Source organism: Elephantulus edwardii, unplaced genomic scaffold, assembly GCF_000299155.1.
Source record: "Elephantulus edwardii isolate Elephantulus edwardi_28Jun2011 unplaced genomic scaffold, EleEdw1.0 scaffold00084, whole genome shotgun sequence".
NCBI lineage: Eukaryota > Metazoa > Chordata > Mammalia > Macroscelidea > Macroscelididae > Elephantulus > Elephantulus edwardii.
This window is the reverse complement of record NW_006399834.1, coordinates 14251187-14321596: the sequence shown is the minus strand read 5'-3', so window position 1 is coordinate 14321596 and position 70410 is coordinate 14251187. Positions and strand designations below refer to the sequence as shown.

The 70410-nt window shown below is 40.7% G+C and overlaps 1 protein-coding gene across 1 annotated transcript; it reads left to right on the top strand.

Moving 5' to 3' along the window:
• The first annotated feature begins 12004 nt into the window (after positions 1 to 12004).
• On the top strand, positions 12005 to 37616 carry LOC102852916 (egl nine homolog 3-like). Its single transcript, XM_006889982.1, has 5 exons — positions 12005 to 12411; positions 33100 to 33219; positions 34970 to 35106; positions 36521 to 36594; positions 37585 to 37616. The coding sequence occupies exons 1-5, from the start codon at positions 12055 to 12057 to the stop codon at positions 37614 to 37616; spliced, it is 720 nt and encodes a 239-aa protein (XP_006890044.1). The 5' UTR covers positions 12005 to 12054.
• Positions 37617 to 70410: the final 32794 nt, after the last annotated feature.

Here is a 70410-nt window from a genome sequence, read left to right as displayed (position 1 = left end):
CTCCATCATGTTGACAGCCTCTGAAACGCTGGAGCTTATATTTTGAATGGTGGATTCTTGTTTTTCCAGTGCCGCTAATGCCTTATTTGTTTTCTCAGACCAGGGAACGCCGCGAGAGGGACCCGGAAGAGACCCAGGGAGAGCAGCGACCCTTCCCAATTTTGAACCATGCAGTGTTGCCCTGCTCTGTTCTGACTATTGCCTCTTGGTCCAAGTATAGCTTTCGCATTAGCACGATTAAATGTTCTGGGATTCCCATTCTTCTCAGAGTCAGCCACAGTTTGTTATGATCCACACAGTCAAATGCCTTTGCATAATCAATGAAACACGGATAGACATTCTTCTGGTCTTCTCTGCTTTCAGCTAAGATCCATCTAACACCAGCAGCAATATCCCTAGTACCACGACCCCTTCTAAACCCAGCCTGGACTTCTGGCAGTTCTCTGCTCATGTACTGTTCCAGTCGTTTTTGGATTCTCTTCAGTAGAATCTTGCTTGCATGTGAAATCAATGATATTGTTCTGTAGTTTCCACACTCAGTTGGGGCGCCCTTCTTTGGGATGGGAACAAATATAGATCTCTTCCAGTCAGTTGGCCAAGTGGTTGTTTTCCAGATTTCTTGGCACAACTTGGTGAGCACATCCACGGCAGCATCTGTTAGCTGAAATATGTCAATTGGTATACCATCTATTCCGGGGGCCTTATTTTTTGCTATTTCCTTCAAAGTGAATTGATGCTTTTGAATTGTGAGGTTGGAGAATGTTAGACATCCCATGGACTGCCAAAAGAATAAATGGATCCATCTTGGAGATGGTGCAGCCAACGTGTTCCTTGGAGGCAAGAAGGCAGTTTCATCTCACATAATTTGGGTATATTGTTAGGAGAGGCTAATCCTTAGGAAGGCACATCATGCTTGGAAAAGTAGAAGGTCAGCAAAGGAGAGGAAGATCCTCAGGGAGATGTTGATTTAGTGACTGCTGCAATGGGCTCAAGTGTGTCAGGGGTAATAAGGATGGCACAGGATAGGACAATGTTCAGATCTGTTGTTCATAGGGTCACTTTGAATAATGCATGACTCAACGTCACCTAAAAACAACTCCGAACTCAATTCCAATTCATGTTCAGTTGATAGACAGGGTAGAATTAATTGCCCCATAGTTTCCAAAGCTGGAAATCTTTAAAGAGAGAGACTTCCCTATCTTTACACCAGCTATTAATTAATTCATGAATTCAAACCACCTACACCACCAGGGACTCAGGTCAGCTGAATCAGAAATGCTGAAGTTTGTGTCCAGCATTCTGTTTTAACAGGCCCTTCTAGTGATTCTGATAGGGAGAAAAGTTTGAGAAGTACTGCCTTAGTCCAGTTAGCAAGGAAGAGAGAGCTGAACTGGAGTAGGTTTTCAAGGGCAGTTTTAATCACACAGGAGGAGATTACCCATCTTTCTCCCTTGGAGCCGCTGGTGGATTTGAACTGCACCAGAGCATTCCTGGAGGTATAGGGAAGGAGGTTAATATGTAAACAAAATTAGAAGACTGCTAGAATAGATTATCAGGAGCACTGGTGGTTCAAGGGTTAAGTGCTTGTTTGCTAACCTAAAGGAAATCCTATTCTCTCCTATAGAGGTTGAATGCTGAGTCTCCTATGAGTCTGAATCAACTCCACACTGAATTTTGTTTTGTTTTTCCACTGGGATATGGAGTCTTCCCTTCTCCCTCTCCTCTCCTGTGAGTGGAGTCTACCACTTCCTTCCTTCCTACAACCACCAAGCCAGAAAGGGTGGGAAGAGGGAAAGGCTACTTGAACTCAGAGAGACACATGGCTACAGGAACAATACTTCCAATAGTACGAGAACAGTGTAGTGAGGACTTCTGACAGGATATGGTCTGAAAGCAGTGCAACCAACCCTCAGATAATTAAAGTTCCTGTTAGCAAGGGCAGAAAGATTGTTCCATTAGTCTATTAGACATCCATTTTCCCTACATCCTGGGATTTCTGGAACAGTTTCTGTAGGAGCTAAAGAGCAGGGAAGACTTAGTATGTACTTCGCTGAAAACTCTGTGGACTAATTTTGAATACTGTACAATCTCAAAGGATCTAGAAGAGAAAAAGGGCATTAGACAAAACCTAAGGAAGTATGAATAAAGTATGGATCCAAGTTAATAATAATATCTTAATGTCAGACCGTTACTAGTCATGACAATTATATCATGTTAATGTTGAGCATAGAGGAAACTAGTTGCGGGGGTATATGAATACTGTTGTTCATCATTTTCCTGTAATTTAAAAATGTGAATACTTTTAAGAAGATGTCTTTTTAAAAACATGTATTCAAATGTTAAATTCTCAAGTACAGAGTTTGGGAACACTTTAGGAAGAGCTTTATAAAATTAAGCATAACAGGTGGTCTTTAAAAGCCCACATTAAACCTAACAAGCCATGTTTTCAGCCAAAGCAAATGCTTTTAAAACATTTTCACCTCAAAGAAGAGTTGAATTGGAAAATATTACTGAATACCTCTGATATGTCACTCTCCTCAGAATCTGTATTTGGTCACAAGGATCAAAAGGCAAGTGAGAGAGAATTAAACTTGTCCATGTGCTGAGAGAAGATTAAGCGCAGATATTGAAAGTCATTTCCCGCCCCCCTCCTATTAGACATGCAAGTAGTAAAATAGCTGCCTCCACAGGAAAACAGACTTAATGAGATACCTGTTTCTGAGCTTATTCACACAGAAGCTCAAGATCACACATTCATTGCTGGCAAAAACAAAAACAAACACCTCAAACTAACTTGTAGCTGACCCTCCATTGGGTTTCCATGGCTATAAATTGTATGAGAGGGGATTGTATATTCTTTTCCCAGGGAGCCCCTGGTGGGTTTGCATTGCCAGAGAGGCAAAGCCTTTGGGTCACTAGTGCAGCTCCCTATACACTACACCACCACAGCTCCCTTCACCTTGTCAATGCTCTCTCATTCCACCAACCCAATGCCATGAGTTGATTCTGATTCATTGTGACCCTTCATTGAATTTCTGAAGCTGAAATTTCTAGGGGAGAAGGTTGCCAAACTTTCTGCCTTGGAGCAGTTGGAAAATTTGGACTGCTGAGTTTCAGATCACAGCCCTGTATTTAAGTATCATCACCATTTCAATCAGCTGTATTTTCTTTGTCCTGAAAGATGAACTAAGCAGCACAGCCAAATGATGTAGTAGTTTCTTACTAATTTTTAACACCCTTGAACATTTTTTTAGTTTACTTTGGATTTCTCCAAATATTAGGCCATAACTGGAATAAAACAATAAGGTAACCTTAATTTGTAGTTTGGGAAATTACTCTTAGTGTAGACAACTAAATGATTTATAGTAACTTTTGCTTAGCTTTATTTTCAATCAAGTGACATTAAGAAAACCAGCAAAGTTGTCATTGTAGGTGAAAGTATTATTAACAACAAAAAAATAAAGTGACTTTCTATGCTAAGCAAGTGGTTAAAATGATCTTTCTTCCTTTGTCTAACATCTTAATACATTCTAATTTCTCAAATTTTGCTCTGCATTTTATACTCATTGTGCAACTTTGGACAAGTTCCTTAGTGTCTCTATGCCTTATTTTAGTCATATTCATATAATAGAACCCACTTCTTTGGGTTTCTTGAAAATTTTATTTTATTAATTTTAATGAAGGTTTTCAGAGATTTTGGATTTCCATTCATTGTTGCATTTTTCTCCCTGTCCACCCTTTCCCCCCAGTTTGCTCTTCTCTTTGAAAAGTAAAAATTCTTTCATTGGTATACAATCCCTTCTCCCCGCTCCGCCCCCCCCCCCAAGTACTCTCCACTCTGCAGCCTTCAATCTGTTCTCTTATTATGACCATAATACCCAATCATGTATTGCTTTTAAACTGTTCTCTCCCTCATCTGTTTCAATGCAGTATACATAATTTATCCAATTTTTCTGTCTCACCCAACCCTGATGTCAGTCCCATTCTACAACAGTGGCACTATGCAGTATTTGTTCTTTTGTGACTGAGATATTTCACTCAGCATAATGTCCTCCAGGGTCACCTATTTTGAACAGTATTGCATAAGTTCCTTGTTTTTCAATGCAGCATAGTATGCCATTGTATGAATATACCACAGTTTCTCTATCCATTCGTTTGTTGATGGGCACTTAGTTGTTTCCAACTCTTTGTTATTGTGAACAAAGCCTCAATAAACATGGGTGTGCATATATCTGCCTGGGTAACTGTTGTGGTTTCTTAAGGGTATATTCTCAGCAGAGGAATTAATGGGTCAAATGGTATTTCTATTTGCAACTTTTTGAGAAAGCATCATACATCCTTCAATAGTGGTTGTACCATTTTACACTCCCACCAACAGTGAATAAGGGTTCCAGTTTCTCCACAACCTTGCCAGCATTTATTGTTTGCTACTCTGTTAAATTTTGCTATTCTTACTGGGGTGAGATGATATCTCATAGTTGTTTTGATTTGCATCTCTCTTAGAGCTAGGGATTTTGAACATTTCTTCATGTGTTTTTTTGCCATCTGAATGTCTTCTTTGGTGAAGTGTCTGTTCATATCCTGTGCCCATTTTTCAATTGGATTGTTTACCTTTATCTTGTTGTGGTGCTCAAATATTTTATAAATTCTAGATATAAGTCCCTATCTGACATGTAATTACCAAATACTTTTTCCCAGTCTGTGGCTTCCCTTTTTACCTTGTTGGGGAAGTTTTTGGATGTGCATAGGGATTTGATTCTCAGTTTTATTATAAGAATTAATCCATAATATTTATTAAGCATTTAAAGCACAATGTCTAGGACATGATGTTACAAAAGTGTCTGATAAATTAATAAATAGAATGCCCTTTGTCCACATAAAACTCATTAAGTATAATGGTAAATATCCTGATGAAATGATGGGGCAAACCTACCCCACCCCACACCCCCCACAAAAATGTTCAGGTAGTAGCTAAGATGCAGTAGACATCAAACACAGCAAAATGTGAAGGGTAGAAGAAATGTGCACAGTTCCATCAGAAATAAAAGAGGATATGATGGAACTTGCATACATTGCTAGTGAGAATGTGTAAAATGGGACAGTTGCTGTGGGAAATCCTTTTTTATGGCAACTCAATTCCCATAAAATAAAGAATCAAATCTAGTTTTCATGGTGTAAAACAAGCAAGGGTCACATGAGGACTGCCATATCTGACCTTTACCAATTTCAGAGGGGAGAACTGTCCCCATCCACAGCATCAATAACACAAAACCAATTCCCATGTGGTCAGTCAAGTCCCCCATGCTCTCATAGCTCATTCTACTTATCTCAACACCAATCTTACTGCTCTGATAGGTCCAAAACCCAATGTGATAGTTCATAAACCACACAGAACCATATTAGTGAAGTCACAAGGTTATAATTTAGATTAACAATAGAATATAGTCAAGACAGCTCCTGAAATGTGCACACAGTCAACTCAGCCTTGAGCCCTGTGGCTCTAAGTATTCCCAAGTTCTCAGTCCTGCCAATATTGGCTTCCCACTCACAATTGTCCAACAAAGTTCTTAGTCTTGCCAATATTGGCCCTTTACTCAAATATCAAAAAAAGTACTCAGTCTTGACAATATTGGCTTCCCTCATCTCCCAAAGTCCCATCTCACATCATTCTCCAGTTAAGCCATCGCTGCTACTGCCATCCCAAAGCATGTCCTACATTTCACCAGGTTTGGGGAGTTCTCTGTTCTCTGGTGGGGGGAAGAATTTTCTCTTCTTATGGGAGAAAAAAAATCTTCTATGCAGATGTTATTGTTGTTGTTGTGTACCATAGAGTCAGAACCAACCCACAGCTGACCTTCTGGTGGGTTTTCAGAGGTAGTTAATTGCACAGGAGGAGATTGCCTATCCTTCTCTCACAGAGCAGCTGGTGGCCTCGAACTGCGTGCCTTCGGGATTTCAGTGCAGTTTATTGCCACTAGGCCACTAGAGCTCCTTACTGATAGAGATGTTCAATTTATTGGCGAGTCTGGCCATTTTCCTTTTAGATTGTTGAGATTGGCCAAACCCTTGTGGAGTGGTAGATTGCCAGTCCCTTTGTGGATAAGCCAACATGCCTCACTCACAAGTCCCACTCCATCCACATAGTCATCCACACTAGAAAAGCCATATTGAGAAACAAACTCAACATACTGAGTCAATTTCAACTTCAAGTAACCCTGTAAGATGGTTTTCAAAGCTGTAAATCTTTACAGCAGACTTCCATATCTTTCACCTGAAAGCAGACTAGTTCTCTGAGGCAGCAGCTGTGGTTTTGAACCTTTAGACCTTTAGACCAGCAGCTGAGCACACAATCATTGTGCCACTAGGACTTTTTAAAATTACCATAACTTGCAGAAATTCCAGTTCTATGTTTATACCACAAATATTTGGAAACAGTGACATAAAACAAATGTTTGTACACACATGTTTATAATAGCACTATTCACAATAATCAAAAGATAGAAACAATCCAAATGCCCAGCGATGGATAAGTAATGAAACAAATTATGGTATATTGGAACACTGGAATATTGTGCAGCCATAAGAAAGAATAACATACTGAATACACATTACAACATGGATGAAGTTTAAAAACATTATGCTACAAAACCCAAAAATACTATGCTAACTTTAAAGTCAGACACAAAAGCAGATATATATGCTTCCATTCATTCATACGAAAAATTCAGAATATATAATTGAGAGAGAAAGAAATAGGTCACCAGTCCTGCCTTCAATGCCACCACTAGATGAGTTTGAACCCTTATCTTTTGGTTAGAAGATGAATGACAACTGTTTGCATTACTAGAGACCTACTGACACTAAACAGAGATAGAGATTGCACAGCATTGTCAATGTACTAAATGCCACAGAATTGTCATTTTAGAAGGATTAATTTTATATGAAGTCTTACATTAAAAAGAAGGGAGAGAGAAAGAACATTTTGGAAGCTCTTTGTTATAAAGGGAGAAGTGTTCCAGGCTTTCTCTTCCACTCACCAAAGCATCTTCAGGAAACTAGTTAATATCAAGCCCCAGTGAGCCTCAAGCACATGAAAATGAAGTTGGTTGGGTTAATTGACCACTATGATCTCTCTTAGGGAGCTCTGGTGGCCTAATGGTAAGGAGCTCTGCTGACAGCCCAAAGGTTGTTGTTGTTGTTGTTGTTATGTGCCGTTGAGTCGCTTGCAACTCATAGTGACCCTATGTACAACAGCCCTAACCTCTGTTCTGTGCCAATTGCACTGTCTCTGACACTCCCGTCCCGATTACCCCAGTCACTGAATCAATCCACCTCATAGAGGGCCTTCCCCTCCTGCACTGTCCCTCCACCCTACCAAGCATGATGTCCTTCCCCAAGGACTGGTCTCTCCTTACAACATGTCCAAAGTATATTAGATGGAGCCTCAGAATCCTTGCCTCCAAGGAGCCGCCTGGTTTAACTCTTTCCAGGACAAATCTGTTTGTTTTCCTAGCAGTCCATGGTATTCTCAATACTCTTCTCCAGCACCACAGCTCAAAGGCATCAATTCTCCTTCTATCCTCCTTGCTCATTGTCCAACTCTCTGATGCATAACAAGTGGCTGCAAAGACCGTGGCCTTAGTCTCCAGAGAGACACCATTGCTCTTCAGTACTTTGGAGCGGTCCCTAACAGCAGACTTTTCCATGGTGATACGCCTTTTCATTCCCTGGCTACTGGTGCCAAGAGTGTTGACTGTGGAGCCAAGCAAACTAAAGCTGTGAACAATATCAATCTCTTCACCATCTATGTTGATGCTGCCAATTGGTCCAGTGGTGAGAATCTTTGTCTTCTTGACATTGAGCCTCAATCCATATTGGAGGCTGCAGTCCTTGACCCTCTACAGCAAGTGCTTCAGGTCCTCCTCAGTTTCAGCAAGCAGGATTGTGTCATCAGCATAACGCAGATTGTTTTGTAGATCTTCGACCAGAGGAATGTCTATCTGTGTTTCATTGACTATGCAGAGGCATTTGACTGCGTGGATCATAACAAACTGTGGCTGACTCTGAGAAGAATGGGAATCCCAGAACACTTGATCATTCTAATGTGAAACCTATACTTGGACCAGGAGGCAGTCGTCAGAACAGAGCAAGGGAACACTGCATGGTTCAAAATTGGGAAGGGCGTACACCAGGGATGTGTCCTATCTCCATACCTTTTCAACCTGTACCCAGAACAGATTATCCGGGAGGCTGGGCTCTATGAGGAGAAATGTGGGGTCAAGATTGGTGGTGGAAGCCCAAAGGTACATGGTTCAAATCCACCAGCTGCTCTGTAGGAGGAAGATAGGCAATTTTCTCTGAAACCCATTGGAGGGTCATCATAGGTAAGTTCTTATATGACAGCCCATAACAACTAGAAGATCCCTACTAGCTCAAATCCAAAGCAAAGAAATGCAACATCCTTTTTGAACTCTGTCATTGACATGCTTGGAACTGATGGTGGATAAACTGCCAGTGTCCATGGGAAGATAAAGTTACGGCAATTCAAATACAGAGAAATTAATTTGGTTTTGTTATTAATATGAAAAGATACTTTCATATTCATGATGACAACAAATTACTGGACAAATAACCAAGACAAATGCACTTTAAATTTAGCCTGAGATTTGCCACTCTGATGCTCAGAGTCCTTGCTGGCTCTGGTCCCTTTGCTTACCTCCTGTAATCACACACTGATTTCTCCCAGTCATAGCATCTCTCCCTGCCAAAAGTGGGGTTATCAGCTCCAAGATGATTGGAAGGTCCTTGATTGATTAATAGGTATTATTGCCAAGTAGGAATGGGCTACCAAATCAAAATCCCTTCGAAACTGCCTACACTTTGCAACCAAAGTAATTCTAAAACTTTAAAGCCAAGTAGACCTTGTTTAGACTATAGCTCCAGGTAGGAGTCCTTTAAGAAATTTTTTTTTCTATATTCTCTCACAAATTTACTCTGACATTATTAAATTTGAATAATTATTTAAATCTTCCTAGTCCTGAAGTTTACAGTGAGGTTATTACTATATTTGTTAAGGTGTAAGTTAGTGGGTATATGTTGCTGTTATTAGGTGCCATCAAGTTGAGTACAATAGATCTGAACCCTGTACTATCTATCCTGTTCCATCCTCATAGTTCCTGAAACAGCACTCTGTCAACCCAACTGGTTGAGAGTCTTCTCTTTTGCCAACCCTCCACCTTTCCAAACATGATGACCTTTCCAAGAAATAGCCTCTCTAAGCAACATGCCCAATGTATGTGAAACAAAACTTTATTCTCTTTGCCTCAAAGGAACATCCTGGCTGCACCATAGCCAAGACATATTTGTTTGTTCTTTTGGCATCAAAATCTTTTTCATCAGTTGTTTAGCACTCTTCTTCAACACCACAGTTCAGAGGCATCAATTTTTCTTTTGTCATACTTATTCATTGTCCAACTCTCAGATGCATAGCAAGTGATTGGAAAGACCATGGCCTGAATCAGATGCACCTTAGTCCTCAAACTGACATCATTACTCCTCAGTAATTTGGAAAGGTCCCTAACTACAGAATTTCCCAGTACAATACATCTTCTAATTTCCTGACTGCTGGTACCAAAAGTGTTGATTGTTGACCCAAGTAAGAAGTTATTAACAGTTTCGATCTTTTCTCCATCTATCATGATGTTGTCTATTGGTCCAGTGGTAAGAATTTTTGTTTCCTTGATATTGATATGCATTCCATATTGAAGTCTGCATTCTTTGATCCTCTGCAACTACTCACTAAAGTTTTGTTCTGGCTGGCACTCTCTTCCAGTTAATTCTCTTTAGGGAAGTTCCTCAGTCCCTCCAGCACACTTGACCCTTCCTTCCTGCACATCCATATAGGCCTGAATACATGTGGCAGTGTATATGGCTCAGGCTCAGACACCAGGTTCCCAGTAACTCTCATTAGGGAGCTCTGGGGCGAAGTCCACAGAGAACTGCTCTGTTAACCCAAAGGCCACGCCTCTCTGGCAGTTTGAATCTATCAGTGACTCCTTGGGAGAAAGATGGGCAATCTCCCAAGCGAATCCCAATGGAAAGTCAGCTACAAATTAGTTCCTGCTAGACAGTAATGAAGTTTGGTTTTGTTTTTTCCCCTTGAGACTATGTTGCAGGCTTGTGGAGGTCATCCTGGAGCTCTTTTAGGAATTGAGGTGCTATTTCCTGAGTGTTGGTCAAATCCGGCCATTACCCTGAGGAAATGCACCTCCTGCTGAAAGGTCATACCAATGTGCAAACTAATCACAGACTTGGCAGAGAACTTCCTTGCAAATTAACTAGAAGTCTCACCAGTTCCTTAAACACTACCATTGGCTGTTCCTCCCCCTATAGCCCTCAGGTTCCTTCTTGGCCACTGGCCTGTAACTGCTTTTTCCATCACGTAGCAGCATCCATTTCCTATTCAACTCTTCCTGGACTGTATTTCACTCCATTTTTCTCTCCTTATCTTGTCTTTCGGAAGCATAGAAGAAGAAGCTAGAATGAGAATAAAAGGGGGTGAGGAGAAGGAGCTGTAGAATTTTGTGTACAAAATAAATGATACCGGGAAAACCTGTGCTTTTTTCCCCTCTTTAAATGAACTTGAGAACAGACTAACGTAAAATGATATTATAGGGAGATAACTTTGCCTGTAATTCATAAATCTTTTTCACTTGATCTGACCCCTGGTATGTTTAGTAGGTAAGGGGAATCAGTAATCAAAATACTCAGTTCACCTTTTTGTTGCTAAGTGCCTTCTAGTCAGAATTAACTCATAGCTGAGTCTCCAGTGGATTTTGAGAGGCTCTGAAATCTGTAATTCTCATAGGAAGAGCAACTGGTGAATTTGAACAACTTGCTTTTGGATTGACAGTGCAGCTTCTTACCACTAGACCACCAGAGCTCCTCGAATAACTCAAAAGGTCTCTGTGTGGTGTAGCTACTTGCTGGGAAAGTGAGAGGAGGGACCTGGAATACAGTTCTGTTTTGTTGGTTTTTTAAAAGGATATGGCTGTAACTGACTGTTGCCACATGATTGATTTTGCAAGAATTTGAGGGCATTTTATTTTCTAGTTCGAAGTTTGAAAGGTAAGTAAATGGAAAACATTCATTTATGGAGTTCAACGAGATATGATCCAGCAAGTTTTCTTCGTTGTGTACACCCTCCCCCCCCCCATTTGGAAAATAGGAGTTTTGCACATAATCAGGATTGGAAAGCCATTTGTGAATTGTGCATTTTAGTTAGAATTGGATTCCTCCCACTCTGTCTGGCTTCAACTTCCTGCCTTGGTCAACGCAGAAGAAAGGGTTACTCCTTTCCAAAGGAGTCAGAAAAAGCTAAGAATGAGACCTCTGTTTAATACGTATATTTGTTCCTGCCTTATTTTATTCAGAAGCCTGTGAGGTGACCAGCCCAGAATATGGCAGTAAATTGTGCTGTTGATTACATTTGCATTTTTGGAGTTGAGAGCCAGGTTTTCAAGTTTGTTATGAGGTTTTAAGCTGAACAATATGCAAATCAATACCAGTCAGTCTCTTCTCCAGGGCTCCTCCAGACGAATTCTGGCGGTGCGGAGCTCCCCTCGGCCTTGGGGGCGGGGCGGGGTGTCGGGGCCGGTGGGGGGCAGGGCTGTCCCGGAGGCGGGGCCGGGGCGGGGCCTGTGACGAACCAAGACAGGCCGGGCTCCTCGTCGGGACCTCAGCCTGTGTGGGTCTCCGACCGCCAGAGGTGGTGCCTTTGCTTCTGCAGAAGGGCCCCTCTGGCTCCTTACGGGGTCTTCCTGCGCTGGCTCGTGGAGCCTCGCAGGGTTCCTTCTGGTGGCTGAACAGGCCGCTCTGTCCTCAAGAGTTGCAAGCAACTTTGCCCTCTCTTTGGCCCTGCGGTGGCTCGGGGACTGTGCCCGCAGCAGGTAGCTGAATCCCCGGCCGCCGCCTGCACCTCGCCTTAGCGCGGCTTCGGTCGCTCCCTCCCAAGGGTGCACGCTGGGGGTCCCCGACCTCGACTCTGTGGGCGCGATGCCCCTGGGACACATCATGAGACTGGACCTGGAGAAAATCGCTTTAGAGTATATCGTGCCCTGTCTGCACGAGGTCGGCTTCTGCTACCTAGACAACTTCTTGGGCGAGGTGGTGGGTGACTGCGTCCTGGAGCGCGTCAAGCAGCTGCACTGCAATGGGGTCCTGCGCGACGGCCAGCTGGCGGGACCCCGCGCCGGCGTCTCCAAGCGGCACCTGCGGGGCGACCAGATCACGTGGATTGGAGGCAACGAGGAGGGCTGCGAGGCCATCAGCTACCTGCTGTCCCTCATCGACAGGCTGGTCCTGTACTGCGGGAGCCGGCTGGGCAAATACTATGTCAAGGAGAGGTCCAAGGTAGGACTGGCGCGGGCTTCCTGCGAAGACGGGGCATTCGGGAGGCAGTAGTGTGCCGCCCTCGTAGGACCGCAGGCAAACTTTAGTTACTCACCTAGAAGCCAGCCTGGTGTGTGTCCCCAGGTCTCTGCTGAGCAGCAGCTCATATCAGGAGCCCAGGTGTGTCATGATCTTCTGTTTAATGACTTTGGTAGTTGTGCAAGCTAGCTGTGGCTTTTCTTGCTCATTTAAAGAGAGTTTCTCAAATATTAAAACGAAGCATCGGGTATCGAGAACACTGTGCATGTTTCATGGCACGCATGCCGTCATTTAAAATGAATGCTGCTCCTGGCTGGTTGGACCCAACCACTGAACCACTTGACTTTGGAAATCCTCTCTTGATGCTCAGCCCGACACCACCACATTTTCCCAACTATAACTTGTGGTGAAATCCCTGAGAGTAGGCAAGTGCCACTAGAAAGAAAACAATGTTTATGTTTTTTTGTTCAAAGAGTCAGAAGTTACTGGGTGGTCGTATATTTTGGAGACATATGCAGGTATATTGACAGAAATGTTGGAGCCAAATAGGTACCATGAGGTAACATGAACATTATTTTGGGATAGTGTAGCACCTCGTTTTTTTTTTCAAATGAGAGCCCAACTCATTTTTCCGGGGGAAATTTGGAAACATTCGTGTGTTTTAATTGTGGACTAGTCAAGGGAAATTCTGGTGGCCTAGAGGTAAGAAGCTGCTCTGCAATCCTGAAGACAACTGGTTCGAATCCACCAGCCACTCAGAGAAGGATAGTCAAACTCCTCGCATGTGATTAACTGCTTCTGAAAACCTACCCTATCGGAGGGTCAGCTATGGGTTGGTTACCACTCAGTGGCACATAACAACAACAACAAGCTTTTACTGCCACACGATGAGGCAAAATATACTAGTTATGAGAGGGAAATGAACATTCACACATGTGCCATTCTTTAAAAATATATGTAGTAGTTAAAAAAGAAAATAACTTAAAAAATAAAATAAAAAGTTTAATTAAAAAATATCTGTAGTAGTTCTCAGTTCAAGATCTTTTGTGATAAAACAAACCATTGTTGGTTCATTTGTCCCAGAAGCTCTGAGCAATGCTCTTCACAGAGGACAAGTAACAGTGGAGGAGGGAGCTCTGGTGGAGAAGTGGTAAGGAGTTGCACTGCCAAGGTAAAGACTGGTAGTTAGAAACGACCAGCTGTTCCAGGGGAGAAAGATGGGCCATGCCCTCTCTCAGGAATGAGGGTCAACAATGAGTTGGTTTCAACTGGATGACAATGATTGAGCCTCGAAGAGGCTGAAGTGAGTGAGTGGAATGTGGGCAACTTTGAGTCAGGAAGAATTAGAATATCTGAAAGTATTGCTGCTTCTCAGATTGCAAATGTGATTTTTGAAGAAACTACTGTTTTTCTAACTTTTAGTTTAGGGTGGAAATTTAGAGTAGGAAATTTCTACGTAGAAAATTGCAGTTAACATCTTTCTTGGGTCTTCTTCCATCATTTTAGTGATGGATTAGAAAGTCTTGCAAAGTTCTGTCTTTATACTAAACAACCTCACCTATTGTGGGTGGAGGAGGGGAGGTAAAGAACTCAGCTGTTTGGAGTAGGGGAGGGAGGAAAAAGGCCCCTCACCTGTTGGGGGTGAGGAAGGGGAGGGAGCAGGTTGGCTTTGGTTATGTCAGAGGTGCTTCTGGCCGAACAGGAACTGAAAGTTGGCTTCTTTATTGTCAGTGTTGTGGGTTCTTTTAGTTTATTTATTTTGTTTTTAATTCTCTTCATCTCTAGTGTTAAGAATTTTCCTCCCAGCGTTTGAGATCAGAAGTCAGAACTGATTGGTTTCAGAAAGAGGTCATGAATATCTCAAAGTTAAATATTGTTATTTAGCTTTTATTTAATGAACTAGTGGTGTTTTATGCTAGAATTTAACTTGACAAATTGGATGGAAGAAACAATGTTAATCTGAGTAAGGGGGAAAATTCTTTAAATAGGATCCTTCAGCAACATGCCATTTTCTGAGTTGAAAGTTCACTCTTCAGAAAGTTACTCTTAATAGAAGTTGAAAATTCATCTCGTCCCCTGAAGAGATGAGCTTAAGCATCATCTACCCACACCCAAATCTCCTGCTTCCCTTTGACTGTTTTGGCACCAAGTTCTTCATTCCTGCTTCTCTGACAAATCACTTCTCAATTGGGATTTTCCCTGGCTGACTAGAAGCCAATGTTGGAGAAGGCTTGAGCAAACAAATGTTATATTAAAAAGAGAGGTCTTATTTTCTTATATAAAGAAATCTCCTTGGTGATGTCTTAGAGTCTTAGGTCTCTTGTTTGAAGCTCATTACTCAAGTATTGTAGAAATCCATTGCATTTCTATTAGTTTCACCTTCATTTAACTGCCTTTCTTTAATTGCTTAATTTCTCTCAACCAAAATTGTTTCCCAAAGTACTGATATATGCCCAATTTCCTGCTGCACCCTTCAAGCAGGTTACAGTAAAAATGACATTTTTAAAAGGCAGGTTTGTAAATTTATTTTTAAAATTAAGTTGTAACTCTTTATTGTGGAAGTTTAAAAATAAATATACATAAACATAGGCTAATGTAATCAACTGTCATCACTGGTTTCAACAATATGGATATTTACATTTATTTTAAACCATTTATTTTAAAGTAATGATCCTTCATTACTTTAATATCTTTGGATTATGTTTATTCACTAACTAAATACTAAATTCCTAACTAAATACTAAATACTAAAATTCCTAACTAAATACTTTGTTTTTGATGAACTTTTGAAGGTCTCTGAGTAGCATAATGTCCTTTGTTTCAGTAAAGTAAGAGCAAAGGCATATTGGGAATAAATCAAGTATACAGTACTGGATCTCAGGTTAAAATTGTGTGAAGATGGGAAGCTTACCCCTCTTCCAAAAGAAGTTGTTACCCTTAAGAATTTATCCGCCTCCATTTTGTTGAAGAATCAAAGGGTGCTAAAGACCCTTTGAGGTTTTTTCCTATAATGTACAGCTGTATGGCGCCCCCTAACTTCAAGCATGATTATTGCTTTGAAGCTGTCAAAGGATTTCTTATCTGTTACTCTCTTGGAGTATCCAAGATAAATATTGGTCATAATTTGTTCCTTTTGCTTTGACTGCCTCGTTCTTGAATATGGCTGTTTTCCAGAGAACGTGCAATTTATAGAACTTAATGCATTTCTGCTTGAAGCAGCTCACTGTAGACTGAATTTTTGACATTTTCAACCTAGTGAGTCTGTAGATAGCATGTAACAATACCTACCTTTTTATTTGGTGCTTTATCTTGTGTCTGGCTCTATGCTAACCACTTATAAATACAGTGAATATCAACAAATTCAGTGACGAAGTAATTTGCCTAAGGCCACAAAGTCAGTAAAAAGCAGTTTGTCACAAAGTTTAGGGACTAGCCTGTGACTTCAGGAAAGTTGCTTGGTTTTCCATTAGGTTTTAAAATGAAGGCTAATAAACCTTAGAGAACTCTCATGGTTTAGTGGTAAAGAGTTGCACTGCTAACCCAAAAGCACTTGGTTTTAATCTACTAGCAGCTCTGGGGGAGAAAGATGGAAATCTCCTCTAATACAATTTACTGCCTCTGAAAACCTGCAGGAGGCTTAACTATGAGTTGATTCTGACTTGAAGGTACATAATAATACCTTAATGCTGTCATGGGCTGAGGAGGCATTAAGTAATTAATAATATTCATTAATTAAATAGTGTATATAAATTTCTTAGCGTTCTGAGCCTCTTTAAATGTTATGTGGCTGAGAATTGAGTTTACAACCCAGTTCTGACTGCGGTGTCTGTTCTGGAGCACTTTTAGAACATGGGGTTGTGAGACCCAGTAAGCAAGTAAAGATTAGGGTGTCACTAAAACAGAGGCATCAGCTGTCCAAAGCAAGACCCATAGATTTCAGACACGACACAGGAAGATGAGTGACCTTTCTTTCATGTTCAATCGCTAATATTATCGTATGATTGATTGCTATGACATACATTCACTATTTGAGTGTGTTATAAGTAGAAGAGTTAGGACAGGTTACCAGCATCTAGAACCCTCACATCCCTTAATGTAGCTCTGTTGTGAGTATTCTATTGTGAGCAGACACATCTGTTCTGCTCTGGAAACAACATAGCAGGCTAGAGAAGCAGCAAGAAGTTTATAAATAAGGAGAATGTGTGATGTAAGAAGTGTTGATAGGTTCTTTCTCTGCTGTTGAGCAATAACAGTTCTGTTCTACTCTTCTCTTGTAAACCAGGAATGTCATTTATTAATGGAGTTTATCTTTGTACAGGCTGCTGGTTGTGAGCTACTTTAAGTAAAAATGGATCTCTCTCAGGCCCAAGTGCAGGAAATATAATCAGGATCTGCAGAAGGCTGGAGCCAGGAGCTAGCAATCAGAAAGTCTGATTTGCACACTTTGGGCCCTCGGCCCTTATTAGCCTTGCTTTGGATGGGGTGGTAGACATGTAAAATCACATGTCCCAAATATGGCTACAGGGGCGCATGAGAGATACAGCTCTTTGAGAACCTGGAGGATGGAACCACCTTTGGGAAATCATTTGTAGAAAACAAGTCTCCCTAACAGTGAGATAAGTCTACAGTGGGTGAGTTTGTGTAGTGCATTTTTTTTTTTATTGAGTGACATATGGGAACAAAGAAGGTAGTTGTGAATGTACATGCACAGTTTAGGATTTCTTTTTCTCAACGGTGGGCCATTTTTACTACCATATTTGCTCCTAGAAGCTCTGGTGACGTCCACCATAGGGAGTTGTGTTGCTGTGCCTCTCTGGTTTTAATCCACCAGCAGCTCCACAGGAGAAAGATGGGTAATTGTCTCCTTGCTATTAACAGCCCCACACACCCTCTGGAGGGTCAGCTGTGAGTGGGTTCCAGCACAAAGGCAATGCGTTTGAGATGAGTTTTACTGGCTCCAGTGCTTAGGGAAGTCAGGAAGTATCCATTTTACATGTTCTAGGGTGGCCTAGTGGCAAGAAGCTGCACTGTAATCCCGAATATATGCAGTTCAGATCCACCAGATGCTCTGCTAGAGAAGGAAGGGCATTCTCCTCCTGTACCAGGCAGATCCTATTTGACAGTACAAAACAAGGGGGGAAAAACAATAAAAAAACCCCAAATAATTTAATGTGTTCTTTCATACTGCCTGACACTGTGATAGACCTGCATGTGGATGAGGGAGTTGTTGAAAGTGATTATAAAGCCATCAAGAGAGTAAGCAGAGTAAGTTGAAATAGTTGTTGCCAATATTTGCTTTCTCTTTTTTCTGATTAAAAAGTCCACTTTTACACTTGTTATTCTGTTTCTCTTTAGGCTTTCTCATTTCTCTGTTTACATAAAATGATGTGATGACTATAATGGTACAGATTTTAAAGCTAGAGTGGTATTTGTAGAAATTGCATTTATCCAGTCTGTCAGTCATTCTGCTGTTACTGTTTTTTATATTTGGAGACTGATGTCTTGAGAAGGTTGAGCTAATACCGGGACTGAGGAAAAAACACCAAAGCAACCAGTTGGCATTGAATTGGTTGACTGTGATGAAGCTGTGCATTTCAGAGTAAAACGGTGTACCACAGGGTTTCCAAGGATGTAATCATTCAGAGGTTGACTGCCAGGCTTTTCTTGTGAGGCACCTCTGAGTAGATCTGAACTACCAATCTTTTGATCAGCAGTTGAATGATTGCCCCTTCCAGAGATGCCGTTGCTGTTGTTATATATTGGTGAGTTTAAACTGACTCATAGCTGACCCTCCAGGAGATTTTCCGAGGCAGTAGATAGCACCAGAGGAGAATACCCATCTTTCTCAGAGCAGCTGGTGGCTTTGAACCTCATTCCTTCAAGATGGCAGCACAATTCCTTCCCTACCATCAGATCACCAGAACTCCCTGTAAAGATGTCATAAAGCCTGAGAAAAAGGATGTCAATTGGAAGGAATGTCACCACTGAGTGTCCATTGAGTCTGTTAAAGCATGGCCGCAGTAGGTTGGTTCATTTGCATCAGTGTCTTAATTGGGAGTTTTGAATGTAATTCTGGTTTAAAATAGAATTAACTGGTCAATCTGTACATCCAGCTTTTGGAAGATTTCTCCAATGAAGGAATTCTCTGGTGAAGTTTACAGGTGGGACCAAGTTCAGCTCTCTACCTAGAATGAACAAAGCACATCGGAAAAGCCTGTCTAAGAACCCCCAGAATTGAAAGTAGCTTTCCCATGGCTTTCAATTTGGATCAGCCTCACCTTTGTGGGGAGCTCTTTTGATCTAGTAGGTAAGGCATTGCACTGCCAACCCATAGGTACATAGTTCAAACTTACCAGCTGCTCTTCAGAAGAAAGACGAGCAATTACCTCCCATGCAGTTTAGCCTCTGCAGATCCTCTAGAGGGCCAGTTATCAGTCAGTTCTGTCTCAATGGTACACAACACAGCAAAATGCCACCTCTGTGGCACTGGGTAAAATACATTTTACTTCTGCAACCTGAAGCAGCTTGCAGGTGAACACAATAGTGGTGGCTATTAATTCTCTGATAATTATTACAGCAATAGATTTGATAATTCCTTTGTAGCAGCACTTTGTAGCGGTTAGCTAACATTGCTCAAAGAAATGGGTGTCATTTTTCTCTGGTGTTTGTCAAATACACATGCTCTGACAGTAATGGTAGTTCAGATATATTCTGCTGGGCCACTGCCAGGGGTGCCCAGCGGGTAGCTGAATCCAGAGGCACTGGAACTGTAAATACAACAGACAAATCATTTTATGATGCCAGACTAAGGAATTCAGCTTTGGCAGATAGCCAGGAGCCGTTGATTTGGCTCGAATTCAGAGCTCATGTGCTTGTTTGCCAAGCAGGATTAGCTAGCTTGGTTAATTATACATAGAATTTGTACCCCTTTCCCTTGATTATTTCAATCTTAAACCAGTACAACACTTAATTTTGTATCTTCTTTTGGTAATGATTTGTGGGTGACTTTTCTCATTATTCTTGAGTTTGGTTGGACTAAGTGTACAGATTTCTCAACCCATTCCTTAACCATATGAAGGAGCTCTGGTGCAGAAGTGTTACTTAAGCAGAGGTTGGAAACCACCATCTATCTACTCTGACAGAGAAAGATGAGCAGTTTCCTCCCATAGAGATTGATAGCTGCAGAAACCCGATAAAGGGGCACTGTGAGTTGGAATCTAGGGAGCTCTGGTGGCATAGTTAGTAGGGAGTTGTGCTGGCAACCCCAGAGGTAGTGCCTCTCTGGCAGTCTGAATCCACCACCTGCTCTGAGGTAGAAATATGGGTAGTCTCCTGCGGTGTGAGTAGGGGGTACCCTAACCAAAAGGATCCCTGGTGGTGCAGTGGGCCAGTGCTTGGCTGCTAACTGAAAGGTTGGTGATTTGAACCATAAGCTGTTCCCTGAAGACAGATACACCAATCTGCTTCAGTAAAGATCATAGCCTTTGAAACCCTTGGGGACAGTTCTACTGTGTCCTTTAGGGAAATAAATGCCCCATAGAAAACATTCTTTTTCTCCTCCCAAACAGAGTGGATATTACCACACTACACCATTTCAAAAATATGAAGAATCAAAGACTATGACAGTACTGTTGATTATTTGGCAGTGGGAAAAAGATGGATGGAAAACTGCATTCCTGTTGTCAACAAGAAGGGAACTTCAAGTTGCTTTCAGGATAATACTTTCTGAGCATTGCTTAGAAGTGGTAAAGACCCATTTTTTTAAAGGTAGTTTGCACATCTTGAGCTCATTCTGCGTTCTCCAGACACAGAAACCAAAAAAGATTCAGTGGTTCTCCCCATTCTCCTCCCTTTGCTACTCATCTTTCTGAGTCAAATCTGAAGAGGCTATTATTACTCAGACACTCAATACCTCGTACAGAATTTATGGTAAGCTTTGAGGCTCTCTTCTCTGTTTTCTGATGATCTCTTTCCTGTTTTTATTTGTTTTGCAGGTTAATTTGAATGATTGGAGTGGATAAATAGACTCTGTAAAAATATAACCCACAAATTATCGAAGGCCTAGACAGGAGCATAAAACATTAATCGTAAAAATTTGGCTCATTATGTTGTTTTAGTTTTGTCTTTTTTTTCTTTTTTAAAGGCTAAATTGTATTTTCTTTTCTTAGTAGAAAGAAATCCTTGAGGAGTGAAGTATTTTGAAAAGACTTATTTAATCACAAATCACCTGCCTGTTGGTTTCCAGTTCTTCTTCTAAGCGATTTCACATGTTCCCCTCAGATACAGTAGTCTGAAACTATACTGTTTAATTTGGTGACTGAAAGTGTATCTACTAATGTTTTAAAATAACAACCAGAAAACCCTCATCAAACAAACATAGAACACCAGATCTTCCCCTTACCACTACATTGCCTTCTTGTGGCACTTAAAAGCTCTTCACATCTAGTCCCAAACTGTCTTTCTACACTTAGTCTCCCATCCATGTTTCTTTCACCAAATTACCTAGTGTAATTCCTCTCTTCTTCCCCCCAAAATTTTTTTTTCATTTAGGGTAATTTATTGCACAAAATTCTTGGTTTTGCCACAATGTAGTTGTAGTTCTTAAAGTGTGTTTCTTGGACCAGCAGCAACATCAAGAGCACCTGGAAACCTTTGTAAATGCTTTACTACTGCATTTGAGTCAATTGTGACTCACAGTAATGCTATATGACAGCGTAGAATTGTCCCCTACAGTTTACTGGCTGTAGTCTTTATGCCAGCAGATCACCAGGTCCCCACTCCCACTCCTTTCCTGGAGCTGCTCGGTGGTGAACTGCCAGTCTTTCTGCTAGCAGTTGAGTCCTTGATCATTGTACCACCGGGACTTCTTCCCTCAAACCTAGTGACTCAGAAAATTATAAGCTGGTAGTTGATTCTCATGCATGCTCAAGTTTGAAAACCACTGAATGAAAATAACGCTATTAAGAGAAAGAGTCTGAATAGGATAGTGACAGATCTTTCTCATTAGAGAAACTTGCTAATCCATTGGCAAGAAAATCCAAGTTTACTAAAATGAAAAATACAAGTATTTTTAGCTCATTTCAGAAGTTTCTGAGGAAAACTCACCTCATGTTACTGTTTTGGAAAACAGTTTGTTCTTTTTACATTATCTTAGGTTTGAAAGAAGACATTTTCACTTGTGGTGTCTAGAAATAATCTTACCTCTTTTTAGTTAACAATTTTCCCCCTGATATTTTATAAACGATTGCAATTGGTGGAAAGTTTTTGGACTTGGAATTCTGGCTCATCTACTTAGTTTTATAATAACCAATAAATTACCTTTGGCCTCTGACAAACTTTTCACTGTTGTAAAGTGGAATTTATATCTATCTTGCAGAGAAGGGGGTTGGGGTGGGGATTGGGAACAGCCCTGCCTGTGGGCTGACTTCAAAGTATGGGCTGTTGATCAACAACTACTCTGAAGCAGATATGGTCCATGAGGGATACTGAGATTTCATAATAGTGAGGGCGACTGAGGTGGCCCTGCATTGGGATAACTGACGTGAAGACAGTTTAGACACCTGAGAGCCTGGTTGCAGATCCAATGTGAATGCCCTTTGTTGTTTTCTTCTGTTAAAATTCCTTCCTTGGGGCTTGATTGAATACTAAGCACACTCATTTTTCAAGTATTTGTAATTCTTAAATTTGATTCTGTTTTGTCATTATGAGTAAGAAATGAGAGAGAAAAAAGGTTAATAGACATTGGTAAGAGTGGCAAGTACTTCAAGTAGTTCTGTTGATTTTAGGTCCCTCAAAAAAAACCAAAAAAACAAAACAAAACTGTGCAGCCAGACCAGCTAAGTTGGAAATGCCTTGTACCTCAGTTTCCTCATCTGTGCTATGGAGATTATAACAACTCCTTATGTCTCGATCGGATAGGTTTTTAGGAAGATTGAATAGAAGAGTGCTAGGCACTGTATGAATGTCCGATAAATAAATGTGGCTACTGAATTTTATGTGTTCTGTTTCTACACTAATAAACCATGGTGGCAGGGTGTGTTACCTGTTTCTCTGCTAACCAGAACGTCAGCAGTTTAAATCTACCAGCTTCACCTCAGGAGGAAGATGAGGCAATCTCCTCTCATAAAGATTTACAGCCTTGGTGAAACCTGACAGAGCGCCACTGACTCTAAATCAACGTGAGAGCCGTGGATTATTTCTACACTGAGTTGTTAACAATATACATTCCCAAGTGCTAAAATCTAAAGTTCTTTTCTTGTTAGTTGTGATAGAGTGGACTCATGCAGCTACCTGTGATGCCGTGCAGCTCCCTCCCCCCCAGAGCTTCATGGTTTGTTGGGTTTTTTTAGCTTGCAGATGAAAATATGAAGAACATCATCTAGGATTCTCTGACAGTGCTGCTTCCCTTCCGTTGTGCTCAGAGCACTCGGAGAGCTAAGGTCGAATTTTATTTGTCTGATAAGGCTGTTTCTCACATCATAGGACATTAAGTTAAACATTATGAGTCTCTCTACCTCATTCAGCCTGAAGGTTTACTCATGAATTTGTTTTGCTCATAAATGTGGAAACATCTAGGTCCGTAGGTTCAATGATTTATGTCAATGATTCAGAACAGGTGGCCACTACTGCTGCTCACCTCTCAAACCAGGAAATTAAGTGAGCTGATAACGTGCAAGGTGGCACTTCGGTACATGGGTGCTCAGGAATGGCAGCTGCTCTTATTGGGGGAAAGGCATCAGAAAGGATAATGGTTAAACGCCTAGAGTTTGCTGACTTTCACAGATTTCATAATTGCAAGGAAGTCCCTGCTGGAAACATTTCTCTGGTAACTGGGATAGTGATCAGGAGGGGGCAGGGTTCCCCTGTGCATGTTCCCTCCGAGGTCCTCCAGGCAGTGTGCTTGGGTGTGGGCTGGCTGCCACCCTCACGCAGCGCACGTAGCCTTGTCACTCAGCCATCATCCAGCTGGCGGAGATCCAGGCTTCCCCGAGAAGGGCTGCCTTTCCAAACCCAAACAGCCTGTATTGAAATGTCACTGTTGCTGGGCCTACTTACTATACCTAATTGTAGGACCCTGGCTGAATCCCCTCCAAGGAAAAGAATTAATCACAATTTTGAAAGGAATGACGATTGTCTCTTACGTTCTTGTGCTTAGAGTGTCTGTAGCTTCTTGGAGGAGGGTGACTCACTCAGGAGTCCAAGTATGATGATCAGGGATCCCCTGGAGTAGAATCAGAATACATGATTTCTTAACTTGGGGTCTCTTGTTAGGCATCATAACATCTTTGAATCCCCTGATATTTGATGCAGATTTGTGTGTGTGGCAACCACTAGTTGCCATCAAGTCAATTCCAGCTGATGGCGACCCCACAAACATCAGGGTAGAATGTGCTCTGGAGGATTTCGATGGCTGATTATTGCAAATAGTTCTCCAGGCTTTTCTTCTGATGTACCTCTGGGTAGACTTAGACATCCAACCTTTGAGTTAACAACTGGACATGTTAGCCATTTGGGTTATCTAGGGTTTCCTCATGGCTAGAGGTCGTGGTGATATTTGGTGCTGCCAAACTGATGAGTTGATTTCTGACTTAGGGACCCTTTGTGACAGTAGAACAGGATTTTCTTGGTGGTAATCTTTAGAGAAGCAGATAGCTAAGTCTTTTGTTCTGTGGAGTAGCCAGGTGGGTTTTTAATTGTCCACTTTTCTGTGAGCCACCAAGCGTTTAACTGTTTTGCCAGGTAGGGGAAATAAAACCCCAAAAAACAAAACCTTATACTCACTCCTGTCTCAATTCTTAGTGATCTTTGATTGATTTCTGAAGCTATAAATCTTAAAAACCCATCTTTCTTCCCTGAAGCTGTTAGTGAAATTGAGATGCTGGAGACCCACCACCTTTTGATTAGCAGCCCAATCTTCCACATACTCTGCTATCCATTATCTTTAAGGTACAGATCTCAAGAGGGTGGTAGAAGCATCATTGCTGATCTAGGAGAACTAATTTGAAGGTTCTAGAATGTAGTTAGTTGTTCAGATGCTTGCTTTACTCATTTTCAATCCATGACCGAGTTCTTGGTGGCATAAATCAGGGCAAATGATTAAAAAGGTCTGAGGATGGGCTTTAAAGTAAAATGGTAACATCCTGCCCCCCCCCATCCCCCACCCCCGGCACTCTGCTCTCTCCTAGCCAAGAAGAGAAGGTGGACTCACTTCACCAGAACAACTATGAGGCAGATTTTACTTCTCTTCCTTCTCTCCCTCCCTCTTCTCTCTCTCTCATTGTGGCTTTGGAGCCCTTTTCACAAATATAATTCTATTTCTAATTATAATAATGACTGTATGTGATGATGGAGAATTGCTCTATGAGATTTTCATGGCTGTACTCTTTCCAAAGCAGATACCTAGGTGACATTCAATATAATCATTCTGTTGTGTAACCATATGTTATATGTGTCCAAATTTTTATCATCCTTACCAGAAACTCAGTATTCCTTAGGCAATAACTCTTGTTATTTCCCTCACACCTACACCTGTTGTTATGTTCCTTTGAATCAACTACGATGCATAGCAATCCTATGAACAATAGCTCTGAACCTTGTCATCTCTTGAGCCAATCTCATTGTTTCTGACACAGCTGCCCTCATTGCTATAGTCACTGTGTCAGTTCACCTGCTCCTTCACTGACCTTGACCTTCCACCCTTCCAAACATCATAGCCTTCTCTAAGGACTTTCTAAGGTCCTTTCTGGCAGCATACTCAAAATATTTGAGACAGAGCTTCCCAGTACTTGCCTCCAAGAAGCAATGTGGTTTTACCTTTCCATGGCAGACTTGTTATTCTTTTGGCAGTCCATGATATAGTCCATACTCTTCTCCAGCACCACAACTCAAGTCAATTCTTCTATCACCCTTAGTCATTGTTCAGCATTAAGATTCATAGAAATGGCAAAGACCATTACTTAGGTCAGGTGTACCTTAGTCTCTAGCCTGACATCATTGCTCCTTAGAACTCTAGAGAGGTCCCTGAAAGCAGATTTTTCTAATGCAATTTATTTTTTTACTTCCTGGTTTCTGGTGCCAAAAGAGTTGTGGACCCAAGCAAGATGGAATTCTTAACAACCTCAATCTTTTCTCGAGATATCATGATGCTGCCAATTGGCCTAGTGATGAGAATATTTGGAAACTCTGTGAATAATAGAGCACACTTAGACTAGTAGATATACACTGAAAACACAAATGAAGAAGAGCGGTTGTAAACAGCCACTAATAATTGGAATATGGAATGTAATAAGTATGAATGTAGAAAAATTGGATCTTGTTAAAGAAATGGAAGGCACAGATATTGACATACTAAGCTTTGGTGAGCTGAGATAGATTGACATGGGTCATTATGAATCAAACAGCCATATGATTTCCTATGCCAGGAATGAAAAAAAATGAGGAAAATTGGGGTCACATTCATAGTCAAAAAGACCATTTAGCTATATCCTGAACTACAGTGTTGTGAATGACAGGATAATATCCATACACATCCAAGGAAAACCTGTTAATGCCACCTAGATCCTGCTGAAAATTATCCAAAAATTACTGGAACAATGCATCAACAGAAAGCTGCCAGATGTGCAGGTTGGGTTTAGAAGAGGCCATGGTATAGAGATATTATAGCTAATGTTAGATAAATCTTGACTGAAAGCAGAGAGTACCAGAGGAATGTCTATCTGTGTTTCATTAACTATGCAAAGGCATTTGACTTTGTTGTGTGGATCACAAAAAAATGTGGCTAACTCTAAGAAGAAAAATGAGAATCCCAGAACACTTGCTTGTGCTCATGTGAAACCTATACTTGGACCAGGAGGCAGTCATCAGAACAGAGCAAGGAAACACTGCATGGTTCAAAATCAGAGAGTGGATACCAGGGATGTGTCCTATCTCCGTACCTTTTCAATATATATGAGGAACAGTTCATCTGGGAGGCTGGGCTCTATGAGGAGAAATGTGGCATCAGGATTGGAGGAAGACTCAACAACCTGAGTTAGGCAGGTGACACAACCTTGCTTGCCAAAACTGAGGAGGGCCTGAGGCATTTGCTACAGAAGGTCAAGGACTGCAGCCTTCAATATAGATTGAAGCTCAACATCAAGAAAAAGATTCTCACCACTGGGCCAATTGGCAGCATTATGATAGATGGAGAAGAGATTTAAATTGTTAACAGCTTCAGTTTGCTTGGCTCCACAATCAACAGTCTTAGAAACAGCAGCCAAAAAATCAAAAGAGAAATTGCACTGGGAAAGTCTGCTGTCAAGGACCTCTGCAGAGTACTAAAGAGCAACGATGTTAGGCTGGAAACTAAGATGTGCCTGATCCAGGTCATGCTCTTTGCAATTACTTGTTATGCATCAGAAAGATGGACAGAGATTAGGGATAATAGGAGAATTGATGTCTTCAAGCTGTCGTGCTGGAAAAGAGTATTGAATATACCATGGACTGCTAAGAGAACAGTTTCATCCTGGAGAAGATGAAACCAGGCTTCTTCTTGGAGGCCAGGATTCTGAAGCTCTGTCTGAAATACTTTAGGCATGTTGCAAGGAGAGACCAGTCCTTGGAGAGGAACATCATGCTTGGGAGAGTGGAGGGGCAGCACGAGAGAGGAAGACTCTCAATGAGATGGATTGATTCAGTGACTCGGGTAATGGAGGTAGGTGTATTAGAGACAATAAGGTTGGTTCAGGATAGAGCAGGGTTCAGAGCTGTTGTACACAGAGTTGGTATGAGTTGCAAGTGATTTTATGGCACATAACAACAACAAACAACAACCCCTAATTGCCACTAATAAACTTTCATCTTTATACGTTTAACTTTAGAAAAGAATCTACTTAAGATTTTTCATTGTATTCTATAGCATGTTTTGTTTCTTTGTTCATTTATCTGTTACTGGTTATTTATTTTCATCTTTCAACTATTGTGAATAAAACTCTAGTGGATACCAATGTAGAGATACATGTTTGAGTTCCCATTACTAAGTCTTCTGAGTTATATATCTATTGTTATTAGGTCATATAATAAATCTGTATTTAATTTTTGAGGACTGCTAAACATTTTTCCACCATACAGTACCACTTTACAACTCCACTAGCAATATATGAGAGTTCCAATTTCTCCACAGTCTCAACAATACTTCTTGTTTGCATTTTTCTTTCTAATAGTCGTCCCTGTGGTCAAAGTAGTGTCTCATCATGGCTTTTGTTTGCATTTCCCTAACAAGTAATAATATTAACCAGCTTTTTTTATGTAGTGGTTGGTGATTTTAATATCTTCTTTTGTAAAATGTTTGCTCAAACTCTTAGCCTATTTTTTCAAGTAGAGGTTTGCTTTATTGTTGAGTTGCATGGTCGTTACATGGTTCTGTTGAGTTGATTCCAACTCAGCAACTCTGTGTGACAGTAAAATTGTTCCTTCTGATTTTCTTGGCTGTAATCCTTATGGACGCAGACCACCAGGTCTTTTTCCCATGGAGCCATTGATGGGTTTGAACTGTCAGCCTTTCCAGTAATAGCTAAGTGCTTAACCATTACCAGGAGACAGATTTAGTAAATGCTATTGTTGATCACACTAATGTGTTATTAAAATAGTAGAAATATTAAATATTAATCCAGTAAGGAAGTGCTGGCAAATTAAAAGCCTATAATAAAGACATGCTCCTGATCTGAGTGTTACTGCTTGGCGTGAGTGTCGCATAATTAAGCTGCTCTGGCCATGTTATTATTCTGAAGCATTCTCCTCCTTTATGCACTATAACTCACTCGTTGGGCTTGATGAGGTCTAGATAGCAACTCAGTTGATATGATCAGTTTCCGGAATTTGTTACTGCCCCATGCACAGATTGGCACGGAAGTGAGTGGCTAGTTATTGAAACGAGGTTTGTTTCTCAGCATATCTTTCACCTGATGGTTTGCTTTTGGCTTTGTCAAAGACCAGCAAACACTTGGGAATCTGCCCAAGCCAAGACCCATCTGTGGCTACGGTCCAAAGAACAAGCTGATAAATATGGCCATATGCCGTTTCAGCAGGCCCACTGAGGCTCAACAATTATTTCCTTCCATTGTTCCAGGTTTGATGCCTTCAGGACTTAGCAGAGGGAGACTATGCACTCTGGCCAGAAAAGTCAACTCTGTTCCTCTCCTTTAGAAATTTGGGTACTTCCTAGCATTTAGAAGTTGGTAGGTTGTCGTTTTTGGTTTGCTTTTTTATTTTATTGATTTCTATACAATTATTCACATACATCTTTTTTTATTATTAATTGTAATGAAAGTTTACAGAGAGTTTGGATTTCTATTCATTCATTGTTACACTTTCCTCCCTGTCCCCTCCCTCCTCTCCCCAGTTCGCACTTCTCTTTGAGAAGTAAAAGGAAAATTCTTTCATTGTTATACAATCCCTCTGCCACTAGGCAGCCTTTGTTCTGGACTCCTGTGATTACAATAATACCTAATGATATATCCCTTTTAAAAAACAGTTCTCTCCCTCATCTGTTTCAATGCAGTATACATTATTTATCCCCTTTTGCTCAGTCTCCCCCCAACCCCAATATCAGTCCTGTTTTACAACAGTGGCACTATGCAGTATTTGTCTTTTTGTGATGGAGATATTTCACTCACCATAATGTCCTCCAGGGTCACCCATTTTGTATAATATTTCATGAGGGTTTTGTTTTTCAAAACAGCGTGGTATTCCATTGGGTGAGTATACCACAGCTTCTCTATCCATTTGCTTGTTGATGGGTAAGTGGGTTGTTTCCAACTCTTTGTGATTTTGAACAAAGTCGCGATACATATGGATGTGCACACATGCATCATTTGCACATGTAATTTGTGTTTTATAAATTAATATACATTGTGTTTCATTTATTCATTCATTACACATTATATTTTATATAATTAATTTCCATTGATCTATTATCAATGTTTTTTCAAGTCCCCAATGAACCTTTTCCATTCCTTTCCCCCACCCACCAATCTCTGCTATGTTGTTGTTATATGCCATTTAGTCGCCTGTGACTCAGAGCTACCCCATGTACAACAGCTCTAAAGCCTGCCCTGTCCTGAACTAGTCTCACTGACTCCGACACAACACAACTACTCCATTACCCCAGTCACTGAGTCAATCCATCTCGTACAGTGTCTTCCTCCCCTGCGCTGTTGCTCCACCCTTCCAAGCATGATGTCCTTCTCCAAGGACTGGTCCCTTCTGGCCATGTGCCCAAAGTATGTAAGACAGAGCTTCAAAATCCTAGCCTCCAAGGAGAAACTTGGTTTCACCCTCTCCAAGACAGACATTTTGTTGTTGTTGTTGTTGGTCCACGGTATTTTCAAGACTCTTCTCCAGCACCACAACTCAAAGATATCAATTTTTCTTCTGTCATCCATAGTCATTGTCCAACTCTCTGATGAATAGCAAGTAATTGCAAAAACCATAGCCTGGATCAAGTGCACTTTAGTCTCTAAATTGACATCATTACTTTTCAGTACTCTGGAGAGGTCCCTGAAAGCAGATTTTCCCAGTGCAATTTGTCTTTTGATTTTCTGACTGCTGTACCAAGATTAGTGATTGTGGAGTCAAGAAGCTCCACAACCTCAATCTCTTCTCCATCAATCCTGTTGATGCCAACTGGCCCAGTGGTGAGAAGTGTGAGACAGGCATCAGTGTGAGAGACTAACAACGGTGTGAGGTGCAAGATATCACAGAAATGACTTGTGTCCTAAGCCATCATATCAAGGGGTGGCTGGGGGGTGGGTGGGGGGTGGAGAGGAGCTGGACAAGGTAGGCCGGAGTGCAAGGGATGCTGATGTAGTACGGAAAGGGAAGGGATGAGACACACATGCTAGGGTGGGGGGTGGGGGGGACGACACTGAATGTATTGGTTATTTCTGTAATGGGAAGTGTCTTTTATCTGCTCGTTTTGGTAAAATGCTTGTTTGACAGATATTGTTCTAAAACTAAGCATCTAAATTAAAACAGACTATGGACAAGGATTGACTATCATTTCCAAAATATAACAGGCCTTCAAAAACCCTATGTACAATAGAGCACACTTAGATTAACCTCTGCTATACCAGGGATTTTTATCCCCTTTCCATTTTTTTTTGACCCTTCTCTTTCCCCCTTTGAACATTTATATGTATCTTGCTCAGTTATCCTGCTATTGTCACAATAGTGGTCTTAATGAAGTATTTTTCCCTTTGTAACTGAGTTATTTCATTCAGCATAATTAAATGTAGACTCTCCTATGTTATACAGTATTCTACAAAAATATTATTCCTTAGTGCTCCATAGTATTGCATTGTGTGGATATACCACTCCTCCTAATTCATTCATTTGTTGATGGACATTTGGGCTGTTTCCATTTTCTTGCTATTGTGAATAACTCACATTTAGAAGTTTTGTCACGGCAGAAATGATCCTTGATGGCACAGTGGTTTGGTGCTTGGCTGCACACACCAATAAAAGTTGGTGATTTGAACCACCAGAGCCACTTCATGGGAGAAAGATAAGACAGTCTGCTTTCCTAAAGATTTACAGGGCAGTTAGTTCTACTCTGTGTCATAGTGTTGCTGAGTTGGAATAGTCTCTAGGACAATAGGTTTTGCTTTTGGGTTCTAATAAAAAGTATCATGGAATCTGCAACTATTAGTAAAAGATGTTTTCTTTTGAAATTGTATTTATCTTTTTTCCCCCACTATTTTAATATAAGCTAAGTCTTGAAGTAGATGTCACTTCATAATTCTCTGAAGAGTACTGCTGCTTTCTCCTGGGACTGATGGGTATATGGAGCCTTAGATCTTATTGGACATTTACAAAATAGAAACTGAGACCAGATCGCACAGTGATTAGCACAGTTAACTGGGCAGCAGGCAGTCAGTCAGACCACTCACCTTTCCCAGAGTAGAACTGTTTAAGAATATATAGTTATATTGTACTAATGGACTACAATAAGACTTGACAGCAGAGGAAGGCTGGGGTAGGAGGTAATCTAGCCAGTAATTATTTATGGTGTAAATGGCTTTCATTACTGTTCAGCAGTGGCTTTTAGAATACTAACAGCTGCTTCCAGGGATGGATAATCCCTAGTCTTTGTGGTGATTATATTTATCTCTTTCTTTCTAGCTGGGCTTACCATATTGGTTTTCTACCTGTCACCTTTTCTCAAGCTTTTCCTTTGCTTAGTGATGCCATCATTTGTTAAATATTGATTGGTTGTATTGTGCCATCAAGTTGGAACCAGCTCATTCATAGCTGATCCTCTAGAAGGTTCCAGAACTCCCTAAGTCACATAAGACATTGCCCATCTTTCTTATATGGAACAGCTGGTGGGCTTGAACTGTTTGCCTTTGGTCTGGCCACACAACTACTTTCCACTAGGCCACCAGAGTTGTTGTTGTTGTATACTGTCAAGAACTGGCTCATAATTAATCCAGCAGGTTTTCAGAGGCAGGAAATCACATGGGAAGAGATTGTCCATCTTTCTCCTACAGAGCTGCTGGTGGTTTGAACTGCACTCCTTTGGACTGGTAGCGCAGCTACTTAACACTAGGTCCTCAGAGCTATCTGGTCACCAGAGTAATAAGCTCGAAATTCTATCTTCAGTAAGACATTCAAGCTAACAGCCTAACTTTAGCCCTAAGATGATTTTACACTGACATTTTAGATGTCCAAAGGCAGGATATGAACATTGCTAGTTGCATGAGAGTGATATATGATTTGATCTCTAAGATCATTGTAAAACCAAGTTACTATTCAGCTGTATTATTCTAATATTCTGCGTGTATGGAGCCTTTTAAAGATCCATGCCTAATTCATGGCTTCATGCTATCACTGGGGGTAACTTGGTCGTCATGACATTGAAGCATACTAATTGAGCCACTTGGGCATCAGTTTGGGGTCCAACCCACTGGGCATTGTATCTATTAAGTAGCTATGCCATTTTTCAGGAAGTGTGTGACCTGATTCTTACATGTAAGCTTGAAGATAGGTTATTTTTTAATTTGATTTGACAGAAATCACTGCCCATCTAGGTAATTTTTAGAGGAAAGAGTCATTCACTCATTCGTTCATTTAATCATAATATTTTAAATGGACATTTTTTTTCTGTGTCAAGCACTACTCTAGGTTTTAGGATAGATTAGTGAACAAAATGAGAAAAAGCTCCTGTTCCCATTTTATAATAACAGTTCTAATATCTCTATTATATATATTATACCCCTACAAATATATTTTGAAAATATATTTGTGTTCTCTGAAGAAGAAAATTGGCCTTTTGCCCATTTCCCCCTACTCTTTGCCATAATTCCTTCATGGAATAATTACAGAGCTTGTTACTCTCTGAGAGTAATTGTGGCCTCCTTGGAGCTCTGGTGGCTTAGTGCATAGGGAGTTGAGCTGCCATCCCAAAGGCAAGCAGTTCAAATCCAACTGCTGCTCTGCAAGAGAAAGATAGGTAATTTCATCGTGGCCTGGCTGTTAACCCTACATGCTGAAGAATCCACATTTAAATACATGTAATGAGATGCCAGTAGTCACCCACAAACATCACGATATAGCAGGTGCTGTTCACATTTGTCAGTGACTGGGGAGATGGTCTCAGATTTGCTAACCAGCTTTTTTGGGATTTCTTGTCAGGCAATGGTGGCTTGCTACCCAGGAAACGGAACAGGTTATGTGCGCCACGTGGACAATCCCAATGGAGACGGCCGCTGCATCACCTGCATCTACTATCTGAACAAGAATTGGGATGCTAAGGTACTTTGAACAATAAGAATAGAGTGTGAGGTTAGAAATCTCAGAAAAATTCAAATAACTTAAAGAAGTGTTTTGAGTTGAGAATGGCCCTATCTCCCACAAATTAATTTTTCCTGTCCCTAGTACATCTTTTTTTCTTTTTCCCCTTTAGAAGTAGGGCCAAAGTTGCAGAGATGAATGGTTATCAAGTTAATTGTGTAATGGTTATCAAGTAACATTACATAATGTAACCATTATGTAATGGTTATCAAGTTAATTTGGAGGGTGATTTTATATGTATGTGGAAAGTGAGGTTGATGATGAGAGGGTAATTTAATATTATTTTAGGATTATTGTTGTTATTGATTGCCTTCGGGTTGAGCACAACTCATAGCAACCCTATGAACAAAAGTCCTGAAGCTCCTCTACAACTATTGACATTTATCAAAGTTTCTAGAGTTTCTGGAGGCATGTTATTTAGGAAGTGGATGCCACTCCTGCTTCCTTAAAAGCCTAATTCAGAGCTGATATGATTCTTAATGCAGAATACAAAATGCACTCTTTTCTCCCAGTAGTAGCACTGAGAGAATGTCACAAAAATAGAACTGCTGGATATAAAAGCATCCCCAAGAGAGGCTTCCCACACTGTCCCTTCTCTCTGAGAGTAACACGTCTCCTTCATGGCTGCTTGCCATGGTTTACTATGGTTTGTGAATGCCAAAGGCTTTGCGGCTTATTTTTGTATTTGAGAACATATAGCTAAAGATATGTAGTCTGGTTCCACATTTACAGACGTTTGTCTGGACTATGTGTGCTTTCTGAAAGCTAAAAATGATTTAGGAATCTGGGAAGTCAGAGAACTTTTCAAGCTTATTTGGCTTTTGAACTCTCTACATCTCCATTTCCTGTCAGTGAGGACAGACATTGGCTGTTATAAAGCAATGATATTTTATCTGGGGTCAGAAAAACTAAACCTGGGAAACCAGTGAATCTGTGAAAATGCATGTCTGTCCCTTTTCCCTGTTGGTAACGTGGCTGGACTGGTATCCCTTTGGAATTCAGTAGTGTCTTGAGAGGTGCTACTGAAGACAAGAGAATAAAGATCTAGGGCTGATAGTAAAATGTAAAATATTAAGCCATTCAACAAAGATTTAAGTGCCAAGGAGAAACATTGGTAGATAAGGTCTGAAACTGGTTCTTTATGTAGTTTAACTAGTAGCCTAGATTAGGTAGATATGTTAAAAAGGTATTTAAGAGATAAGAGTGGTATATGTCATAAAAGGTATAGAAAAGAGTTGTAATTTCAACTAAGATGAGAGAAGAAACCAGTGGTGTTCAGAAGAAAGCAGTAAAGTCTGAATGGTATTATTGTCCTACAGAACTGTAAATTTGAACCAGAGGAAATTACTAGTTTTGTGTTTGTTTTTTTTTTAAGGGTGGGAGATGGTAGGTTAAAAATGGTCAAATACTGGCAATTCCATGTGGTTCAACCTAATACTGCTTCATTTTGTGTCATGGGTTTTATGTTTGTGAGGGTTGAAGGCTTTGTTTAGTATGAGGTGAGTAAGGAGATGACCCACATCTGCAGAACATTTTCTGTCCCATTGTAAGATATGATTTGATATGATGTGTGATTCTAAAGTCAAAGTTTAGAGGTAATATATGCTTGGAAGTGAAGTGTAGAAGATGACATTTTTCTAGAAGAGGCTGAAATTTTGTTACCAGTAGAGTATGTCTCAGGTCAGGAAATAATCTTTGTTTTGGTCTTCAGCTGCATGGAGGGATCCTCCGGATATTTCCAGAGGGAAAATCTTTCATAGCAGATGTGGAGCCCATTTTCGACAGGCTGCTGTTCTTCTGGTCAGACCGCCGGAACCCCCATGAAGTTCAGCCTTCCTACGCGACCAGGTGATACAGCCAGCGTCATTTTCCTTTTTGCTGGAGGAGCTTCTTGCGTGAACCCCAGTTCTCCTTGACATGAAGGACCTGCTGAACCCCAGAGCTGACAACAAGCTTTTGGGGAGTTTAAAATTAGAGGAGACGCTTTGGGTACTTTGGTGTACAAAGCAATGTCCTTTTGAAATACAATAAAATATAAATAATTGCTTTTATGGTGATACATTATTTACTTGAGAGGCTTGCTGCTAGTGAGGAAATGATTAGGAATGGGATTGTGTGATGTTTTAAGTAGATGTCAGCTAGACAGACGCAACAAGGACAATCCTACTATGAGTGGGCCACCCATCTTGTTCAAGGATTAACTGTACCCATTTCTACTTTGTTTTTTTTTCAACCATGGAGATTGAATTTTTTATTTCCCCTGAGTATTTTCCTGTGCTCCCTTTTTCTTTCAAATCTCATATTGAACCACCCCTAAAGAATGCTGGCTATCACATCTGGCACATATCAGGAATTCTGTCTTGTTAGTTTGAATGAGTTTATAAGTTGCTAACTGCAAACAGGGAGAGATCTTGAAAAAGAATGAATATGTTCTGAGGGGTTTTTTCCCCTCCTATATCTCCACCCTTTCTGTGGTTTAAAAATTGGCTTGGGACCACTGAATCCATATCCCAACAACTGGATGTAACAACAACAACAACAACAACAACAGCATAAGTTAAAATAATAGCCTGTGCCACAAGAGCCACAAATCTAAACCCCGAAAATAAATTTGTAGATTTGCCAAATTACACTGTGTCCAAGGTAAGCAGGTAACTCATTTCTGCCACTGAATTTGAATTTGAAACCCAACAATGAAATAGTTCCCGTTACAGTTCCTTGCATGGAGCCAGAAAAAAACAAAACAAAAGAGAAAAGACATTGCCCAGTTAAAGCTTGGTGATACAATGGTTTGGCAGCGAACCAAAAGGCTGGCTCTTTGCATCCTCCAGCTGTTCTGAAGGAGAAACAAGCCAATCTGCTTCTGCAAAGATTTTTACCCTTCGAAACCTTGATCTCTATTCTATAATATTCCTCTAAGTCAGAATTTACTCAGTGGCAGTGGATTTGGTGTAGGTCATATTTGTTTCTATTATTTACTTAAACTTTCCTGGAGGAAGAGGAAATTAAATGACTCTTTTAATTCCCAGAGATAAGACATAATTCCTGGCATGCACCTGAAATTATTTAAGTACTATGTTCAAATAGAATTAAGTCAGAGGAGCTTGTTTTACATTAAAGTTGGAGAAGACCTTTAAATGTTGGCTTTGCAAATGATTTTGGTAAAGGATTTATAGTAAGTTGTTTATTCTTTTTTCTTTTTCTTATGTTTAGGATTTAGTTGGATGTTTTTGTTTTTTAAATACCTGCTTATCTTTCACAGATATGCGATGACTGTTTGGTACTTTGATGCAGAAGAAAGAGCAGAAGCCAAAAAGAAGTTCAGAAATTTAACAAGTATGTGTCTGATATTTTCCTGTGAATTTTCATCAAATCAATCCATGAGTTTTAAATAAGATCCTTATGTATAGGCTAATACACCCTGTCAATCCACCTATGGTTTAGCTTCATATATATGATATTCTGATGTGTCTAATTTTCAGTCCTTGGTCTTAGCTTTGCTAGAAAAGTAAAAAGAATAAATACATAAATAAAAATACAAAAGATACCTCTTGAGAATATCTGTTGATGGTGTAATGGTTTATAATGGAGGGAAAATAGTCAACTTTTTTATTATTAATGGTAACCCATCAAACATAACATTAAGTTTTGCCCATGATTTTAGCACATTGCAAAGGGAGCATAATGGAACCCAGCTATAATGGTTTATTTAACTAAATATTTATTATAGCTTACAAGATAAAAACAGGGCTCTGTAATATAAACTGAATATGATTTAATACTGTTCTTGCTCTCCCAACTATATATTCAAAATATGTCCCATTGAAACACTCAATAGTCTTAGAAAGATGGTTTGTGAGAAGATAAATGTCTGATAAGAAATGTGAAATATAAGGAATACTGCAGAGTTATAGTGCTCAATGGCAGGTCAAATCAAGGTTCTAAGAAACTCTGCAATGAAGAAACAGATATAGTATTGCATAACCCATGGCCCATTTGGGGTGGATACTTATTAAACGCCACAGCAGACACATCTTAGATGTCCTGTAAGATGTGAATTATTTACTGGACCTATGATATGGAGTCTCCCTGGGTGATGCAAATGGTTTAAGCTTGACTGCTAACCAAAAAGGTTGGCAGTTCAAGTCCGTATAGAGGTGTGTTGGAATCGGCAACCTCATGGAGCACAGTTCTCTGACACACAGGAGGTTCCCAGGTGTTAGAATTGAAAGAATGACAACAGTTTGTTGTTTTTATGTGTGTGACCCAAAACCCATTGATTCTGACTCCTTATACTCTTTATTCTCTTTTCTGTGCCTAACCCAGGGAAAACTGAATCTACCCTTACAGAAGACTGACGAGTGCTCTGAAATCTGCTGCATCATTCATTTTTAGCAACAGTTCCTGAGTTCTTTTTTAAAGAGTTGAGCTCCAAAGATGGCCTCTTCGGTGCCTCCACGATGAGGACCTCTCCCTTCCTGCTGGAGTGCCCTACATCACTCACTTCTCCGTCTTGTGTGTGGTACTTCATGTCATCTTGCCAAGATGGCATTGACCTTCAGACACTCTGCCAGATGAACTTTTTTGCAAACTTCAGCAATGCATATGGATAACTCAGCTGGCCAGCTGTTTAACTGATAGATTTTGGTATTATCAGCTATCCAAACAAGAGCATGAATGTGCAAGGGAGGGATAGAGTCTAATTTGCACTTTATACACACTTCCTGATTTGAAAATAGGAGGTTTGCAAATTTTAAAAAAGGGGGGGGTGGTGGAAATTGGTGACAGATGCCAAAAAGAGGCATCGTTGAAGCCTTAACAGCAGGAAACAGAAATTTGTGTCATCTGAACAATTTCCAGATGTTCTTAATCCATGGCTGTTGGGGTTTCTGGAGAATTATCACAGCCTAATGACATTATAACCTCTAGAAAGGGCTGCTGTCATAGTTAATCAGCTTTTGAATGTCCTGTGGGGCAGACACTCCTTTTTCCTGGTCCTACAACCTAGACTTTCTGCCTCTGACTGTTGTGTGGAAAATAAGACTTTCTGGTCAGAGTAGAGAGCACCATGTATTATTTTCGTGTTTTCACTTTCTTACCTGGAGATCCTTATTCTCTAGTGGCTGAAACTAGACATTAAACTATTTTGGTTGTTGTGTTTTTGTGTGTTTATTTTTTAATGGAATTTAAATTTAAATTAAAAGTGGGGGGAAGGGAACCCAACCCTACTTGGGAGTTTAAAGCCAAGTTTTGATAATGGTGTTAAAAGGCCTAGTCTACTGATACATAATAAACACGGTGCATCTTGAACAAGTGACGGAGTTGGAAATGTAGGTGTTGCATTTTTTCTTTCTTTTCAGTTTTCCTTTATAATGAGCTTGTCTTCTCTCTTTAACAAATCAAGAACAAACAGGGTGCTGCATTTTAAAAATGAGATGGAAATAAAAATCCTGAAAAGCTGTTTGAGTTCCTCAATGTTTTCTGGTTTAGTGGACTTCTTCAGTACATGTCCCTGGAGCGAGTGGTCAGCAGTGTGGTCAGAATTGGGGAGCATCCTGGAACTGTGGGAAGCTAGTACTGTGCTCTCACTGTGTTCTGCAGCATAAATAGATGTTCCACTGTCTCTGACAGTTACCAGTTTATAAAAACTTACACATCCTGGTTCTCAATTTTTGTGTTTTAAAAATCTCATTAAATTCTTGCTTGAAAATCCCAGGAACATTAAAGTGCCGGAAATATTTTCTTTGTCATTTTTGGATAAGTAGACTTTCCAATGAAGAAGTTTATTTTTTCCTTACTTGGTTTTGGAAAATTTCCAACTAAGATGTATTCTCATACCTACTCTATTCCCCCCCCCATAGTACTCACCACCTTTTAACTTGTTATACATTTTACTCAGTATGCTTTTTGTCTTGCTTCCCTCCTCTATACTACAAACACAATGTGGGTAAGCATTTTTTTTGAATGCTTTAATCAATGAAATGTGTTTCCAGTATCTAAAATACTACCTGGCACATACTGAACTCAAACCCATGACTGGATCCGACTTGTAGCAGACTTCCCATGCCTCCATGTGGGTTTCTGAGGCTGTACATCATACAGGAGGAAATCTTTCTGTCCAGGAGCCACTGGTAGGATCAGAGCACCAGAGGGGGCTTGGCCTTTGGGTTAGCTGTACAAGTCCCTACTGACTAGGGCACCAGAACTCCTGTAGCACATAATATAATAAGAGCCCAGTAAATGCTTGAATAAACTCACTGTCTTGTATTAGCATTCTGATGCACATTTCCCGTGTCTTTGGCAGGAAGGACTTACTTGGATTTTTGTATACCTTTCTATTGTCTGCCTATAAGTTTAGCCTGTTTGAGAAAATTTTGGCTGCAGGGATATTTCATATTTGCTTACCTATTTGAATAGGTCATTGGCCACGATAAACCTGAAAATTGAGCAAATATACTGTGCCCTTACGTATCCTGGGGCTGTTAGTGAGGTTAATAGTAGCTTCAGAGAGGACAGAGTGCATTCCTACTTTAGGACAATCTTGAAAATCTTCAATAACAAGGAAAGAGGAATTTTTTAAAAGGGATTTCTATATTAAACAAACAAACAATACCCCCCACCCAAACCAACAACAAAGTCTCGATGTCATTGAGTCAGAACAAACTCTAGCTGACCCTCCCATGGTTTTTGGAGATTAAATAATATGGATATTGCCCATCTTTCTCCCAAGGAGCCTCTGGTGGACTTGAAGCACCAGAATGGCTCCACTTTTGCGTTAACAGTGCCACCAGATCTCTCTTTTATAGTCTATATAATAGTAGTTCTTCCAGAATTAACAGAACCACAGGAATGATAGTGAGAGTACAGGAATAATGTGGTTCCAGTAGCACAGCTTGTATATTTCTCATTTGTACTCAATATTTTGACTTGCCGAAAGATATGATCTTATAGATCTGGCTTATTACTTCCAAACAAAGGTCCTATAAACTAATAAACTATAAACTGATAACTAAAACTAAAAACTAAACTAATAACTCCCCCCATTTTTTTTAATGGACACTGATTTCTCATGACTGAGTTTGAGTGCTGGATGATTAAGTTGCAAAATATAGCTAAGGTTCTCAGAGTGTCTGCTTTTTGCTCCCTTAGACAGTCCACTTAGGGAAGGACTCAGCTCTGCTGATGGAACATCATTTGGCAAGTAATATGATCAATTGTATTTGTATTCCTGGCAATGAAATGTTAAGAGCCTACCTCACTGTGACGTCACCTAAATAGTGCAGGGCCCTTGGCAGGAGATTAAATTTTGAACCAAAGATCCAATTTCATGAGAATGAAAAATCTTACCTAAGTGCATTAAATAGATCTTTAGGAGAGTAGTTAATACCAATTAAAGCTGGGGCTGTCTGAATCATGAATTATCCAATCAGACATGATTGTGGTTTTTCATCTTGAAATAACTCGAGTTTTTTAAAGGCTAGGTCATTCTAATTTCTCTTGGCCATTCAGTCTTGAAATGTCCTGTGTTGTTTTAGAATGCCATGATGGGAAATACTGTGCTGGATCAGCAATTTGTACAAAGTAGAAGTTTAGGAACATAACTTCACATTTGATGAACTGTGTGAGTACAAGCATGGGGCATAGTCTTAGCAAAAGTATTTTAAAGGAAAGATGTAAAAATAGACAGGCTTTGATTATTGAGTTTTTGACTTGAAGTATTTGAGTTTTGATTAGTGGAGTGGTAAGAGACTATTGCAGAGTAAACTGTGCTGCAATCCCAAAGACACACAGTTCAAGTTCACCAGCTGCTCCATGAGAGAAAGATGAGCAATTTCCTGTATAATCCACTGCCTCTGAAAACCAGCTAGGGGTCAGCTAGGGGTCAGCTATGGGTCAGTTCCAACTGGACAGCACACAACAACAATAGACTATTGGCAGAATTTAGTCAGATTCTCTAGTAGGGTTCTGCAGCTGTAAATCCTGTGGAAAGAATTCAACTCTCTCCCCAAAAACTGTAGGCAGAACCTTTGGGTTAAGCAGTGTACCTTTCAGTTGGGATACACGACCACAGCTCCCATTTACTTGTACCACTGACTTCCTGTGGGATTTCAAAGACTGTAAATCACGCAGGAAGAAATTACGCATTTTTCTCCCACATAGCAACTGGTGAATTTGAACCTCATGCCATTCAGTAGCCAGTGCAACTGCTTACCATTAAGTGACCCTATTTACAGAGTAGTAAGAAGCTATTCTATGCGACTTTTGCCAACTCCGCTTTAAGAATATCATCTTGGTGTTGATGTCAGAGAACTTCACAGAATTTTGACAGAAGTCACAAATCAAGCTTGTTGGTTTTCCTAGAGCTACCAGAGCAGACATGGAGAAAAATCTCCTTAGGAAGTTAAGGCAGCAGCATTGAATCCACTACCCTTTCAGTTGGATAATAAATGCTAATTTCTATCAAAACTCAATGTGTTTCAAACTATTAGTTGTCAAGTCAGCTCCTGCTCATGGTTTCCACATGTGAGACAGAATGAAATGCTGCTAGTCCTGTTCAACTTTCTGATCCTACCACTAACATAAGGGAGCTGGACAGTGACCAGGGATGATAGCGAATTGATGCCTTTGAGCTGTGTTGCTAGAGAAGAGTATTGAATATACCATGGACTGCTAGGAGAACCATCCATCCTGATGCTGCCAATTGGTCCAGTGGTAGAATCTTTGTCTTCCGTAATATTGAGCCTCAATCCATATTGAAGGCCGCAGTCCTTGACCCCTTGCAGCAAGCACTTCAGGTCCTCATCAGTTTCAGCAAGCAGGGTTGTGTCATCTGCATAACGCAGATTGTTAATAGATCTTCCACCAATCCTGACGCCACACTTTTCCTCAGAGAGCCAGCCTCCTGGATAATCTGCTCTACATACAGGTTGAAAAGGTATGGAGACAGGACACACCCCTGGCACACACCCTTCCCAATTTTGAACTATGCAGTGTTTTTTTGCTCTATTCTGATGACTGTCTCTTGGTCCAAGTATAGATTTGACATTAGCACTATCAATTGGCAGCATCAGGATGGATGGTGAAGAGATTGAGATTGTTCACAGCTTTAGTCTGCTTGGCTCCACAGCCAGGAAATTAAAAGGCGCATTGCCATGGGAAAGTCTGCTGTTAGGGACCTCTCCAAAGTACTGAAGAGCAATGGTATCTCTTTGGAGACTAAGGTGCGTCTGATACAGGCCATGGTCTTTGCACTCACTTGTTATGCATCAGAGAGTTGGACAATGACTAGGGAGGATAGAAGGAGAATTGATGCCTTTGAGATGTGGTGCTGGAGAAGAGTATTGAGTGTACATGGACTGCTAAGAAAACAAACAGATACATCCTGGAGAGGGTTAAACCAGACTGCTGCTTGGAGGCAAGGAATCTAAGGCTTCATCTGACATACTTTGGTTATGCTGTAAGGAGAGACCAGTCCTTGGAGAGAGACATCAAGCTTGGGAGGTTGGAAGGACAGCACAGGAGGGGAAGGCCCTCTGAGTTGGATTGATTGAGTGACTGGGGTAATCAGGATGAGTGTATCGGAGGCAGTGAGATTGGCACAGGGCAGAGCAGAATTTAGGGCTGTTGTACATAGGGTTGCTATGAGTCGCAAGCAACTCGACGGCACATAACAACAACAACATAACAACTAGAACAATCAGGTTCACCCTGGAGAGGGTGAAACCAGGCTGCTCCTTGGAGGCAAGGATTCTGAAACTCTGTCTGACATACTTTGGACATGTTGCAAGGAAGGAGGGACCAGTCATTGGAGAGGAACATTATGCTTGGGAGGATGGAGGGACAGGAGAGGAAGACCCTCGATGAAATGGATTGATTCAGTGACTGGGATAATGGGGGTATGCGTGTCAGAGACAATAAGGGTCACTCAGGATAGAGCAGGGTTCAGAACCATTTCACATAGGGTCGCTATGAGTTGCAAGCAACTTGACAACACATAACAACCCCACCACCACCACTAGCAAGGACCATAGTCTGCTGTGATCCATAGGGTTTAAATGGCTAATTTTTGAAAGTAGATCATTGGTCCCTTTTTAGACTGAAAGGCCTACTGAAATCTATATTGCGGTGATTGCTGATACCTGAAAGACCTGCGACATAACTTCCAGCATCATAGCAACACAGAAGACACTGCAACATGACAGGTGCTGGAGTCTCAATTTGCTCTCCTCCAAATTGGTTTTGAAGAAGCTGCCATCTGACTGTTGATAATAAGTCCTTTGCAAGCCCGGGCTTGCCTCTTTTGCAATTGCCAGCATCAGTGGTTCAAGAATCAGCTCTTGGAGAAGCTACAAACAGGGTAGGAGAAATCCGAATACTAAAATACTTGTATGATGGACTATGTGCTTACACATAGATATTTGTTTATAACCACTCTTTTAACAGAAGAGGACATATGCTCAGGATGGTTAGATAGTTTGGCCCCAGTTACACAGTGAGGGAGTAGAATACAAGGGTGTCTCAAGACTTCCTTCTCCATACATTTGGTATCTTTCTGCAGAGGGTATGCCAACTGAAAGAGCAGGAATGAGCAGAGTTGGAAAGCTTGAAATATTTGCTGCTTGATATTGTTCCATACTGTTGCTAATGGTTATCCATAAGGTAATGCCCAGTAGTCTAAAAGAATGTCTGTTATTTGCTAAAAACCACAATAGCTGAAAACACACACTTCATGATTGATTTCTCCTTTGAATTTGCAGTAGGACCTTTCCCACATGCCTCTCCAGATTGCAAAAATGTGGCTTTATGCTCACCATTGACCTCTCTCCAGCTAGGGCTGTAACAGGGCATGGCACACTTATCAGAGTTAAAAGTTATCTGCTTAGTAAGCGGAGTTAAACAGGGCCATCTGGAAATGAAGAGAGATAGGGACTGTCTAGGTGCAACTTGGAGACCTCTTTTCAGGCCACACTGCATAGGAGTATTTAGATCAGTTGTCCTCATAACCCTACCTCCATGTGGGCTGGGGAGAGGAACTTTCTAGCTCTTCCCTGGTTATCCCTGATGTCAAGGTGAGATGTCAGTGGAATTCTATTGCTGCTGCCTCAACATCTAATGCATCAGAACTAAGCCAGGAGTTGAGCAAGACCCTGTCATTTTACAAATTAAGTTTTCTAACATGAATGACAGTGGAGAATTAAAAATTTTCAAAGACATCTGGAAAGTCTACCTCAACTTTTTAAGTTGGCCTGTGGAAGGATGCAAGGATTTCTGGTAGCGTAGTTTATAGTGAGTTATACTGCTAATCAAAAGGCTTTGTGTCTGTGGTGGTTCAAATCCAGCAATAGTTCCCTGGGCGAAAGATGGACAATATCCTCCCATGTGATTTGTTGTCGTTAGATGACATTGAGTCTAGTATGGACCTATGGACAATGGTTCTGAACCATGTCCTGTCTTGTCTTAACCATTATCTTTGACACACTTGACCTCATTGCTGCAGTCACTGCATCAATCCATTTAATTTAAAGTCTTCCTCTCTTTCTTTTTTTTTTTAAAAGTCTTACCCTTCACCTTTCCAAGAATGATGTCCCTTTCTAAGGAATAGCCTTTCCTAATAACATGCCCAACACTTGCCTTGAAGGAGCATTCTGGCTGCAATTTCTCCAAGACATGTCTGTTCTTTCAGCAGTTCACGGGATATTGAGTATACCAGAGTTCAAAGGAATCACTTCTTTTGTCATGCAGCTTTCAGAAGCACTGTAAGTCATTGAAAAAGACCATGACCTGAATCAAGCCTACCTTAGTCTTAGAAACCCAGTAGAGTGGGGGCCAGCCATGTTGTCTTTGAGCAGATTTTCAGAGGTGGGTTGGTCAAGTTTGTCCATTTTTCTACTGTGAAGCAGTTGATGGATTCTAACCACCTTCCTTCAAGTTGGCAGTGCAACTCCTTAGCACTAGGTCACCAGAGCTCCTTGGTGGTCTCCAAGAGTTAGATCCAACTTGACAGCAATGAGAGAGAGAGAGAAGGATGCAAGAAATGCTGATGGTGCATCATTAAGCACTCAGCTGCTGAAAGGTCAGTAAATCAAACTGCTCCACAGGATAAAGATGTGGCAGTCTGTTTACAGAAAGATCTATAAGCTTAGAAACCCTATGGGCACTTCTCTGTCCTATTATAAAATGACTATGTGTTGAAGTCTAATTGACAGTTGTTTTTAGGTGCTGTCAAGTTAAAGATGACTCCTTGCAACCCTATGAACAACTGATCTAAACCCTGTCCTATCCTGTGTCATCTTCACAATCTCTGTCATAGCTTTAGCCCCTTGCTGCAATCCATTTAGTTGACCATCTCTTTCTCTAGTCCTCTACCTTTCCAAGCATTATGTCCCTTTCGCAGAAATAACCCCTCCTAGCAACATGCCCCAAGTATGTTAGACAAAGCTTTATCATCTATGTCTCCAAGAAGTACTCTAGCTACACCTTCTCCAAGACATACATGTTTGTTCTTTTGGCAGCCCATGGGATAGTATTACTCTTCTCCAACACCACAACTCAATGGCATCAATTCTTCAGCCATCCATTTTCATTGTCCAGCTTTCAGATGCAAAGCAGGTGATTGGAAAGACTTGATTTGAATCAAGCCAATAGTTTGCACCTTAGTCTTCAAACTGACATCAGTGCTCCTCAATAATTTGGAAAGGTACCTATAAAAAGACCAAGCACCACATGGTGAGTGTCATAGCAAACCTTTACCAACTCCACAGGGGGGAACTGTCCACAACCACAGCATCAATAACATAAAATAAATTCCCATGATTTCAGATATGTCCACCACACTCCCATACTTCTTTCTACTCATCTCCAATCTTACTGTTTTACTGGATCCAAAATCTAACGTGATAGCTCACAGACCACACAGAACCATACTGGGGGAGTCAAAAGGTTATAATTCAGATTAATAAAATAATATGGTCAAAACAGCTCCCAAAATGTGCATGCAGGCACCTCAGCCTTAACCCTCACCTCTTTCTCAAGTTTCAGTCCTGCCAATAATGGGTCTCCACCCAGTTGTCCAACAAAGTAGTCTGTCCTGCCAATATTGGCTTCCCCCACCACACAAAGTCCCATCCCACATCAGTTCTCCAGTTTCAGCCATTGCCGCTACTGCCATCCCAAAGTATGTCCTACATTTCACTGGGAGGTCTCTCTTCTCTGACTGAGGGGAAAATTCTCTCTTCTGATGGAGGAAAGACTTTTCCAGTGCAATATGTCTCCTGATTTCCTGACTGGTGGTAACAAGTGCATTAATTGTAGATCCAAGATGAGTTTATTGACAGTTTCAATTCTTTTCTCCATCTATCATGCTGTTGTCTATCAGTCTAGTGGTGACAATTTTTATTTTCTTTACATTGAGATGCAATCTATGTTGAAGGCTGCACTGTTTGATATTCTGCTGCAAGCACTTCAAGTCCTCCTCACCATCAGCAAATGAGGTTGTATCATCTGAATAACGAAGATGAGACGTCTTCCAATCCTGGTGCCAAATTCTTTTTCATAGAGTGTAGCTTCTCAAATAATTTTCTCTGTATACAGACATAGTAGGTATGGATAAAAAAAGCCAACTCTGACATACAGCTTTTTTCCTTTTAAACCATGTAATGCTCCCTTGCTCTGTCCATACAACAACCTCTTGGTAGCAGAGGTTTTGAAATGGCTTTATAGATGGATGCCATTTTAATTGACATACACACAGGTCTTTTTTGGTTACTATGAAAAATTATGTGTTGAAAGCTCCAGATTTCTTTAGCTTTTGGATCTTGTTTGTTTGACCCTTGATAAACTTAAGCACTTAGGAAATTCCGCATTTTTTGGATGCAATTGGCATGTCTGCTTCCAAGTACTGAAATTCCTTAGAAAATTATCAAGATCATTTTGTAATTCACTTTTTAAAAATTAGAGAAACATCTTAAATAGAGAACAGTTGTGTTTTAATGTCACAGTTTTGTAAATGGATATAAGATCAACTGTGGGATAAAATTATTTTATGCATGGGATTTATTTTACATCCTGGGACATTGACAATAAATGTAATAAGAAAGGTAATGTAATAAGTCTTATTTGGGGGTCTGTTTTTTTTTAAAATCAAATATCCCCTAGAAGGGCAGTGTAGGGAACTCTGGTGGTCTAGCAGTAAGAAGTTGCACTGCCAACTCAAAGGCATGTGGTTCAAGTCCATCAGCCTATCTGTTGGAGGAAAATGAGCAGTCTTCTGCCACATAATTTATAGCCTGTGAAATCCTGCTGGAGGGTCTGTTCCCACTCACTAGCATATAAGAACAACATAAAGGTTATGTGATGAAAATAGAGGCTAATTGGGACCAAAAGAAGTGGAAGGAACATCTTACTTATTATTCAAGGGCTAGCTGACCTTTTGGTGGATTTTTAGAGGCAGTTAATTGCATAGGAGGAGATTGTTCATCTTTCTCCTGTAGAGCAGCTGATGGATTTGAACTGTGTTCCTTTGGATTGGCAATGCAACTCCTTACCACTAAGCCACCACTAGAGCTTCCTTAAGAGCTTTCTAGGAATTGGTAATTAAAAAAGAACAGAGCCTGGGTATGCCTATTTTGAAGAGATCCCAAATTGAAGGTCAGATCTCTGGAAATAAGAGAATGCTGCGTGGGAACAGTTCTTAGGTCACTTTACTCAGCGGGGGCCAAGAGCTGGATTCTATGATGAGGAGAGCAGAGTAAGCTGCTGGAGACAGACTTAAGAATTCACAAACTATCTGGAGTCTGAAAAGCACATTATACTGTAACAATCACTATGGACTTGATTCCAACTATTGCAAGCCCGTTTTTCAAGAGTCTTCCTCCAAGCCTTTCTTCTAAAGCTATTTCTGGGAGGATTCAAGCATTCAGCCATTTCAGTCAGCCACCAAATGCATTAACCATTTGTATCACCCAGGAACTCTGTTATTTGCCAGCAGAATTCTGGGTGGCAGAAATTACCCAAGAACATTTTCCTTAAACCTCTAGTTTCTTTTAAAAATAGTTAAATGCCAAACTTTCTGCTATCCATATTTTCCATAATATGAACAATTTAACGTTATAAAATGTAACACATGCAAGTGGAAAACAGTTTTTAAAAGGTGATGTTAGATGCTGTTGGGTGGGCTCTGACTCACAGTGACCCTGTGTAGAGCAGAAGGAAACACTGCTGGATCCTGCACCATCCTCACACTGACTCTAAGGCCTGATCCTCATGACAACATGGGAGAAAAAGAAACCACCCCCACCCTCACCCCAGAAACAACAATCAATGGACCCAGTTCTTGATATTCTTCCAAAGTTATCAGCCTGGACAAATTCCCGCCTGCAAGCAGGGGAGGAGTCAGCAATCCTGGCAAGTCAGCACCTTGAGAAAGGGCCTCCTCCAGCACGTTTGCTTGGTCATTTCCTGCTATTTTTATGCTTATTCATCCTGTGGCCTGTGTTCTCCTTGACATGCCTATTTTTTTCCCCACCCTCCTGTGGGGAGAGATAACATTCTCAGAATTTAATTCTCATCTGATAAGTTGTATTTTTAACCAGTCTCTGCATCCTTCCCTCCTTGCTTTTTATTTGTATGAGCCCACACACTTCTCAGGGTTTTCTGGCTTTCTTAGGAGGTGTGAGCAAGAAAGCCTGGCTACAATATGTTTGGCCAGGATTTTTCCATCCCCAGAGCAGGGAGTCAGAGTGTGGGGAACCTGGCTTAGAGCTTTAAGAGGGCTCCAAGGGCAGGGGAACTCTGCACATGTTCCTGCTTTTAATGGGACAATTCACTCTTACCTCCTGCTTCCTCTCTGGGCTGTCTCTCAATTTCCTTTTGTCAGTAAATTTATGTTATCTTGATAAAGGAAACACACATTAAAAAAAAAACAAGACAGCTTGGCAAGTAGTGATTAGTAAGTGACCCTCCCAGGGAGACAATTGAGCCAGGAGCGCACTTGGATGGAGATGAATGAAACTAGCCAATGTCCACCCAAATAAAGGGAAAGGTGTTTGGGGGCTTTTGTTTGTTTTTCGGGGGTGTTTGTCATGTGGTCTCTGGCCAAAACTTTCCCATGCAAGTTTATTGGGAGTAAACTGTTATCTCAGCTCTTTAGGAGATAAATATATCTAATTTTTTTTAAGCTTTTGACCCACCACCCCTCCCCAGATATGACTAAATATGGCTATGACTGAAATGGTTCCAGCTAACACTGGAGTGAAGAGGAAGTTCTTAACCTGGAGAGGGAATGGGTTTTCAGTGACTGGCTGCAGTCCCCAGAGAGGTCTATGCATGGGAATGCTGACTGGGATTTGAACTTCATGGCCTCCAACAGCATTTTGTTCTCCATGGACCAGTTGTCTCTCAAGCATCACTTCGTTCTGTCACGCATGGTGTATAAGTCACTAAGCATTTTACAAGAGGCCCTGGTGATGCACTGGTTAAACGTTCCATTGCTAATCAAAGGCTTGGAAGTTCAAATCCATCATCTACTCTCAGAGGAAAAACCCATCAGTCAATTCACATAGAAATTAGAGCCCATGGGGCAAGTTTACTCTATGATTTAGGGTTACTATGAGTCAGAATAGACTTTACTGGTAACTAGCGTCTTTTAATCAAGCATTTCAAAGAACACAGTCAGAGACATTTAGATACAAAAGTAAATTCTATGATGTAGCTTCACAGATTGGAAGACCATTATTAAAGGGCTTAAAAGATTACTTAAGAAGGAGCTCTGGTGGCCCTAGTGGTAAGAAGTTGCACTGAAATCGCAGAGGCACGCAGTTCGAATCCACCAGCTGCTCTGCAGGAGAAGGATGGGCAATCTCTTTCCAGACGATTTAAATCAGCCTCTGAAAACCTGTTGGAGGGTCAGCTATGGATGGGTTCCCATTCAACAGCACAAATCAATAACAAAGACTTTTATTAACAAAATTTAAGCACTTTATTAAATGTAACAAACAGAATGCCAGGAGGAAACAGAACACATGCCTAAATTAGTATAATTGGAGAGAGTTCAATAGGGTGACTTTTTACCAGTGAGAAAGGTATAGGGAAAACTTGGAGAAATCATGCAATACCTGAGACTGACAGCAGGTGGCACCATGCCTGGGGTTGCAGGAGTGGCGGAGGCAGGCCCGGGTCACTGAAGCAAAACGACTGGGTAAGAAAGCCCTGACAAAAATGTTTAAGAACATGAATGTAAAAACAGAAGGATAACCAGTGAGTTACACAAAGAGGGAAGGGGAGAGGACAGGGGGCTGAAATGGGTCGAAGATGTCATAGGGTCGAGATGTTGGTGGGTGGAGGGAGGGAGTGAAACAAAACCCAAGCAATGCATGTGAATGAAAGGGTTTTTTTAAAGTTTACAGCCTTTTGGGACAGTTCTGGTCTCAGATTCTGATCCATAGAGAGTTGGTCTGCTAACCCAAAGTCTCTGGTTTTTCAAGTGCACTGGCATCAATCTCCTCCTGTTAAGATTTACAGCCACAAAGTTTAACAGCACAGCAAGAACTGAATGTTGGAGAGGATGTGGCGAGATAGGAACTCTTATACATTGTTGGTATGATTGTAAAATGGGACAACCACTCTGGAAGGCATTTTGGCACTTTCTTAAAAAGCTGAACTTACTCCATTCTCAGGTTAGTGAGTGATACACTTAACAACAAAAAATCTCACTAAGCTAATTATAGAATTCCATATAACCCAACAATTCTGCTACTTGGAATATACCCCAAGAAAGTGAGAACTGAAACACAAATGGAGACTTGTACACCAATGTTCAAAGCAGCATTATTCACCATCGCAAGAACATGAAAACAAACCAAATGTCCAACCACAATCGAATGGATTGAGAAATTATGGTTCATTCACATGACAGAGTACTACTTTAAATTATTACCTAACTTGGTAGTAATCTGACATTCTTCGGGCATGTTGTAAGAAGGGACCAGCCATTGGATGAGGACATCATGTTTGGGAGGGTGGAGGGACAAGTACAAGAGAGGAAGACCCTGGATGAAATGGACTGACTCAGTGACTGGGGTAATGGAGGCAGGTGTGTCAGAGATGATGAAGTTGGCTCAGGATAGAGTTCAGAGCTGTTGTACATAGGGTCACTATGAGTCACAGTGACTGGACAGCACATAAGAACAACAGCCTAACTTGGGAGGCACTGGAGAACATTATGCTACGTGAACTAGCTCAGTTTCATAATGACAACTACTGTATAAGACTATTATTGTAGAACTCGCATGAGGATCCAAGGGGGGAGGAGGGAGCAGAGGAGTGCAGATGGGGGGATGTTAATCATAGGGTTGCATGATTTGATGAGTGGATGGAGGGGTGGGTAAAGGAAATGGGAAAAATCAGGTGTGAAAACAATGTAAATGAACTTTGTGAGTAAACCAGTAAAAAATAAAAATTTTCTTTTCTATTAAAAAATATTTATAGCCTTGAAAACCCAATGGAGAGTCATGCTGGCAGCAGACTCTGGTAGTTAGTTAGGGAGCTTGGTGATGGAGGAACCCACACAGCCCAGGAAATCCTCCAAGAAAGGAGCCAGGGAATCAAGTGCGCCCCCCGGCCTCTTACTTCACTCAGACCTGCAGGAATGTCCCCTTGCCTGAGGTCCAGAAATTAGAGCCCATTGATCTAGTCCACAGAGGTCAGTCTCCAGCTCAGAGCAAGGGGGGGAGAATGTGGAGAAGCAAATGGCCTTCAGAGTTGTACACAATCTGACACTGACATCTGCTTGCTCTATATATCATCTTTACTACATTTATCGTGCATTTGTATTTTTCTGATATTCAATCCATTCCCAATGTTCTCCCATTTCACCCTTGAGTCAAATTCTTTCTCATCCTCTATCTTTATTTTGACATTTTAACAAACAATGGAACTGTTTTATTTTAAAATGTCTGTATTCATTACATACTCCAGATTTCACTATTTGCACCTATTTGAACTGAAGCCGAACAATTTCATGTTCTACTTAGTATGATTTGGGGTGATCAAGAGAACATATTGGCCCTGAAGAGACCATAGCTGACATCCAAGCAGATATATGCACACCCATGTTTATTGCAGCTTTGTTCACAATAGCAAGGAGTTGGAAACAACCTAAGTGCCCATCAACAAACAAATGGCTAGAGAAGCTGTGGTATATTCGCACAATGGAATACTATGCTGCATTAAAAAACAAGGAACTCATGCAATATTATTCAAAATGGTTGACTCTGGAGAACATTATGCTGAGTGAAATATCCCAGTCACAAAAGGACAAATATTACATGATGCCACTGTTGTAGAATGGGACTGTCCTTGGGGTTGGGGAGAGACTGAGTAAGATGGGTTCAATAATGTATACTGCACTGAAACAGAGGAGGGAGAGAACCGTTTAAAAGAGAGATGTAACTGGGTATTTCTGTCATCACAGGAGACTAGAGCAAGGGCTGCATGGTGGAGGGGACCTGAGGGAGGGTTTGTAAAACAATGAAAGAATCTTTTCTTTTACTTTTCCATAATTTTTGGACTCATGTACTTATAACTTGTTAGTCAAATTTGTGTCTTCTAGGTTGCAACACCCCCATGATACATCTTGAAGGATATGTACATGTACAGCCAAGCACAATCAATAAGAGTGCATCTGAATTCCAAAATCAATCTCCATAATAGTCTATGTGTTTCCTACTGCCAAAGGGGCCCTTTAGAGTAGTGAGAGAAGATCTTCACCCTGAAACCCACAGCGTCCCTTTTCAGCAGGAAGTAGCTAAGAGAATACGCCGTCCCCTTTTCCTTATGACTCAGGGTGAAGTCTCTCTCAGGGAGGAGTGATAGGGAATGGCAAAGGATACACTGACAAAGAAGATTAATCAGAACTGGCTTTGACAAGCACTGTGGCATTTGGACAAGAACAAACTGGGAGGAGGGTAGAGAGAATAGTGCAACAATGAATGAGTGGAAGCCCAAAATCTCTGTAAATGTTTATGAAAATTAATAAAATATAGGAAAAAAAAGTTAAAAACAGAAAAAAAAAAAAAGAGAACATATTGGAACTTCTCTGGTAGAACTTGGGCTCTGAACATCTGAACAGGAAGGAGTTGACTGAAGAAGTCTCCTCCTTCTCTGCTGGGCTGCAGTATGCCTGCCTTTTTTGTTACCGTTTCCTTACCTACATCCTCTTCTAAGGGCTTCAGAGGAGACTTGATAGTACAGCGGGCTACATGTTGTTGATAGTCAAATGGCCAGTGGCTTGAATCCACAACTACTTCACAGGTTAAAGCTGTGGCAGCCTCTGCTTCTATAAAGATCTGCAGCCTTAGAAACCCCATGGGCCAATTCTATTCTGTCCTGTAAGGTCGGAAATGACTTTATGGCAGTAGGTTGAGTTTGGCTTTAAGTGCCCCACAGAGGCAGGCTTGCTACTAACATGTCAAGAACCTTGAGTTTCACCTAAAGATTTGCTTTGTGTGCCAGATTAAGGTGATTACCTTTGTCTTTTAGACGTCCCTCCCTCCACCCCTACCAGCCACATGACTCAGTAAGCAAGGTACGCTTAGGTCCAATTGTGCCTTGAGTTCTATCCCACCTGAATTTAAAAATTATCTCAAGAATAATTTTGAGGCATTGAACATCAAGGATCAAAAATAAGATGAGTTATAGGATGGTATCAAGGATATCATTCGTGAAGAGAGCAAAAGGTCTTTACAAAGAGGAGAAAGATCAAAGTGGATGTTAGAAGAGACTCTGAAAATTGTACTAGAGTGTTAAGAAGCTAAAACAAAGGGGAGAGATGTGGAAGTTAAAGAGATGAACAGAAGATTTCAAAGGGCAACTTAAGAAGACAAAGCAAAGCATTCCTACTGGAATATGTGAAGAGCTGGAGTTGGAGAATAAGAAAGGAAGAAATCATCCAGCATTTCTCAAATTGAAAAAGCAGAAAAACACATTCAAAACTTGACTTGCAATACTGAGAGATGGAATGAGAACAATCTTGAATGATGTAGGAAGCATCAAAAGAAGGTGGAGATAATACACAAAGTCACTGTACAAAAAAAAAAGTGGTTGACACTGAAATATTTCAGCAAATAGCTTATGATGAAGAGCCATGGTGATGAACGAAGAAGTTCAAGCTACCTTGAAGATACTGGCAAAAAAATAAGGCCTCAGGAATCAATGGATTGTCAATTGACCGATTCTAAGTAACAGAGGGAGTCCTGGATATGCTCACCAGTCTGTGTCAGAAAATTTGGAAGATTTGGCCAACAGACTGGAAGAGATCTATATTTGTTCCCATTCCTACCAAAGATGATCCAACAGGATGTAAAAATTACCAAGCAATATAATTTGTATCACATGCAAGCAAAATATTACTGAAGATCATTAAACTATCAGAATAGTATATTGACAGAAAATCCAGAAATACAGGTTAAGTTTAGAAATGACTGGCGTGAAGGATATTATTGCTGATGTTGGATGGAGTTTGGCTGAAAGCAGAGACTATCAGAAGAATGTCTATTTGTGTTTTATTGACTACACAAAGGGATTTGTGTGCATCATAATAAACTGAGGCTAACTTTGAGAAGAATAGGAATCCCAGAATACTTAATTATGCTTACACAAAATCTATTAACTAGACCAAGAAGCTGTTATCTAAACAGTGCAAAGGAAAATGGAATGATTTAAAACCAGCAAAGGTGTGTGTCAGGATTGTACCCTATCTCCTTAACTATTCACTCTGTATGCTGAGAAAAAATTAAAAACCCTTGATTTTATGAACAAGAGGGTTGCATCAAGAATGAAGGCAGACTCATCAACAGCCTGTGTTATACAGATGACACAACCTTGGTTTCTGAAAGTGAGGAGGACCTGAAGTTCTTGCTCCAGAAGAGCAAACAGTGCAACATTCAATATGGATTGCATCTCAATATTAACAAAAATTCTTACCACTGGTTGCCAATAGGCTGTATCATGATAGATGGACATTGCCAAGGATTTAATTTTTCTTGAATCCACAGTCAACACCCTTGGTACCAGCAGTCAGGAGATTAGAAGACATATAGCATTGGGAAAATATACTATTAGGGATTTCTTGCCAAAGTCCTGAAGAGCAATAATGTCAGTTTAAAGAATAAGGAGTGTCTGACAAAAGCCACAATCTCACCAATCACCTGCTGTGCATCTGAGAGCTGGGCAATGAATAAGGATGACAGGAGAAGAATCGATACATTTGAGTTATGGAGTTGGAGAAGAGTGCTGGAGATCCCAAGGACTGTCGAAAGAACAAACAGATGTCTTGGAAAATAATGTGTAGCCACAGTGTTCATTGGAGACAAAGATGGTGAAACTTCATCACACCTATATTCTACATGTTGTTAGGAGAGGCTATTCCTCGGAAAGGGACCTCAGCAAAGGAGAGGAAGACCCTCAACAAGATGGATTGATACAGTATCTGAGGCAATGGACTCACGTGTCGAAGATGATAAGAATGGCACAGGATAGGACAGAGTTCAGATGTATTCATAGGGTCACTATATCTCATACTCAACAGCACTTAACAACAGTAGTAATTTATCTGTAGTGTGCAATTTCACCTGTCACCAGGTCAATTGTATGTGTAAAAAACATGTGAAATTGTTCATTACAATTAAGATTAGCAATGAAACACAATTAAGCCTGTGTTTACTTGGCTCAATATAAGCAGGTGCACACTTAATCCACTCTGGTCCCCATTCCCTTCAGATGCCATCAAATATGGACTGAGGCTTGAAACTCAAGTCTAGGAGGAATTGATTTGAGGATGTGTCACACTTCAATACTTAATATGAGCATTTGTAGATAATTTCTCATTTGCATGAGGCCATGAAGCTGTTCTCCATGGCCTTCCTCCAACCCCCTTGACTTTCCTGAGTCAAACAGGCTGCAAGCCAGCCCTTGTGCTCCTGTGGAGCCACAAGACTGGGCTGACCTCCATCTGATTAGTGGGGGCCTGTGTGTAAAGTTGTTAAATAGTTTCATTCTTATGCCTAATTTTGAGGACAGACACAGCAGGTTTTATTTGGAGGCCATGATTTTGCTCCAAGTGTTTCTAGTCATCAGTGGGCCATTGTGCTCACCCGTGAAGTGCACATGGAGATTTTGTTTGGATACAAGAAGAAATGGTGTGGCTGCCCCAGAAGAATCTTCCTGGACTAGCCAGAACTGGAGACAGAGTAGTCAGCGACTGAGGAAGCTCAAGGCAAACTGCCCACCTCACTCTCCTGACTCCCTCCCTCCCTCCTTTAAGGACCATAATTCTTGTAGACCATAATACCCTATTTATGCTATTTTCCAGCTCTTTTTTCAGTTCCTCATTATAAACCATCCCAGAAATCAGACACTCACCAGTGGGGCAGGAGGAGGTAGGGTGAACTACTCATAGTCTTCAGGACTTTTTAGGACCATTTCAGAAGGGGCTGTTGTTAGTATATTCTGTCAAGATGGAATCAACTTAGAGCTGAGCCACCAGAACTCAGTTCTATTATTAAACTCCACTCATTGCCCTCGAGTTGGAACAGAAACATAGCTGACCCTCTGGCGAGTTCTCCAAGGAAGCAGATTTCACCGGTATAGATTGCCCATCTTTCTCTTGTAGAGCAGCTGATAGATTTGAATTGCCTACTTTTGAGCACAATCCCACTCCCATCAGGCCACTAGTGTTGCCTAGACGATGACAGGTGTTTCTTTACTAGGAGAGTTCCAGCAGGTGATAGACGTGCTTCTCCAGTTCTTTGCAAGCAAGGACAGAAGATGTAGTGTCAGAAACTGGCAGACTTCATAGGCAGCAAAGATCTGTGACTGACAGCCGCCATCAGTGATTGGACATCAACCTAAAAACAAAAACCTGGCTGCTTCCTTGTTTGGTTTCTGCACAAACGTCTCTTTTTCTAAACAAATGTAATTTAAGTGAAAGTTTACAAAGCAAGTTAGTTTTACATGCAACTATTCAGACATTCTTTTTTATTTGAGTGACAGTTTATAAATCATATTAGTTTTCTGACTTATAGCCATTTTGTTTTAGAACATTAATTGCGGTATCCACATGTAATTACACTCTTCCTCTTCCTCCTTGGAATTCTAATTTCCACTAATTTTCTACAAAATATGAACTGCAAATATCTGTCTTCTTTGTACAGAGGACAGTCTTCTCTGTAATATACCTATTTTCATGCATATACTGCCAAAATGAGCTGCAATCGGAGTCTTCTTTTATTAAAAAGGTAGAGTGGACTTGTCATTCTAGGCATGGTATAGACCAAACTTGTGTGAAGAAATAAGTGAGAGGGTTGGACATTTGAAGCTAAATTTCATTTTCTAGCTGTATGACCTCTTTGTCTATAACATGGGCCTAATAGAAGAGTCTGGAAGGAGTAGTGCTGATAACTCAAAGGCGCTATTTCTCTGGTGGTTTGAATTCACCAGCAGTTTTATAAGAAAAAAGTGGGAAATCGCGTGTGATTTACAGCCTCAGAAAACTCACAGGGGGCTCAGCTATGAACCTGTTCCAAATAGATGACAGTAAGTTGTTTGATAATAGCGTTGAGTCCTGGTGGCTCAGTGATTCAATTCAGATGTCAACCAAAAGGTTGGTGGCCTAAACTCACCAACTGTTCCACATTAGAAAAATGTGGCAGCCTCCTTCAAGGTGTCAGCCTTGGAAACCCTCTGGGATAGTCCTATAGAATGGCTATGAGTCAGGACCTACCTGACATTTGACAGCAATGGGTATTAACAGATCATATTTCCTAGAGGTTAGTATGAAGTTTTGTGACAGAACATTTATAGTATTGACATCCTATGTCACATTATTCACAAGCAAGGCAGACATGGATTTGCTTGCACTTACCTACTAATCTGTAGTGAACAATGTTTCCCATATCAAAAATTCTGCTTCAGAGTATCGCTGGCATCTGCCTCTCTCCAAATCCATTACACCTTCTTACAGAATCAAAACCTCATTTCAAGTTTACAATCCCTTACTAGCTGGAGTTCCCAGTAAACAAAGTGAATATGGGCTTACTTGACCTTATTTACTGATCTAGTTAGAGAATATATTCTTCTTAATTTTTGTTTTTAAAAACACTCAACCCACTTATTGCTGTTGAGTCAGAACTGACTTACAGCTGACCCTCCAGCAAGTTTGCTGAGGCTGTAAATTACACCCAAGGAACTGGCAGAGAAGCATGGCCTTTCGGTTAACAGCACAATTCCCCTACAGGATACACTACACAGATCCGTAGATCACTAGTTCACTACAGGTCAGTGACCACATATAAGCCTGTTTACCTTGCTTTTTAGGTAACTTCTTCCTGTTTACAGCAGTGCTTGGCACATTCTAAACAGCCTACTTGTGCAGATATTGCTATGGTAGGAAAAATTCATTGGCATGGAGTCACAACCAACGGATAATTGACCTCCACGGCAGCTGTAAATCTGAGAGTATGAGGCAAGGTAACCATTTACAGTCAGAGAGCAGACAGAATCAGCAGTGGCCCAGGGAGCTCTGATTGAGGGGTGCCCCAGAGTTAGGGTGCTGTTCTGGAGAGCAGTAGTTGAAGGTACTTCTTATTTCACAGCATTTCCCAAGGTGGACTCTGCATCCATGCATCACTTGACTCATTTGTAAAATGGAATGAGTAGATGAGTAATTCCTGACCCTGACTGAGTATTTAGAGCTCTATAAATTAGATAATGTCTCTAAACCGCACTAGGATCCTGGTCTTGGAGGTGACCTATCTAAATGAAAGTAATATTATTATGAAGTTTCATCTTCAAGGACAATAATTACATCATGGTCATTTCTCTCAATTAGATTATGGCCAGTTGCCACTTGTTTTTTTAAAAAGTTCCACATTTCTGCGTTTATTGTAGGTCTTAGTAAAGGTTTTCCTCAAATCTTAGCCACGTGTATCCCTATTAGGGTACCTTAGAGGTGGAGATCATAATAAATAACAACAAAATCAGTTGCTACTGAGGTGTTTCCTGACTCATGTTGACCCCCACCCCCCAACCCCTGTGTGTCAGGGTCAAACTATATACTCCATAGGGTTTTCAATACCTGCTTTTTTTGGAGATCATCACAGTTATTTTTAAGTGCTGTCAAGCTGGCTTTGATTCGTAGCGATACACAACAGAATGGACTCCTACCCCACTTTGCACCATCTTCACAATCCCTTCTGTGCTTGTGCCTGTCCTTGTAGTTACTGTGTCAGTCTCACTGAGGGTTTTTCTTTTCCATTGAGCTTCTAACTTTACTGAGCACAATGCCCTTCTCCAAGGTCCCTCCTGATAACATGTCCAAAACATGTGAGAAGTCTCACCATCCTTGCTTCTAAGGAACATTCTGACTGGACTTCTTCCAAGACAGATTTACTTTTTCTGTTGGCAAACTTTAGTGTATTTCACATTCTTTGCCAATATCTTAGCTCAAAGGCATTAATTCTTTTGTCTTATTACCCAGCTTTCACATGCATATGAGGCAATTGGAAAATACTGTGGCTTGGGTCAGGCACACTTTAGTCATCAAAGTGACATACATGATTTTGAATGGTTGAAAAAGGTCTTTGGTAGCAGCAAAGTTGGCCAATGCAATATGTAATGTGACTTCTTGACTACTGTTTTCATGGTCACTGATTGTAGAACCAAAGAAAATGAAATTCTGACAATTTTAAAATTTTCTGCTCACATCACAACACAGAATTTTTGTTTTCTTTATGCTGAGGTATAATCCATACTATCAGTTTAGGCTTCATCAGTAAGGTGCTTTAAGTCTCTTTCATTTTCAGCAAGCAAGGATCTGCTCAGAGACACCAGTCAGAAAATTTTCAAGGTTGTGTTAGCCACACCTCACCATTTTAGGAAGGGAGGCCTTTGTAACATTTGCCCATCTGTAAAGGCTGAGTTCCTTCACAGCTGCAGCTCCTTTTTGCAATAGCCAGTCTCGGGCGTGGAGGTGCCTGAGAGGGCAGCCTGTGCCTCCATCAGAATCCTGACTCCAGCCTGTTATCATATTTAAACCTGATTAAATATAAGCAATGTCAGGGTTAGAAGCAAGATCAGTTTCCGTGTCTTAAGAATTTGTAGGTAAGTTGGAACAGGTGCATAGGACTGAATAAGTCTGATGTTAGTGCAAGAAAAGGCTTGAAGCCTTTATGATGATTTAAAAGCTGTAACTGCAGCAAGTGAAGGTGATTGTGATGAAGAATTTGTTAAAGTAGGGATTGACTCCATAGGTTCAAAGTGAGGGCAAATTTACATAACATTAAAGGGCAGCTGGGAGTTGCCTATAAATTGGATTTGGTGAGCCACCATCTGCCCGTGTTCACCTTCCCCAGGGCAGGAACTGTAGTCATAAGCCTACCTAGTTTCTAAACTATGAACGTGCTCTTGCAGTGATATTTAGAAAGTTGGAAAAGCTCAGTTCTCAGAAAAGGTAAGGACACTCTTGAAGCGAAGATGAGGTACTTGGTCTTGCCATCCTTGGGTGAATGGTGGTGCTGCTTTTTTGGATGAATTGCATACAGCTGGACATGACTATCTGTGCTATGTGTCTGTGAGATGCCAGGAGACCAAGTACTGGATGTTTGGGGTCTGCTGTGGCATTGATTACAAATACTGCATAGCAGCTTGGCAGGTAGGTGGGAGACAACATGGTATATTAGAAACACCACGGGCTTTGGAGTCAGGCCTGGTCTTGAATCCCTGTTCAGTGAGTCTTAACTGCAACCGCTGTAGTTCTCTAACCTTGATGTGACTCGGTTTCCTCCTCTGCATCTCTGCCTCAGCTCCCTCTATTGATTATGCATGATAGCCCACTACCAATGAGGGAGTTTTTCTTTTGCTTTTCAAGGAGAGGAGCAAACAGAGGGGGAGATGGGGGGGGCGGGAGAAGGGTACAACAATGAATGAATGGAATTCCAAAATCTCTGTAGATGTTCATTGAAATGAAAAATAAATTAATTAATAAAGCAAACAAACAAACAAACAAAAAAACCTGAGTTCTGAATTTTGGGGGTTTTCGGTAACACAGTGGTACTGCTATTGAATTTTGATAAGAGTGTCACCTGACCATTTGCACCTGAAGGAATCTCTCCTACGCATATAGAATTGGTATGGAAAAAGGGTACAATTACGATGCACACCTTTTTTTATTTTAAACCTTGCAATGTTCCCTAGTTTTGTTTGTACAATTGTTTCTTGGTCTATGTAAAGCGTTCACATAAGCACAATTAAATGTTCTGAGATTCCCAATCTTGCAAGTATTATTCATAGTTTATTATGACCCACAGAGTCAAATATCTTTGCATAGTCAATAACACAGAAGTAAACATCTTTTTGATATTCTATGCTTTTAGCCAAGATTCATCTAACATTAGCAATTTAATCCCTCATGCCACAGTCTCTTCTTAAACCAGCTTGAACTTCTCCAGTTCCCTGTTGATGTAATACTTCTGTCATTTCAAAATAATCTTCACCAATATTTTACTTACATGGGATATTAATGATATTGCTCAGTAATTTCCACATTTTGTGAGATCATCTTTTTGGGGAATGAGAATTGACACAGATTTCTTCTCGTCAGTTGGCGAGGTAGCTGTTTTATGCAGAAGGCACAAGCTGGCTTACTGAAAGTGAAGACAATTTAAAACAGCTTTCAGTATAGATCACATCTTAACATCAACCTCACCATTGGTTCAACAGTCAATATCATGGTATATGGAGAAAAGACTAAAGTTGTCAATGATTTCATTTTACTTGGAGTTAAGAAATCAAAAGTTGTATAGTACTGGTGTATTTACTGTCAGTGACCTCTCCGAAATACTAAAGAGCAAGGAAGTGAGTTTAAAGACTAAGGTGAGCCTCATCCAAGCCATGATCTTTTTGATTGCTTCAATCAGAATTAACGCCTTTCATTTTATGGTACTGAATACCCTATGGACTTCCAAAATAACAAGTGAGTCTCTCATAGAGGAAGTGAAAGCAAGGGTGTTCCTTAGAGACAGGGATGGTGAAACGTCATCTTACATAGTCCAGGCACGTTTTCAGTAGGCACCAGTCATTGAAAGAAGACATCATACTGGAAAAGATGGAGGGTCAGAGGAGGAGAGGAAGACCGCTAACTGGACAGATTGGCAAAGTGACCGCAACAATGGGCTTGAGCATTATTGAGCAAATACCGTGACGATGGCACAGGGAAGTGCAAGGTTCATATCTGTTCTTCACAGGACAACTATGAGTTCTAGGACTTGATGACATCTAATTACAGCAGCAACTAGGTCAAGGAATAAAAAGAAATAAGAAAATAGTGTAGACAGAGTGATTGACACAAATCTATTAAAGGAGAATTAGGTCAGTGCTGCCCAATGAGTCAAAGAGTCATGGATGGAAGGTATCCTGGGGCCCAGCCTTAGGCGACTGTGCTCTGTAACAAGATCAACAGACAACTGTAGCAACAAAACCCACCCAGCACTGTTATGGTTTCAGACCAGCAGAAAGAATGGATAAGGTTACTATGCCAGGTATAAAGATGTAGAATTAGTGGAAGGAAAGGAGGTTGTGTGTACAATGGATAATGAACTAGTTGTTGTTGTTGTTGTTGTTATGTGCTGTCGAGTCGCTTGCGACTCATAGCGACTCTATGTACAACAGCCCTAAACTCTGCTCTGTCCTGTGCCAATCGCACTGTCTCTGACACTCCCATCCCGATTATTCCAGTCACTGAATCAATCCACCTCTTAGAGGGCCTTCCTCTCCTGCGCTGACTATATTAATAGAAGAAAATGCCAAACATTTCTAAAGTTAGTCAGTAGAGGGTGCTGAAGGGACACTGGAGAAAGAATAGGCCTGTTTCTCCTGTGTTCCTTTTTCTATATGCTCTGAGTGGTAAGAAGCTGTGCTGCAATTTCAAAGGCACATGGTTCAAATCTACCAGCTGTTCCATGGGAGAAGGATGGGCAATCTCTCCCCTTACAATTTACTACTGCTGAGAAACCACTGGAGGATCAGCTGTGAGTTGGTTTGACTCGCTGGCACACAACCACCACGGTTGTAAGGAGCACTGGTGCTGTGTGGCACGTATTGTGTTCAACTGCTAACCAAAAAAATTGGTGGTTCAGATCCACCAGCTGATCTATGGGGGAAAGATGAGTAGTCTCTTCCCATTAAGATTTACAGTCTCAGAAACACAATGGAGGTTCCATGTGATGGAAGGTGGCTGTGAATCTGAATTAACTGGGTGGTCCTGAGGGCTTAGAGATGGAGGGGGGAAAGGCCTTCAGAGAGATAAATTGAGACAGTGGCTGCAGGGAATGGGCTTAAATACAGAAAATATTTTAAGGATTGTGTAGCATCAGACAGTGTTTCATTCTTTTGTATCTGGAGTCCGTATGAGTCAGTTTCTTTCATATCAGCTCAAGGCCTTGCAAAAGTAATACAAGTGGTACAAACGATTTATGCTCCACTACTAATCTAAAAGTTGGTGTTTTTAAGTCCACACAGCAGTGCCTCAGAAGAAAGGTCTGGTGAATCTCTTCCATAAACATTCACTCCCTTACTCATCTGTGGAACTGGAATCAACTCACTGCTGACGCTCCAGCAGGTTTTCTGAGGCTACAAGTAACAGGAAATTGTCCATCTTTCTCCCAGAGTTGCTGTGGGTTCAAACCTCCAGATAGGTTAGATTAGCACCACTCCTTGCAGCCCAGGTTTCTGGAGATTATAGCCAGAAAAACCTTATGGAGCAGTTCTAGTCTAACATTTGAGGTTACCTTAAGTCAGAATAGACAACACTGGGATTTGGGTTTAATGTGATTAAAATTAGTTTCTATTTCTTAGCTAAACCTTGGCTGATAAAGAATTGGTATTACATCACCAAAGTGGTCTGAAGAGATTAATATGCTCTCAACACACACACACACACACACACACACACACACACACACAAATTCATATACATGATTAACAAAATTGGGTTTAAATACTGTGCTGAGATAGGAAATGGGATGCTGGCAATCTGTGACATGGAGTGTGGTGATGGCGTTATGCACCGTCAAGTCGTCTGTGACTCATAGTGACCCTCTGTACAACAGTCCTAAACACTACTCTATCCTGTGCCAATTGCACTGTCTCTGACACACCCACCTTCATTAACCCAGTCACTGAGTTAATCCACCTCCTAGACAGTCTTGCTCTCCTCACTGTCCTTCCACCTTCCCAAGCATAATGTCCTTCTCTAAGGACTGGTCCTTCCTTGCAACATGTCCAGAATATGTCAGATGAAGCTTCAGAATCCTTGCCTCCAAGAAGCAGCTGGTTTAACCCTTCCCAGGATGAATCTGTTTGTCTTGGTATATTCAATACTCTTCTCCAGCACCACAGCTCAAAGGCATCAATTCTCCTTCTATCCTCCTTAGTCATTGTCCCACTCTCTGATGCATAGCAAGTGATTGCAATGACCATGGCCTGTATCAGGCACACCTTAGTCCCCAGAATGACACCATTGCTCTGCAGTACTTTGGTCTCTAACAGCAGACTTTCCCATTGCGATATGTCTTTTAATTTCCTGGCTGCTGGTGCCGGGAGTGTTGGCTGTGGAGCAAAGCAAACTAAATCATAGAGTACAGCTATCCAAATCACAAGTGACTAGTTTTGAGGAAATGACAAAAGAAGCAAATGCCTTAGGTTTCAAGTAACAGCTAGGCTTTACTATTATGAGAATAATGATTTCAAGAACTGTGATATTGGCTAGACTTTCCTCACTATACCAGAGTATTAGCAGAGAAAATTAAAAGCTCAAGTTCTTAATTGTCAGCTTCTAGGACAATTCTGAAAGAATAGTTATTTCTTGTAACCATAGAGCTCATGTTGAGTTGTAATCATTGGATTGTCATATTCTTGGAGAGTTTCTCATGTTAAATTTAGGATATTGATGAGAAAATAATAAAAGACGGAAACTATGTAATCAGATTCAGAGAAAAAGAAAAATCTTGATATCCCAAGTCACCTGAATTTGCCTTGCTGGTGGAACTTGCTTCTTTGTGTCTGAGAGACTAGCTTCCCTTTGTTTGAAAAATCCTATGATAAGTTCATCCTATGGCCAGTGCCATAGCCAGGGGTCCTCATTCTCCTTAAGATTCCTCATAGCCACATCTTGTCACTATTAACAATAAGCAAATTCAAATCTGCTATTGTTGAATAGATTTTTTGCACCAATTGGATTTATCATCTACCAGTGTTTTGCTACATTGCTTTTTCTCTATATGCATATGCTTGTGTTGTTATTAGGTACTGTTGAGTCCATTACAACTCAAAGAGACCCTATGAATGACAGAGCTGAATGGGATCCTCAGATAAATAACACACACATGCATATAATGAGTAAAAGTAATGATAGAACAATATTCTAGCATATTGTACCCATGTGTACAGTGTATATACCTTAGGACACTTCTGCAAGTGAAATTTTATCTCATTCATCCTCATTCAGTAGTCTGAAATGTTGCTTTTGATCATATTTATATAATACAGATGAAAGTCATTGTGGAGAACTCATGGATTGAGTTTATCATTGGTAAAACAATTGAAATTGTAAGTTTATTCCAAGGCACATTTTGGCCCAACTTAAGAGTCACAGAGCTCCCTATAACCAGTGTATGGCTGGGTATATCATGCCAAGGATGGACAAAGAGCTGAGTGGAGGGCTGCATGCAGCCGTGTGCAGACTGAGCATGGGGCTGGGCTGGTCCTGCACTAGGCACAGGGCATTCCCTGCTTGACCCCAAGCACTGTGGTGCTGGCCCCACGTGTAACTGGGTGGCAGGATGGTATGCGTGCATGCTGTTGTGGGCCTACAGAGCTGTCAGGCAGCGAGCCAGAGCCATCTTATCTGAGCAAGGGACACTGGACTCTCTGTACCTGTGGTTCACACATCCACCCTATGAATCTGTGTGTGTGTGAGATTTGAATGAACTGAGCAAAGCAGCTGGCTAGCTGGAAGGCAGGGTAGAAGGCCAACCGCTTTGGTGCACTAGCCTTGCCCACATGAGTGATCTCTTTGGCCCAGCAAGCAAAGACTTGAACACTTCCTGGGGTGTAGTCAGGCATCCTGGCATAGGCTATTTCCAGAGTAAATAGTGATTTCTTCCCACACTGCAGAGAGTGGCACGCAAAGAGAGGAAGGTGGCCAATCAGGAGAAGGAGATGCTTTAGAAACTCTGGAGAAAGCTGATGTGGATCTGCTGCCAAGAACCAAACCTCTGTGTCAGCAAGACAAACACTTAACTTGTATCTGTTGGACAAAAGAAAAAACCAAAGCCAAAACCCCCAAATTAAATTCAGCAGCATGTAAAATAATACTGGTATCGTACATTTTTAAAGGGACACCTTTTAATCCCGTCATAGTCCCTATCTGATGTAAAGGAGGTATCCTTAGGCTGTGGCCTAACAAGAGAAAATTTGACAAGAGAGAAAGGAGACATAAACTCATAGAGATGGGAGCCCTCAGTACTACCCAGGGAGAATCACCCGGGGTGCAGTGTGTTTTTTGATGCAGGCCTCTGTGCTAGGAAGCTCTTTGACACTGGTGAAAAGGTCAGGACACGTGGAGATCTCCAAGGAACACAGGGCCCACAGATGCTGAAGGAAATAAGAACCTTCTTCCAGAACCAGCAAAAAGGAAGGATAGGATTTCCCCTGAGCTGGCACCCTGAATGTGGAAGTCTAGCTCTGGTATCTTTAGTTAGTAAGGAGTTACCAGGCAAAGGCACATGGTTCAAAGCCACCAGCTGCTCTGCGAGAGAAAGATGGGCAATCTCCTCTCGTGAGATTAACAGCTTCTGAAAACCTTCTGGAGAGTCAGCTATAAGTCAGTTCCAACTCAACGGTACATAACAGCAACAACAAACCATAAGAGAATAAATTTTGGTTTGTTAAGATAATCTACTTGTGGAATTTCTCCTAGAGCAGAACTAGATAACAAAGACATAAACAAAAACTCTCCCCTTTCCCCTCCACACCACACGTGGTAACCATGAACAATCCTTGCATATATGTTTCATGTAAGTGAGCTCGTGTAGTGATTGTCCTTTTGGGACAGTTTATTTCACTCAGTGTAATGTTTCACAGTTCATCCATGTTATCACATGATCCAGGACTTCACTTCCCTTTAAAGCTGAATAGGATTCCACTGTGTGATTAGGCTACACTATCTTTATCCTTTCAGCTACTGATTTTGCTTATTAACATTTTGCTTATTTCCATGTTTTAATTATCATAAAAAGTGCTACAACAAACAGTGAAGAGGTTTTTGTTTGTGCTTCTTTCTCTTCCTGTGAGTATAACCTAAGATTGGGGTTATTCATCACTGCCGTTCATTGCTGTCAAGTTGAAAGTGACTCACAGTGGAACCTCCAGCAGGTTTGCAGAGTCTGTAAGTCACATGGGAGGAGATTGCTCATCTTTCTCCCAGAGAGTAGCTGGTGGATTTGAACTGTGTAGCTATGGGTTGGCAGTGCAACTTCTTTCCCACTAGGCCATGCCATATGGCAGTTCTACATTCTATTTTCTGTGGATACCCATCAGGTTTTTGGAGTGTATTCATTCTGTTACAGCAAGATACCCTAGGCTTCCCCTGTCTCAGCTCTGACATCTATAATTTCTCCAAGGCCTCTTGTGTTCATTTTTTAGTGGAAAATAGTTTACAAAAAGTGACATCTGGCTCTTAGGTACATTCTTTGCTACAGCTGTATATATAGTTGGTGCTTGGCTCTTTCCATGGAGAGACCTGAGAAATAACACAAATCACAGATTTATGATGATGCCTTTACTTCCAATTTTTTTTTCTTTCTCATATTGATATTTATATCCCTTCTCTACTCTGGAATCTGGGTTGCCAACAATATTTGTTCACCCTGTGATAAATTAAAAATAGTTCATAATTGCTTCACGACAAACTTACTAAGGGAAGTTTAAGATTTAAGTTATCTTTTTGCCTTCTAATTAGACTTCATCCCACAGAGACCAGACTGCTATGTTCAGAAGTCATTTAGATTCTTTTTCTTCTGTATAATTATATATCAGTGTGATATATCACAGTTAGGTTATTTTGTTTCTGTGTGCATCCAACCTTAGTGACTTTTCTATCCTTGTTTTAAATTTCAGTTTTGGCTACTTAAAACATAACCATAGTTAAAAAATAGATTAATGAAAAGGTATACTCAGTATCTCATTCCTCTCACCTGATACATGCCCACCCCTTCCATTCATAGGTAACCAATATTCTTTCTCATTTATTCTTTCTGTTTGATTTTCAAATACAAATATATGTATTCTTATTTCTTCTTTCTTACACAAAATTATGCAATAATATTTTAGCCTTTGCTTTTCCACTTAAAAATATATCCTGAAAATTATTCCATGTCACTTCACAGAGATATTCCTCATTTATTTGTAGGTGGTACAATGAAATTAAATAATTGCAGTTTTATTTAGGTTTCAATCTAACACCTTATTTTGCATATTAATTTTGTTGCATGCTGCATTTTTTGCATTTTTCAATTAAGTTTTTCATAATCCATTTTTCATCTATTAGACTAGACACTATTTGCCCTGCTTCTATTCCTTTCAGATATTTTTGTAGAAATTACAGTATGCATCAGTCTCAAGTTACTTGTTGACTTAAGTCTTCTGAAAAATGCAGCAGCTTTACAGTGCTTTAACCCTTCTTGTCCCTTCCCAAGTTGTGTGTTACAGCAGCTCACTGCTATTGAGTGGCTGTGAACTTATACCAACCCTCAGTTGGTTTCCAAAGCTGCAAATCTTGACGGGAGGAACTGCTCATACATATTTCATGGACCAGCTGGTGGACTTGAACTGCTAATCTTTTGGTTAGTAGTGCAACAGCTAACACACAGAGCTCTTAAACTAGCACATTAAGAGTCTTTATTTAAAACCCACATGATTTTTTTAAATAAAATTTTTATTTTATACTGGTTTACTTATAACGTTCACAAACATTGTTTTCCACACTGAATCTTTCCCACTTCCTTTACCCAGCCCTCCCTCTATTCATCAAATTGTGGGATCCTATGATTAACCCCCACCTCTGCCCATCCTCACCCCTTTGTTCCCCTCCTCCCCCCTTGGATCCTCACACATGTTCTACGATAATGGTCTTATACAGTATTTGTCCTTATGGCACTGAATTAGTTCACTTTGCAAAATGCTCTGCAGTCCCTCCCAAGTTAGGTAGTAATTTACAAAATCATTGCTCCTACGTGGTGCGTTACAATTCCATCATGTGAATATACCATATTTTCTCAGTCCATTCCATTGTGGTTGGACATTTGGGCCAACAAGATCGTTTCAATGCATTTAACGTTTCTTCTCTTCTGATTTCTGATCCATTTTAGGGTCATTTTTTATTCTGTTGGCCTTTGTTTTAGTTTGGGTGACAAACTCTGCCTCTAAATATCTATTTCTCTTACTAGAAATGGTTTAATCAGGAATAGAATTATAGTTAATAATTACTTTCAAGATAGTAAAAACTCACACTTATGGCTGAGTTTTCAGAGGCTGCAAATCACGTAGGAGAAGATGGACAATCTGCTCTCAGAGCTGCCAGTAGCTTGGAACTGCCAGGGAGGCTCTACCTTTGATTAGTTCTGCAGCTCCCTTCCAAGTTGGCTACCAGAGCTCTCTGAAAGATTCCCCAAGTAAAGATTGTTTCACTGTTTTCTTGTTTTGTCTTTTTTTGTGTTAATCTAGCACACCTTTGAAGGGAAAAAAAAAAATCTATTCCTTTTTCTTTAAATTCACTTAGAAATGTTCCCTTTTTTTTTCATAGTTTCACTGTGTTTCATAGGTATGGGACTTACTTTTGTTTATTTCTCAATAGAATTCACTGAACTTCTTGAATCTAGATTATCTTTTTAAATTCTCAGCTATTACCTTCTCAAATACGGTTTTAGTTCTCTTCCTTTGTCAAAGTAATTGCCACCAGGTCAGAACTTGACCCTCTGGTTGGTTTTCTGAGGCTATTCATTTCATAGGCGGATTTTTCTTGTCTTTCTCCTGTGGAGCCATCAG

What these genes read in the sequence shown, in the direction of transcription:
- LOC102852916 (XM_006889982.1), top strand. Translation starts at nt 12,055, where the DNA reads ATGCCCCTGGGACACATCATGAGACTGGACCTGGAGAAAATCGCTTTA. An exon ending in ACAAGAATTGGGATGCTAAG is followed by an intron (nt 33,220 to 34,969) that starts GTACTTTGAACA and finishes TTTGGTCTTCAG; the next exon opens with CTGCATGGAGGGATCCTCCG. An exon ending in CAGCCTTCCTACGCGACCAG is followed by an intron (nt 35,107 to 36,520) that starts GTGATACAGCCA and finishes TATCTTTCACAG; the next exon opens with ATATGCGATGACTGTTTGGT.